Genomic DNA, 72,089 nt, shown 5'->3' on the forward strand with positions numbered 1-72,089 from the left:
AACATACTCTTTTGTGTTGTGAATTTGTACACAGGATGTTAGAGCTGGGTAGAAATAGATGTAAAGCAATAAAGCAATAAAAATCCCTTGTATAGATTAGATAAACTAATGTCTGACTTGCAGTTAAAAAGGCAAAAAATTGAAATATCATTGTTCAACAACAACAACGAAAAAGATAGATATGAAAGTATTCTTCTTCAGAGTATCTCTGAGGATGAAGTCGTTATGTTTGACTTAAAGGCCCAATAAGTCTATTTCTCTCCTATGTTTACAACCATTACTGATGCAAACAAACCTTGTGCAGCATCAGAAAACGTGTCTAATGTTAGTCCATGTGTGGTTTATGTTTTATAAGATGATTATATGTTTTGTATGTTAAAAGAAACATGCTTATTCATTTTCTTGTCAAGAGTTAGATGAGAAAATTGATACAGTCTGGATAGTAAATAGCCACTTAGCTTAGCTTAGAGGGTGAAACATCTTGCTAGGTTTATTGTTTGTCCAGCTATAGAGAGTCTGTGTATGTGTAAGTATGTGCGTGTCAATGTAATTTATTAAGTATGTTAGTCACATTTAACACTCAAACTTAAAGTAAACTTACATAAGCTTATTTCCACACAGTATTCTGGTCACCAGCGTCACCACTTACAGTCCCAAAATAATTTTCAGTGTTATTAGTAGAATAGCTTAGCTAGCTAACTTGATTATGTGTAGCTAACATTAGCAGTTGGTCTTTCCTGTAAATGTTTCTTTAAATTAAAGTCAGTATCTTCACAGCTGAAGGCAGAACTGTCACTGTACTATAATGTTTTTCTTTTCTGATTTAAAAAGTGAAGCAATTTCACAAAAAATCCTGCTAAATAAGTTAAATTTTTATTGATCATAACTCTCTCTTCTCTAACTGCAATGGATTACAGTTACCTTTGTATCCTAATTATGTAATCCCCATTACATGTAATCCCTTACCCCCCAAGCCTGGAAATAAATGTAAGACAGTAAAATACTATACTTGCCCTTGAAATTCAGTTGTATAGAAGAATAAAGATTGTACCACAAAACTGCACAGAGAAGTATAGTAGCTGAGTGAATGTAATTAGTTAGTTTCCACTCTATAAGTCCATAACTGTCACCTATGGTTATCCCTAATAACACCCCTCTCTGTGTAGAGCTGCAGAAAAAGTTGTGTGTATCTCCTCAGTGTCTTATTTCCAAATTCCTTCTGAACTCAAACACAGCCATGTATGTGCCGTCAGTCTTTAGAATGTCAAGCTCATTTTCTTTAAGCTGAATGACTGTGTGTGTGTGTGTGTGTGTGTGTGTGTGTGTGTGTGTGTGTGTGTGTGTGTGTGTGTGTGTGTGTGTGTGTGTCTGTGTGTGTGTGTTAAGTGGGCATAAGGAGACCTTATGTCTGCCACGTCAGAGTCACAAAAGGAATTCTACTATGAGACTCTTAATGAATAGCACTGAGTGAAAGCTTTTGATTATTGAAAATAAACATCTTACCTCAACGCACCAAATGGAGCCAGCCCATAGGTCAGCCCACTTCTCCTCCCATTCTGCAGCTTTATTTCATTTCAACATTGTCACATTTACCCCTCTACATGAGCACAATGAGCATGGTCAACATCTTTAATGAAAATTATAAAGAACCCCTAGAATGACATGTTGGTTCAAGGCTTTTCCCAATTCTTACATTCTCTTCTTGAAATGCTTGTGTATATGCAGTTACCACTTAAGGGCACCCTTGTTAATTAACATCTATAACCTTGGCTGATGTTCCAGAGGATACAGAACAGGGCACAGAACATGTATTTCAGTACAATTCCCAAATCTTTCAATACAACACAAGGTCAGCTAACAGTCTTCATGCCCATCCTGCAGCTGTGAATGTGAACTTGAATGGCTGACCTGTTCCATTTCGAGAATGTGAGATTAATTGACATTAAAAAAAAAAAATAATCGTGAATCTGACACAAAGTTCAATCAAGATTTTTGTTATATTTTTTATGTTGGCTGGAGGTGTTTGTTTGATCCAAACACCTCATCTCACTCTCCCCTTCCAAGTGTGTAGAAGAACCTATGGTTGCCATGAAACTCATGCAAAATGAAAGGCCCTTTTCTAGAGCCAGTGTGTGGTTTGTCCATTCTGGGCTACTGTAGAAACATGGCGGTGCAACAGGGAGGGCTCTTTGGAAATAGATCAGCACCCTCTGTAGATATAAACGGCTCAATCTAAGGCAACAAAAATACAACAATTCTTATTTTCAGGTGGTCGATCAGTTGTTTGGTCCAAAAAATGTCACAAAATATTGATCAGTGTTTCTCAGCCCAAGATGATATCGTCAAGTGTCTTGTTTTGTCCACATCCCAAAGATTTTTTAGTTTACTGTCAGAGAAACCAGAAAATATTCACATTTAAGAAGCTGAAATCAGAGAATTGTGACTTTTTTAAATTAAAAAATGACCCAAAATGATCAATAACAGATTAATCATTGCAGCTTAAAGTGTTTTATGTTTGTTGTTAGGTTTATTAGTTTGTCCAGCTGTTCCTTCCTTTGTTGTGTGCAATTTACTTATTGATTGATTGATTTAAAGACAAAAATTGGTGAAATTACCATCTGCTGAACTATTTGTTTTCACTAGAAGCCATAATAAATTTGCAGCTTTGTGCTCAGTGTGCATGGCAGTGTATTCCTACTAATAATGCCCATTTAACTAAATGTATCTGCTATCTGATTTTTTTGATTGATTTTTTTTTTTATCTGTAATTGTAATGGAATACATGTTATGTAATCCCATTACATGTAATCTTTCCAAGCCTGGCTGCCATGAAAAAAAGTCTATGCCCAATAAAGTCCTCCAGTCTCCTTTAGCAGCATCATTATCACATACTGTAGGTGCTGGTCATCTCCAAATGTGAACTTGAGAGAAAAGTAGAATAAAGGACATTTGGTTTAGAGCAGCCGTTTCATTCCCCCTTCACCTCCGTGTCTTTGCCTCAGATGATCCCCACTGAAACTGAGTCTGGTGTCACCCAGAGCAAACACAGGCAGGGCAACTGTCCCTGTGGCTGCTGGTGTTTTTTACCTTTATTTATCATGGGAGAGGTTTTGCTAAGCATGCATGTTCTTTTCTTGCTCTTGTAACCGCAGACATCGAGTTTTTGGCCTTCGAGCAGCATTAGCGGAACAAATGGGAGCAAAGTGGTTGTTTTTGGAGGCGAAAACATTACTCATTCCTTTTTAGCGCTGAGATTTTCCCAGCTGGTGCGGAGAGTCCAACAGATACAAACCTACTTTAGGCTACTGCTGCTGCCTTGGTGAAAGTTCAGTTTACTCATCCAAAATATACTTTATGTGTTTTAAAAAATGTATTGAATGAGGGCAATAAGATAACACTATTATCGTTCTTATTTATGACATATAAGATCATCATTGCATCTTTATAGTTCTCCAAACAGCATGTGGCCTCTCTCTCCTGCTGATTCCAAACTGTCCAACCAGTCTCTGAATAGCATCATCACCTATTCCTCCTGCCAAAAAAATACACTCCTCCTCTCAGACAAGAGAGTAACAGCACCAAACCATTTCCTGGTGTCACATGTTTCAACTCTGCGAGGCAGAAACAATTCTTTCTTTCATTATAATGAAACATGAGATGCCAGATAATCTCATAAATATGTGTTGTATTTCTTTTTCTGCACTCACGCTGGTCGGTAGAAAGAGGCAGGCCTTTGTTTGGGGCTTCCTGGCTCACAGGAAGTGATTGCAGTGGGACAGTGAGGGACACTCATCTCTTGGAAAGGGGGAATGCTCGAAGACGTATCCCTTTTTGATCAAGGCTTGCTGACGGATCGCCCGGAGAAAGGCAAATGGGGATCATACCGGGGCCTGATGACAAGAGGCCAATTTTGATGTCCCTTTTCTCTCATTGCGGTGCTTCTCTTTCAAGCCAAAATCTGGTTGAGCAGCCTGGGAAAATGGCCTTTTACCCACCTTCCTAGTCGCACAGTTGACAGGACGACTGAGAGCTAAATGGAATTTAGATGAATGTGGAGACTAAATTAACTGCTCGTCTTAATTCTATCAGAAACACTGTAAAAAAAAAAAAAAAAAAAGTTTTCACTTAAAAAGGTTAGTGTCTGAGAAGCCTTAAAATTTTAAGTTGAGTGAATATGAAAAGATATGCTGAGGTTATAACCTTTGGGTGTACTTAAGAAAATATATTCAATAGGCTTAAGGTATTAAGTTCAACTGACAACTATTCAGTCAGACAGACAAACATTCAGAGCAAAGTTTCTTTTACATTTTCTGAGTTTGAAGGGTCAGTTCTTCATTTCACACAAAGAACTTAAAGCTGCAGCTGCAAACGATAAACATAAATCATAATATTAGACTTAGTTACATTACTCTGAAGAAAACATATATGATGAAAACTTGCTATGTGTCTCTTCAGTGAGTTGAGAGGGTTACTTTAAAAATTTGTTTCAATACAATTACCAATTACCTGTTAAATGTAGTCAATATTTTAAATTATAAAAAGAAGGATCTCAGAGATGTTTAAATTCTCAAAGATTTAGAAGTGGGAAGTAACTAAATATAAATACTTAAGTACATTTTTTCAGGTATTTGAGTGTTTATTTTTCTAACAAATTGTTACCTGTACTGACCACATTTTAAGACAAATATCTGTACTTTGTACTCCTTACATTTTCAAAATTCTCTCTGCTACACAAAGTCTATAGAAACACCTATAAACACTTCAACATAGAAATACAATCAAAAACAAAAAGGACAACTGTTGTCATTTTCTGATGTAACTGTATTAAAATCACCACATAAAATTAGATTTAAGTTAACTGTAAGGAGTCTCCAAGTCTGTTAAATAACTGAGATTTCTTTCTGTCTTCAGAGGCAGTATATAGACATGAATTATGTGGTATTTTTCACCCCAATAAAAACAATCCAACATTAAAAGCCGGCCTGGAATTATTTCTCTTTTTCTAATAATATGTTGAGATTTAATTTTGTCTAAATTACTGAATTTGTTTGAATGAAAGACGGAGAGCTTGTTCTTGCTACAGAGTATGTCTGGATGACGTGTTTCCACTTTTACATCCAGTTGAGAGCGGGTACTGTGATTGGTTTCCTTCTGTGAGGAACACAGCGTGTGGCCAGTTGCATTTTAGAAAAGGCAAAACAGCAACAGATGACTTCATAGCCTGCTAAGACTAAAAGCAACGAGTAACGACAACCTTCCTGAAAATGTAGTGGAGTCAAAAGTATAATATTTGTTTTTGAATTGTAGTGAAGTGAAAGTCATAAAGTCATAATACTCAAGTAAAGTACTTTGTTACTGTCCAGCACTGTACATTACATGACAAGACTAAAAACAATGAAACAAGATGAAAACAATGTATAAAGACAAAAAAAATAATGTAAATAACACAAAAGGTATAAATCATGTAACAAGATGAAAAACTACAGAGAGGATGTAAAAGGACCAAAAATGACGTAAAAGACTTAAGACAAAAAAAATGTAACATAAAAACTAAATTAACTTGAACAAATTAAAGTTGTATATTTACATGATTTTTACAGTACCTAAATAGGTTCCTGATTGCTTTAAAGATACTTTTTTCATCTTGTTATGCAGGATAAAACATTCATTAGGAGTCTTTTTGGCTGTGGTCGGTCTTTTGTCTTTATCACTGCGTTTGATTAATGCGTTATTCATTCACAAAAGGACACGGTCTGCCACAATAAGCACAGAGAAAGAGGGAGAATTCAAGTGGACAAAGTGAGACTAAAGCAGTGAAATAAAAGCTGTCTGCGAGCGAAAACAAGGGCACCGCTTCGTTTCATCCCAGATTGTTTAATTGAAAAATGTTGACCCATGTGAGAAACATTATATCTGAGCAACATCAAGCTCCATATTCAGTGTAACTATAACCTCAAAGGCCACATGTTCTCGCAGTGTTTATAATGCATTAGTGGAACAAACTCTACACTGTACTCTCTTTACAAATCCCACCTGGCCATGTATTAGTTGCAGATGTGGCTCTCTAATTCATAATGAACTAATAACGCTTTTGTTAGTGCAAGATTGTTTTCCTTTCCTCCCCCACGCACACATAGATGGAGCTAATCTGTCCTGGAGGTGTGGCAGCGCAGGAGAAGATATTGCACCCTGCATGAAACATAGACTTTGGAATGTGTTGTTGCAAGATAGCACGCTCTGAATTGTCTTAATGTGACTCAGTCGACATGAACTGAATGGATCTGTATCATTAAATAACAGCCTTTTTCTTTGGGGAGTCACCTTTTTGTATCCTCCAAGATTATGATGACTGATTGTGAGGGGAACAAAATCTAAGTCTGAGTCCTCCAACATACTCAAGAGCAGAGGCGGCAAAAGTACACACTTTCTCTACTCAAGTAGAGATACTTGTATTAAAAAAAGACTGGTAAAAGAAGAAGTACTGAGTCAACATCTTTACTCAAGTAAAAGTGGAAAAAAGTACTCTAAAATGTACTCAAAGTATAAAAAGTTGTCTTCTGAAGGACATTTCCAGCGGCTAGTGAACTGAAGTTCACCTTTTCTTCGTGCAGCCTCCCTCTCTTCTTTGTTTCATCTCATCACATCTTTTTCTTTTTACTACATTGTTTTCATTTTGTTATGACTTTTACATAGTTACATAGTTTTTTGTTTCATCTTGTTAGTTTTTCATCTTGGGACAAGGACCGACACATGTCCTTCTGCTGCTCTAGGCAAAAGAGAATTACCCCGTCCCTCCATTGAAACGTACCATACTAGGAACAGCATGCAAACTGCAGTATACCACACATATAAGGCAAAAACCAGCAACAACACACAAACAACACAAATATGACACATATAGGAGTGTGCATGCTAAAGTGCCGAAAGTGTCAACAATAGTCAAGTTTGCATTACGCAATCTGTGGACATTTTATGGATCTATATACAAATAATGCATGTGCATAATAACGCCAGTAACTTGGTTCCAAATTATTTACAGCAGAGTTATGACAGCACATACAGCTCTTTTCCAAATAATCCAATCTCCTGTAAATAATTTTCAATATGCACTTGCAAATATCAGCAACATTGTAAACAAGAGCGAATCTTAACTGTCAGAAGTAAGGATGTTGTTGGCAACTAATTTCCCTGTCGATTAAATGCAAAATGATGCAAAAAGTACTAAGAAAGCACTCAGCAGGTAAAATTTAGCTGAATTTATTAATTTATAATGTTAAACACTGTCCAAAAAATTCTGTGTGTATTAAGAGCCATTTGAAGTTGTTAATTACAGTCTACAATCGGCAAATCGTACTTTAACTGCCACTGAAATGCACACTACTTTGCGCTGTGCAATAAAAGCCGTACACATTAACGTACAAAACATGACAACAAACCACTAAATGCTTCACCTTTTCAGACCAAAGAGGATCACAGTGTCTGCAGGTAAAGGACCCAGAGCTAATGTTAGCTGACAGCCTGACACACAGTGTGGTTAACGTTAGCAATGCTAGCAGCAGCAGCAGCAGCTGCTCCACTTGCAAGATTATGTCCGTGTCTGTGCTGAATGTGGTCACATGTTTCTCCAGTCAAGTGAATATATATCAGTTTATTCTGACACACTCTACGTTCAACATGATTTCCATTTTCTAGATTAAAACGCTGCCAAACTGCGCTGGTTTTATGAGCCGTCAACTACTCCAACTTTGCTGATATGCACATCCAGGGTTGCCTAGGCGATCAGGGAATACGTGCTGGGCGACAGTGTCGCAGCTCTGACTAGTGGCAGGTGGCTGCATAAAATCTTAGTGGCAACAGATAACTGGCATCGTGCATGAATGAAATATTGATGAATAGTTTAAGTGACTAGTATTTCTGGTGCTGACTAGTGAGGATGGGGACGTTCAATCGTATAGTCGACTAATCACACGCATCTCTAGTCTTTTTCAGTATCAGAATCTTTTTTTTCATCTTTTTACATCTTTTCTGTTTTTGTTTTCATCTTGTTTTGTCTCTCCTTCTTGATATGCACTGATGGATCCACTAAGAATTTGTATTTTCTGTGCATTATTGTTCCATCTGTTCATGCTGACATCAGTCTGGATGTTAGGAAAGGGGGCGCGGAATGATGCAAAAGAAAAATAATCAATAATTTCCCTCAATTACATCGAAAATAAAGTAAGGAGCCTGTTCTGAAAATATAAGAAGACTGTGCAGATACTTGGTATGTAGGGAGTAAAACTAAAAAGTTTAATAAATCATAAAAATGAATACTCAGATAAAGTACAGATACCTGAAGAATAAGTACAGTACAGTACAATAACAAAGTATTTGTATTTAGTTACTTCCCACCTCTGAACAGAAGAAACTGCATAAATTCAACACTGAAGTGAAACCATGTGACAGAACTGCAAATGAATGACTCCATATTTTGATGTTTCAGTGATATAAAGGAGAGCTCAAGGACTAAGCATACAAGACAAAGTAGAACAAAAGATGGAGATCTAAGGGCATCAATTAACAGCCTGATCCAGCTTTTATGTCAAACAGACTGGTGTAAAAGAATGTCTCAGAGTCATTTTTCTGCAGCATTGACTCAGAATTATTAAGTGTAAGTAGGTATCACTTATATATTATGCTGAATGTAGTTCATTGTGTTTTAAAAGATGTGCCTAATGAAAGTTATGAATGCGTATAATTGAATAACAACACATTAATTAATGTGTGCTGTTTTTAAAGGACCAGTGTGCATTTTGTGGCATCTAGCTTGTAGTGACCTTGCACATTGCTAACACCTCACCTCACCCTCCCCTTCTAAATGTGCACGAGAACCTACGGTGGCCGCATGGTGGACTCAATGAAAGAGGACCTGTGCCCTCTGTCGACATTAAGGGCTCAACAACAAACTCGACAGCTCTCATTTTCAGGTGATTATACGCTAATTAACAGCTTCTGCTCCATCTATCAAGCTTTGTATTCTCACGCGGCACAATTAAATGTTTAAAAGGACAGCAGTAACAGATATTCAGCTCAAAATTCTTGGTGAAGTTTGAAAAACAATGAGTCCATGATTTCAATGACAGTGACAATGACAATTGTAACCACCATGGGCAGTGGCAAAACCCATGTGACACAGATACAGGAAATTACTGTAATGTGTGCTGTCTCCTTTCTGAACCGTCTCTGGTTAACACTATCTTGGATAATGATTGGGATGTGGTTTCAATTGAGTATAATTTCACACATTCAGGACAGAGCTAATAATCTGACACTGTATTCTGATATAAGAGCACCTACAACAGGCACCCAGGCAAAAGATGACGTAGTTAAAAGATAATGTGGTTAACTGCAATGATATATTCGAAATACCTGAGATATCGCTTGGCTTTGGCAGCCTGTTCCCATTACTAACTCGTCAAATACTGACATTTTGTCTCAGCAACTTGGTCTTAAATTAAGCTCATTTATGTCTAGGAGACACAGGCCGGACAAAGACAAGATCTTAATTTGAATTTTTCCTTTCCTCCGAGTGCACTCTCGTTTATATCTAATAAATGGCTCATTCTAAGGTGACAAAAATACACTGATTCTTATTTTAAGGTAATTATGAGCCATTGAAAAAACATACTGTTGAATATGATCCTCTAGTTCTGCCATATTCTGCCAGTAAATCCTCAGAAATCCTACACACTGGATCTTTAAACATGCAGTTTTACTATTGCTACAGCCCACTACGTGTGCACTGCTTCTGCATGTGGAGAAATCCAGAACTCTAGACTTGCCTTGCCAAGTTGCAGTTGCTACGATATCTAGTGTCAATTTATAGTCAATAGTCAATTTATGTCAATTTCATGTCAGGGTCAACATCAACATGGAAATCCCTCCTACTGTGCATACTGCCAAATTTAAGATCAGCCCATAACTCCTTAAAAAAAATCTGCTTATGATTTTAAAATAGCACAGACTTTGCCAAACACATGATGTATTACGTATTGAGGAGCTTATTTTTTATGATTTATCTCTATGGATTTGGCCAATGGCTTCTACTCAAATCAAGCTCTAAGGAAACATTTGGAAGCAAAAGGGTCTGACCATGGATCATGTTTTAAATTTATATCTGGTGTGTCTACACAGAATGACCTCTCATGTATTAGAGCTCTGTGCTCGACTCAGAAATATACTGATACTTGAAATATTGAAAGTCACATCTACTGTAGAGGTAACACTTAGTGCCAGGTGCTTTAGAAAACCTCTCAGATTTCCATTATTTTGCACTGCAGACTGCCTGCAAGCACACAGTTGTTCGCACAGAATACACGCACTTTGACAAAGAGACCACATTGTACTGAGGAGTGTGTCACCCTGCTTTCAGTTCATCAAAGGTTGGAAAAGCATGTCGATGACGTGCAAAGAACAAAGCCGTAACACGTGCGGTGTGAAGTATTAAATTAAAACGTCTTCCTGTTACTTCCCTCGTAGATTTCACCTCTCCACTTTGATGTCTGACCTGTGAGGAAGAAGTGAACGAAGCTGCACGCTCGATGTTATTGCAGCATGTGTGTGTGTGTGTCTGTGTGTGTGTGTGTGTGTGTGTGTAGAGTCTCATTAGGGAATTTTACCCCAGCGAAAGATTTTGCAATAAAGAAAACAAGGATGATAAAGAAAATGAAAGAAGGAGCGAAAGCAGGAGGAAATCCAGAGGAAAAGAGGACTGGGGATATTGTAATTAGTTGCACCTGTTTCCTTTAACCCAGCTCTAGTTTCCCTCTACAAACGCATGCAGATTACCCATCAAAGCCCCTCGTCGCTGCCTCTGCTCAATGGATCCTTTGTTGCCAGTTGTCAGGGAGGCGGCCCACAAAAGTATGTAACACAAGCAGGCCACATTGCTCTGGAACTTACAGTACATGCAAGCCTCCACCGGCCACAACAAGAATAATAGGGAGTGTTTGTAGACACAGAGTCTGCATCACTCCACGCATGTGAGACACTGGTGGCACTTTTTTGGGGAGGGGATGTGACCACAACAGTTGCATCATCTGTCAGCAGTCTGAAATGGGCCTGCATTAGCTGTTAGTGAAGAGGAACGAGCTGTGCCACACAGGCCTCATATCAACAAAGGAAAGATAAATTTGCTTGTTTGTGAGTTCACTGAGACAAATGTATATATGCAAATGTATATACAGGGGACTGTAATACTGCTCGTTCTAATAACAATAATACACTTAAAGTTAGACGTATTTTTGTTTTATAAGAACATATTACCAGACTCCTCTGATGAAACTGTCTTGTTTTATAAATGATGGTTCTCTTTATGTCCTCCTGGCTCTCACCAGAGAGTAGCAGATTTATAGGATTACATAATTAGGCTGCAAATAAAAAGTAACTGTATTCCATTACAGTTACAAAAAATAGGATGTGATCAGATTACAGTTACATTTAGCAAAAATGTGGATTATTTGCAGGATTACAATTTTTAAATACATTTAAAATAAAAACGATGTACTACCATGTGCAGTGGGCACGCATTACAGTTCATGGGTCTCAGTAAAACCAGCTAATCTGATGGTTGCCAATTCATTATCTCTTGCAAAAATGCTTTCATTATGTAGATTTGCCATTATCTTGTCTCAGTATCTAATTTAAAGATTTACAGGTATGTCCAACCACTAACATCAGCTAAACAGACCGGCCGCTGACTTTAGTTACACAGACCAACTACTAACTTTAGCTACACCACTAACATTAGCTACACAGACTAACCAATAATACTAACTACACAGACAAACTGATAGTTACCCAGACCAAGTGACAACTTTAGCTACACAGATCAACTTTTAATGTTAGCTACACAGACAAACTGCGAACATTAAAGGTTATCCAGAAGTAACGGACAGTAATCAAGTTACATTACTTTAACATTGTTATACTTGGATAGTACTTGGAAAGAAACCCACCCAACCATGACTCTGACAAACTGATAACTGTGTAGTAACTTTTAGTAGACATATTGGAGTGAATATACACATCCTAAGGCATAAGTCTTGTGATGTATATATATTTTCCCTTTCCTTGTTAACATGAAAAGACTCCATGAAAAGAGAAGGATTTGATCATACTAACGTATTGTCTGTGTACCCAAAGACTCCTCTGTGCCAAACAGCTCCACTGTTGTCCATAAACCATTAAAACAGTCACACTCAGCGACACACACCGCTGTTTATCTTGAGTAAATCCCACAGACACCATCCTGCTGTTGTATATATTCTCTAGCCAGAGGTGGGAAGTAACATTTTACTTTTACTTCCTACATTTTAACACAAATATCTGTACTTTATACTCCTTACATTTTGAAAACTAAAATTATTGATTATTTACATTTTGCATCATTGCACACTGCCAACACCAAAAATGAGTTCAACCTAAATGGATTGAATAATAACACATAGAAAAGACATGTAAGGTGTATCCATTTGTGTATATCATCCACAACAGACACAACGACACAAAACAGAGGGGGGAGAATCGACCATGGAGAAAATGTGAGGTTCAGTTAGCTGTTTGCAGGAACAACCAGTAGAAAAGTTCTTTATGGGGTACTTTTTACAGTTTGAGTATATTTCAGAACCTGTACTTTTTCACTTTTACTTGAGTAAAGAAGTTGAATCAGTACTTCTACTTTTACCAGTTGTTTTTACACATCTGTAGTACACAATACAGTATCTGTATTTCTACTTGAGTATAGAATGTGTGGACTTTTGCCACTTTTGTCTCTAGCTTACTGTTGACTAATGTTTGTTAAAAACTGCAGTGTACATTTCTACATTTCTAGAGTTATCTCTTCAGTAGAAAACTATAGACTTGGGGCTGAGTGCCAAAAACAGGGTAGAAAAGTCAAAAAGTTCTGAGTGAAAGTTTCTATTTATTGATGTAATCAGAGAGATGTTAAAACCCGACTAAAAAAAAAACAGCCCTGCCCATACCAGAAAAACAAGTATGTTGGTCTACTTTACAAGCAGCTTATTACAACCCATGTTTTCGGTTATTGTTAAGCAGTGACATCTAGTGGCCGTAGTAATCATAACAAGAGCAAAGAAAGAAGTCAGTTAATGTGTTATAAGGACTAATAAAGTTCAAATTTGATTGGAGTGGACACAGGGCATTCACGTAGGAGACTGGGGATCAAGTCCCATGTCATAAATTTTCAGTGAGATGACGTGACGTGACATAACATGCCTAAACCTAAACAAACTGCTGCCGCTACATCATGTGTTTAATGTCACATGAGTTTCAACACATGACTTGCTATGTGACTTACGTAACAAAATTTAGATAATATAAGTTACGTGGTCCAGTATGCTTGTCACTGGTATCGTTTCTATTCTGTCGTTTCCATATGAGGATGTGTTGAACAATCAGTAGCACATTACAGTAGTTAAAGGACCAGTGTGTAGGATTTGGTCTCATGTAAAGGGGAGCTTGCAGATTACACTTTGTCTCTCTCTCCCCTTCCAAGTGTGTAGGAGAACCTACTGTGGCCATGAAACTGAAAAACGCAAAGGCCCTCTCTAGAGCCGGTGTTTGGTTTGTCTCTTCTGGGCTACTGTAAAAACATGGCACTGTAACATGGTCAACACCACTGATATAGTGGGCTAATTCTAAGGTAACAACAGCACACAATAATTATACACTAATGAAAACATAGTTTTGAATATTATATTCTATTTTTGCAAAATTCTGTCAATAAATCCCTCTAAATCTGAAGCACTAGACTTTTAAAGACCTGCTGATGAATAAAATGATGTTGATAGCTGCTGTAACATCATGAATGCAGCGTATCAAAGATCTCAGTCATACTGTATATTGATCAGTATGAGGCTGATGATCTCCATAATCAATATCATGTATGGATTGTTCATCTCTCAATTTGTAGATTGTCTGGATCCAGCAGCTTTCCAATTTCCTCCATATGGTCGCCACATCATTGAAAACATTTAGACGAGTGACATTTTGGTCAAAGTGTTCCTGATCCCAGATCAGCCAGTGCTCTGCACAGCTGCTGCAGCCGAATAGCGTTCATGTGAAGAAACTGTCCTTGATTAGGTTATTATCAAAATCATTTAGCGTTTCAATAAGAGAAGTACGGGGAGGAGTGACAGCGATGTGGTGGTTCAGTGGTATTCTCTGTCATTGAATTGGACGCTGATAGGTTCACATGCTCACCTCATGGAACGTATCTGACAATGAACGTGGCGGTGGAGGCAGGGGGTAAAGGGGGAGAGAACATTCTGCATTCAAGCGCTAATTAGAAAAATTAGATCTATGAAAGGCAGCAAGTGATCTAGGCCTTCAACCTACGTCTGTGTACCGCTGTAGCAGCACAAAGAGGAGGCAACAATAAGCACTGAGGAGGAGGGTGGGTGGAGGGGGGTGGGGGGATAAATAATTTAATCCATTATCTACTCTGCAAAGCTCATCAGCACTGCTACACAATGGCCACGATTGAATTGCTGATTGCATTTCTCTCCTACCCTCCAGGAGAAAATGCCCATGCACCACTATGTGCTCTCAGCCTGCCAGCACGACCAAGAGCGGGAGAAAGACGGAGGGAGAGGGAGAGACAGAGTAGTGTAGAGTGTCTTCCACCAAGGTCAAACTACAATACAGCAATCTAATTAAGAGTATCAGAGAGTTTCCTGTACAGGGTCAACCTCCCCGTTGTGCTCACAGGCTCATGTTGTCCATTATGTATTACATCATGTACTGCTGCATGTAAATGATGGATGTGATGCCTTGATCTTCCTGTCCATGTTCTTTTTAATTGATAAGAATGTCTCTGTAAAAAGAGTCGTGGCACTATTGTCTGTCTGCGGTAGTTTAACCAGCCGTCTGTATGGATGTATTAATGCTCAGGTATTATTGTGATTTGTGGTTGTTGTTTGAGACGGCAATGTCGGTCTGTTTGTTCTTCAGTCCTGGCCTGGGAACCAGACGAATCTATGAACTCATGTTTTATTTGCTCTGGCAGATGCATCTGGCCAACAGACAGTAGAAGAAGTGGGCGGAGTCTTGAGGTCTGAAAAGTGAAGCCAATGCAGGAGTGTCTTGCATTCTTTATAATGGCCAGCAGGGGGCAAATCTGTAAATCTAATCCCATTTTGAGTAAAAAAAAGACGATTAAAAAAAGGGTATGCTTTATAGAGTGCGTTGTGACTGACAAGTCCCTTTACTAATAAAGTTATTGCAGGAATGTAGTTGCAACATAACTTTTGCAACGTGAAGTTGTAGCAACCTATCTACCTACTATTGTTGGTATGTTGTTTCAAAGTATCCACCACTTTTTCTTTTTGGAGATCTTGTGACGTTTTAGCAACATTATAGCAATGTGAATACAGAGGATGTTGAACAGATGTTGCAAAAATATCTGTCAGGTTGTAACATTTCAACAACCTAGCAGCAACATAATGTTGTAACTGTAATGTTGCAGTATCGCAACATTAATGTTACAAATTTACGTCACAATCGCGTATTGCACTGGCATACTGTGTTTATGGGGCAGTGCAACACACAGGGCTCATGAAACTCAGATCAAACAGTCGGGCAAGACAGTATTGATGTTGTCTATTTGTTGCATAATAACATAATTTAGCATACTGTTAAGCTGTAATAGAAGCTGGCTGCCACTCCATTACCAGTTTCCAATGTTGCCTCCAAAATCTCAGATCAAACTATAAAACTTGGCAGTCAAATATGGATTAAGATTCTGTTAATACACTGCCACTTCACCATTTAAATGTTTTCAGAAACATACCTAATATAATACTAATACAAGAAAGATTACAACCAAGCAGACTTCCTGCTGAACATACGAGCCAAACCAAGAATCGCCCATGTTGCAGTACGTCACCCACCAGCTCAACGCTCTCATCTTTATTGCGCCTGCTCTGGTTGCAAAAATCCAAGATGGCGACCCCCATAATGCCAAATTCAAGGCTATACAGAGGAGCATGACCTTATTGGACTCTGAGGCATTTTCATAAACAAATAAGATGGCTACCGCTGATGTGAAACATTCTGTTGAATTCACTACCATGTCAGTACTAAATGAAATAGACTGTAAATTTTCTCTAAAAGAACAAACAACTGTATGTGAAGCTGCTGATAATAAAAAAAAAAGATGTATGTGCTGTAATCTTACATCACACATTTTGTTGCCCTGATTGGTTGTTGGTTGTAGGTCTATCCAATTACACTGTGAGATATTTAGGTCTGCACCAATTGATAACAAATTTCAGCAACGATTCGATGAATTGCTGTGACATTTTGTAGAGACATTCATGATACTCAGCGGGTGCATTGTAATAACTTTTGTGACGCTCTGACTTTTTCTCTAGCGCCACCAAGAGGTTAACATCTTGGGGTTTTGGTGAAATGGTTCCATAAGTGTTGAATGGATTACTAAGAACATTTGTACAGACATTCAAAGTCCCCAGAGGATGAATCCTAGTGACTTTTCACCGAGTGCCACCAGCTCACAGTTGTTCCTTATCTCATAAAATATCTCAACATCTACTGGATGGATTGGTATAAAATTTTATAGACATTTATAGTTAGAGGAAGAATACCCTGTATGTCAAGCAACCCCCCAACTTTTCCTTTATCACTAGAATTAGCTCACATTTGTGATTTGAGTTAAATGTCTCAACAACTATTGGCTGCAGTGAGATATGGTAGAGATGTTCATGTTCCCCTTAACATGAAATGTTATCACCTGGCTTTGAACCTAGCATAAAATTCTATGCAAACTCAGATGGTGCGCATGGTAAACACCTGCTAAATGTCAGTATGTTAGCATATAAAAGTTAGCATTTAGCTCAAAGCACAAATATTCCTAGCCCCATCTTATATATTAGTCACCAGGTATTTATCTTTTAGAGAAATTAAAGGATCACTGTGTTGGATTTAGTAGCATCTAGTGGTGAACTTGCAAACACTTTGCCTTTACAAATCTCGCAACAAATGTGAAAGGCCCTATCAAGAACCAGTGTTTGGTTTGTCTGTTCTGGGCTACTGTAGAAACGTGGTGCATCACAGTTGACTCTGTGGAAGAGGACATGCGTCTTCTGTAGATGTAAATGGCTCATTCTAGTTCATGAAAACACAATTCTTACTTTCAGGTGATTATACACTAATGAAAACATACTTATGAACATTAAATTCCATTTCTGCCGTATTCTGCCAATAGATCCCCCTAAGTTTTGCACACTGGGACTTTTAACCCTTAGCTCAGTCTCTTGAATCTAACACAAACACATGAGAGGCAAATCTGGGCCTCACATAGCTGCCATCATAGCTGTGAACTCTTAGTCTTGTTTAACTATCCTTCTGACATCGTCAAATGTCAATGTGTTACAGGCTAGAAGGCAAGAGAGCATTAATGGATGAATCTGGCAATGCGTTATGATGGTGATGGCTTCCATCGTTTTCTCTCCCCATCAACTACAATCCATCATCTGCACCAGGCTCCAGGAAAATAGGAATATCAGGAACGCTTAAAGTTTTCTTGGCCCAGTGCCTTTGACATGCTGGCTTAATTTTACCTTCCATTTCAGCATGGCGCATTTACATAAAACACAGGGAAAAGTAGTACACATAATGGTACCCTTTGGCTAAGCGCTTTAAGGTCCTGTCTTCAGTCCCAGTGAGGGGCAGTCAAGCTGCCTCTGCTCTGCTCTGTTTGTTTTATGGAGCAGTAGTGAAACCACTTTGAGGTCAGCTAGCTGCAAAAACTGTGCTGGGTCTCCTATGGTCCGCTGAAAAAGGGTCCAAAACCAATCCAGAGGGCCATTTCTAGTAGTCCAGCCAACTTTCATTGACAAAAAGAGGTCATTACTCTGCACAGCTTCAGCAATAAGAGGATCAAATGCTCTAGATGGGTTGTAATGGAGACATTTTACTTATGTTAGGGCTGCTGGCCCCACTGATCAATTCCTCCTGCAAAGGTGCTTCTGCAGGAAGAGGCACATCATTAAAAAAGCCCAAAATATCCCCTCTCACAACATGCAGCAATATGGGTACTCCATTTGCACACCATGAATTAATTTGAGTGCTGTCATTATGCAAGTACAGCACAAATTGTCCAAGACCAAGTGAAACTATTTATAGCTATCACAAGGCCTGAGAGCCAAGTGTGCCTAATGGTGTAATTTGTATTGTTAATGGTAATGCACTATTAGTTTGTTCCATTTGGCTTTGCACAGGTGCATTAATGGGGGCTTGGTGGACCGTTTCAGTCAGCTCCCATGCTGCTCGGAGGAGGCTTTCAGAAGGACCACGGCTCCCTCTAGTGGCTGAGAGCGGAATGACGAGGCAGGAGCTGCTGCCAAAACTGTGCACTACAAACGCAGGCTGGAGTCAAGGTTAGGAGGGAGGTGGGTTATTTAGCTGAAACAAAAGATGAACCTTTTGTTGAGCAGATAAAATCAAGCAGAGAGACCTGCACACACACAAAAAAAACTGCACAAAAGCTTAAAAAAAAAAAGAAAAAAAAAAAAGCCACCAACAAACAGTTCCCACAACAACAAAGCAGGATAGACTTTTGAAATATTGTGTTCCTAATTAACCTTCAAGCTCATCAGCCACGATCAATATAGAGTGTAGCCTTTTTTTCTAATTGAGATGAAGTAATTATCAGACTGTATTCATCTCGTTAATGAAACAATGTTCCAATATGCCTGCAGCTAAACTGTTAATTGAGTTCTATTTTCTGAGACGGGCGGCCTCTCCTTGTGTCCATGGCCACAAAGCGTCAAATATGGGTTGAGGCCTTTGTGCTCATCTCTGTGTAGACACAAGAACAGGCTGTGGACTGGTGGAGCGTGCTAGTGCTTCTTCTCCCTGCAGACACTCTCCCTCCCTCCTGTCTATTCTCCCATCAGAGAGGAGGCAAGAGTTGGTAATACCGCTGACTTCAGCAGATCATCCCGTCCCAGTCTGTTATTTCACGGTTTCAGTGGTTAAGTACTCCCTGTTGAGTAAGATATAGCGAGGCAATTATTCTGTAATTATGGAGCCAAAAGACGAGAAATGGAGTCAAGAGTGACTGGGCTCATGTAAATCACCGTGAGAGGCTGAAAGAGGGTGAAAAAACAAGCCTGATTGTCCACATATGGGAGCGCTCATTGCCCCCATGTACTGTATGAAATAAAATCTCTAACCCTGACAAAAGCAAATTTACAAACGAGTGAAAAAGACTATAACTATTCAGCCTCAACTGAAACATCCCTAACTCAAAAAATACAGTATAATATAAACAGTACATATACAAGACCTAATATAAATATTAGATTAATCATGTGTTGATTGACAGAAAATTAACTTGCAGCTATTTTGATCATCCACCAAACGACAGGACAAGTGTGCAGGATTTAGTGGCCTCTAGCAGTGAGGTTGCATATCGCAAACTAGTGAATATCCCTTTATAGATCAGAGCAACCCATCCAGGTACTTTGCTCCTGTGTCATGCTTACGCAACTGAGGTCTTTGCCGGTTGTAAACACATGAAATAAGAAAACTGTACCACCATTAAACTATTAAGAGGGAAAAATCCTCTGGTTAGTCAGGTGAACATTCATGTTGTCTTTGCCAATCAACAATTAGCGCAGCGAGTGGTCAGAGGTGGTATATCCTGACACGTACCTTACTGAAGCTCTAGGTGATGTATTTCTGACATCTGTTACTTTTGCTACTTTTATTTTGCTCTTTTGGTAGTCTTTGGTGCTATTTTACATTTCCATTAACATGCATATGAATGACACCAGTCTACTCGATTTGGCTGTGGGCCTTTAGCAACATCTGTGTACAACCAAAATGCAGCATGGTCAAAGGAAGTGACGTATGGCTGCTCTGATCCATGGTCGAATAAATTGTTAATTGGTGAGAAGAAAAAACAAAACACCTTCAATACCATTTGAGAGCTGCACCTTGACATTAGGCCTGAGAATTTGTTGCAACGTGGACATTTTCTCTCGTAACACTGCACCCACAGTGCACTCCTGCTAACTGTGCTGTACCTGCCATAAGCTAGTTAGCAGTCCTGTCAGACCGTAATATAGCCTCTGAGACCGACGGAGGCCAGTTTGATGACCGGGAATATAGTACAAAGGTGATTGATGACATTTTTGCCATATTCCTCCAGTAGATGCCCGTAAATCTTGTACACTGAACCTTTAAGGGAGAAGTCTGTAATATATTTACTGAAATAAATCATAAAATGACCATGATATGTCATCAGAGATTAAGGAAGTACATTAAGTTGAAATAATTGCTTCTTGGACATCAACGCTACAGCCTTTGTTCCCCTTTGGAATGTCTATTCTGTGTCAGAAGTACTGTTTCTGTTTGCCTCTTTCACATTAATCAGTTAAATTTAATGCTGAATGTTCGCAAAAGGAGTCTGAGTCTGTTTGAGTGGTAAGAAATCATTAATAATCTTTTAGAAGGTGTAGATGTTTATAACAGTTCAATTGAGCAAAATCTTAATGGAGTCTGGCAGGCAGGGAGACAGGCTAAGCCAAACTCCAGTGTGTATTTCCAGAGCAGTGGGCTTTTGTTTTGAGGATAACAGGCTTAACTTTACATTGCCAGACAAGTGACATTTATAAACAGCTGATCAACTTCGTCACACATGCGCTACAACTGATACATATTGCTCCTTTAACATCCATGTGTCAGCAAACACTCCTCGGTTCCAGCTTCTCAAATGTGAGGATTTTTTGCTTTTCTTTTTATATCATTGGAAACTGAATATCTGTGGGTTTAGACTGTTTGTCAGACAAAACAAATATTCATGGGGTGCATCTATAGCTCATTTGGTAGAGCGTGCGCCCCATGTACTGAGGCTATCAGTCCTCTGCAGCGGCCGCTGGTTTGACTCATGTTTGCAGCCCACTTGCTGCGTGTCATCTGCTCTCTCTCTCTCTCTCTCTTTCCTGTCATACATTCAGCTGTCACTATCAGGCTTTAGGAAACAGTGGCAGACATTTTTCATTATTTTCATACATAATGAGCGATCCACTGATTAATCAAGAAATGATGCACTTGAGTTACATTATGGAAAATGTAGGATCCCAGGGTGTGAGTTTGAAACTTGCCTAATTTTAAAGGGATATTTCAGATTTTTTGAAATGAGGTTGTTTGAGGTACTTCATCCATCCATACTTGGTGTATTACATCCAGAAAGATGGCAGTGAGCATGGACCAGGTAAAATTACTGTTTTTGCCAAAAGAGTCTAGTTGCTTCAGAGAGAGGAATATTTGGCACTTTGTCATTTTAGTGGTTAGAGTATGTTTTTTACTGCTGATCCTAAGCACAGCAGTACATTGCTTAGCTTCCCACACCGGTTCTCCTGCTGCTTCACCAATCCTTGGGACATGCAGACCACCATCTACTGTAGGTAAAACACTGACTATGGCTATGTACCTCATATGTCCCCGCTTCAAATAATCTGAACTATCCCTTTAAGTATGCATGCCCTGACTATACTGAAATATCTATCAGTGAACTATAATTACTTTGGTGATCCTTTAACTATTCATCTAGTGCTATCATCAGGTCAAAATTTGAATGCTTTTAATAATTTAGTTTATGAACCGTCTGCTCAACTGATGGTGCTAAATTAAGATGGTTAACAATGAAACATTATCTCTGCTCAGCATCACTGTGAGCGTGTCACTGCAGCACAGTGACATGAGCATTAAGCTCAAAGCACCACTGTGCTTACAAACTCACAAAGCTGCTCGCATGGGATCAAACATATAGTATTACAACTACAATCAATTGTCCAAATCAATAAAAATATAGTGGGTTATTTATGAACATGTAGGCCTGCTGAACAGAAAAGGGACATCAGATTATTTTGAAAGGTTTCTGTATGATTTAAGTTTGAGGGAGGAACGTGAACATATGTCTCAAAATCATTGATGAAAGAAAATATGGTATGATGTTTAATATTAATGTCACATTCTTGTCATTAACATCAAGAGATTTTCTATATTAAAAGTGACAGTTCATGCCAAAATCAAAAATTATTATTTTTAGTATTTTTTTCTTTTTCAAATATAGTTCTGTTTATCCATCTAGATCATTTTGGTGTGAGTTGCCAAGTTTGGTTTATATTAACAGTAGAGATGTCTGCCTTCTCTTGAATATGGTGAAACTTAAGAAAGAATGAGAATGCTAAAAAGTGCTACTTTTTCTACCATAGACAGAAAGTAGTTCCTTAATAAAACTACTGACAAAAACGTCCATGGATTATCTTGAGCAACTGGATCATGTCTTTTTTGGAGAGAGACACTGCTGTTGAGTTTTTTTAAATTTTCCTTTTGGGCTGTTTGAGCACCACAAGTCAAGTGTCATCTAGTTCTATTATGGTGGAGAGAAAGCAGACATCAGATACCAAAGACAGACACCAAAATTATCTAGATGGATGACAAGTAAGAAGAAAAGTATATATTTTTGATTTTGGGGTGAACATGAGCCAGCTTCTATTATAACTGCATAGTGTTTGGTCCTGAATAATAATATTCATGCTGAACAATCATATCACAAATGCTGAATTTCCAGGCAAGGAAGATCTAACAAACAATTATATCAAATGCACTATGGAAAATGTAGGAACAAGAGATTTTGGACCTTGATTGTCTTTATATATAGTCTAGCACTCCCTAGTATGTTGGATCCATACTAATGGCTCTGCTGCTGCAGTTTTGGCCAAGTCTCAGTCAATATGTAGGCCTCTGCAGGTCCCTAAACCTTGTGGAAGTGCAAATCAGATTAGCTGGAATATCCCTTTAAAAAACAGTTATTCAAAAATTCAACAGTAGTGTTATTAAAACTGCCTCACAGACAAGACATCAATGTTTCCTGCTGCTTCCTGTTTATCAGTGTCATCATGAGTAACATGAGTGACACAAACAAACACAATGGACACAATTTAAAGGGACAGTTCACCCAAAAATGAAAATTTAGTCATTATATACTCATCCTCATGCTGATAGAAAGTCAGGTTTAGTATTTTTTTGTCCACAAAACACTGCTGGAGTTTCACAGGAAAACAGTGTTGCAGAATGGTTAAAAAAAATAGAAACATAAAATTCCACCATTGTGCTCATTTGGCATAATGCAAGTCTCCTAAAGCCCCAACATCACATTCACTTACGTGCACACACCATCACACAACACACAGCCAGTTCACATGGAATACATGTGCACGAGAATGTGGCTCCAAACTAAGGATTTAGACGGTGTAAATGATGTCTTTCAAGTCAACCTTGCATGTTAGGGCTTTAGGAGACTTGGATTACACCAGATGAGCAGTATAGAGGCATTTAAATCTTTTTTTTTTTTTCGTTATGTTTGGTCACCATTCATTTAAATTCTCTGGGAGATCCTGCTACGCTATTTTCCTGTGAATAAAACTAAACCAGACCTTCAATTGGCATGAGAGTGACTGGATAGTGACTGAATTTTCCTGTTTGGTTGGACTAATCCTTTAAGATCTCTTAGCATAGCATACAGTGAGAATAAAATGAGCCATAACATTTGCAGTCATGTCTTTATGATTTGGTTGTTAATCGGGTAAGTGTCAAACAGAAGAAACAAGAATTGTAGTTCATAAAAATACACAAAAAAGAGCAAACATGATTGTGGGACCACTGGAAAATGAACAAATGAATGAAAAAGAAATGTCTTAAACATTGTAATAAAGGCACTGTCAGTTCAACCTCTGGCCCCGTCTCTTTCTGCTGAAAACAACCAAGTCAAAACTCTGGTAAACCCTGTACTCATAACATCTGATTCATGCATTTCTCCTGCTCCGACTGTGGTCCTTCCACAGGCTAAATCAGCAGCTATCAGTTATATCAAAGATGCACAGCATGATGTCCGTGATAAAATACTGATACAATGTGTTAAACGTCTTAAAAAATTGAGAACATCTCAGCAGGATAAAAAATTACTAGTCACGCACCAATGCAACGATCCAATGTATTTTCTCTTGCTACCGTTTGGTCCAAAAAACATGTTCACTGCATGTTAATACAGCCCGGATCTTTTTGTTTTCTAACAGTTTAACGATCTGTAACTTGTAAACAAGAATTTGTGCACCTAAAATGTGTGTGTGCGCAAAAACAAATAATGCAACATGGAGCTGGAATGCTTTCTGAGATCCTTTTCAAATCAGTCTGGGGACAGAAAAACACATTTAAATGTGTTTAAAAGTTGTTGAACAGGTTGAAGCTTTTATCTTTACAGTCAACCTAAAATCCAAACCCAGAATTTGTAAATCAAAGGCTGCTCTGCATTTGGGTTTTTTCAGATCAATATCACATTCAGTGAGTATTTCGGCCTGCTCTGGGTGTGAATTCTTTCTCACAGTTCAGAGTGATGGTTTATCCATGTTAAGTTTTCTCAACAGCTGCACCAGCAGTTAAAAAAAAAAATTGACACATTCTTTGTAGAAATTCCACAGTACCAGCTGAGAGGGATTTTCTGTACTGCAACAAGGTCAAAATTTGAGTCCCAGGAAAAGCTTCAACAGCATCACTTGATGAACTTGTGTCTTTTCCTCCCAGTGTAAATGACTTCTAGCAGAGTCCCCGTACAGTCCGCGTCACTCTTTTAGTTCACTTTGGGGTAGATCTTCTCATAGAAGAAGCTCTGAGCCAGGACGTAAAGTTCTCCGTCCTTTTCCCTGACGGCGTGGGCACGCACAAACTGAAACTGTTCGAGTGCAAACTCATAAAACTCATTTTCAATTTTCCAGATGTCAGACTGCTGCAGCTTGGCTATCGTCTCTTTGGTGGGGGGCTTCTTTTCGGTGGTCTTTCGCAGATGGGACTTCTTTCCTGGAGGAACAGAGGGAGGTTTAATACGGCTGTCGGTCAAGACAACAAAGGGTTACTACAGAGTAAGAAAACTCAGCAGGCGTGAGGAGCAACGGATTACATGTAACAGGATTACATAATCAGAACACAAGAAAAGGTAACTGTAACATAAATAACAATGTACTACCATAGAGAGTGCATCACAGCTGCCAATTCATTAGCATGGCCTCTAGTGAAAAAATGCTTCACTGGCTGGAAATTTTGATGTTTTTTGTCTTTAAATCAATCAATCAATCAATCAATCAATCAATCAATACAACAAAGGAAGGAACAGCCTGACAAACTAATAAAGCAAACGATGAACATAAAACAGAGCTGCAATTAATCTGCATCTATTTTGATAATCGATTATTCATTTTGAGTCATTTTTTAACAAAAAAAAAAGTCAAAATTCTCTGATTTCAGCTTCTTAGATGTGAATATTTTCTGTTTGTTTGTTTTTTTACTCCTCTCTTACAGTAAACTGAATATCTGTGGGTAGTGGACAACAAGAACAAGACATTTGAGGAGATCATTTGAGGACGTCATCTTGGACTTTGGGTAACACAGATAAACATTTTTCACCATTTTGTGACATTCTATGGGCTGAACATCCAATTCATCAATAGAGAAAATGATGGACAGATTAATCAATTATGAAAATAATCGTTACAGAACAGACCTGATAGGTCCAAACATTCAACTGACAAGATTGTGACAGGATTAATTAATTGATTAATCTTTTTTCTTTTTGTAGAAAAATATCAAAATTCTTAAATGAGAATATTTTTCTGGTGTCTTTGCTCCTCTCTGACAGTAAACTGAATATTTTTGAGTTGTGGACAAAACAAGACATGAGACATGACATGAGTCGTCATCTTGGACTTAGATCAACATTTTCCCACCATTTTCTGGACTAAATAACTAATCGATTAATTGAGAGAATAATCATTAGTTGCAGCCCACAAACACTATATACGGCTAAACAATTTCACCATATTTTATACTAAGGTAATCCATAAGTAATCAAGTTACATTAATACTGTGATACTTGGATTACATTACAGACTTACATTTTTAAAGTAACCCTCCCAACCCTGAAGCTCAGTAACATAAATGCTGATTTGACTCTTGACAGAGTTCACTGACCAACACTAAGCCGTCGACTCTGACCTGACGTGTTGTGTTGTACCTGTTCTGTAGAGCTCTGTGGCTCCTTTGAAGAAGCGTGGCAGTGCTGCCTCCAGGATCATGATGAAGTCCTCCAGCTCCTCAGTCACTCCAACGAGTAGGTACTCATTCACCAGGTTGTACTTTGCTTTTTCCAGGGCCCATCTGCTGCCCGCATTCCTGCACACAAAGCAACACGTAAAATACCATCGATAAATCTGAGTTCAATCAGCTGGAGTTTCTGCTCTACTGTTGACTCTGTGCAGGAAAAATTCAATGATTTGCTTCTGATGTTGAATCATCCATGATAAGTTTCACTGTGTGCTGTAGGGATGACCTGTTTGAAGAAAAGTATCAGTGTTACAACTGCAAGATCAGACATGTGATAAACAAAATAAACATTCTCGTATTTTGAATTTTCTTCCAGGGACGACCACAATTTACAAGTGGTCCGGATCTGTCGTAGAAGTGACGTGCAGTCAGTCTCGTGTTTTCTAAACCGACGTCTTTCACTAATGACTGCATACTTCATTTGAAAACAGTTTGAAAAAGAAATTATGCTTCATAATCACATTACCTTTTTAATACAATGGGCTGAAGGATTATGAAAAAATATCTAATTGTGATGCAATTGTGTTATGACTTGAGATATTACAGCTAATTAGGATTTTTACAGCATTATTCATATTTTGATTGAAAAACATGTTTAAGTGTCTATGGTGTGATCTATTTTTGCAGGAATCTGTACCAAATGATGATGTTTTTAAGTCTGTAGGACAGGACATCTCTGCCTTATGGCACTGAAAATTGCAGAAAATTATGTTGTGATTTCTGTTTCAATAAATTCAGCTCTATTAACATATAATATAATTACGCACATAAATTCAAAAGTGTTTCTTCTTCTTCTAAATGATATCATTTGTCATCTGCTTTAAATTTTACTTGCCGGTTTGTTCAGACACTGTTAAATTTAAAGTTATAACAAACCTGTGGCTCATGTGATCTGAAAATTACAAACAATTGGTTGCAAACATTTTGTGTGACTGTTGTGTTTTAATGAGGCAGGTGGAATCCACTCACCAGCACTCTGAATGGTGGCCGCAGAAGAAGGGGATCTGCAGCCAGAGTTTCTCGGGGGCGCAGTCGGACCCCCCTGATGACACACACTCATCGAAGGTCTAGAAAACAACAGTCACACTGTCTATCATATGTTCATGTGCAGAGAAACAATAGATCCAGAAACACAAGATTTATTTGAAGAAGAAGACTGATGAGCTCTAAATAAAGACCTTTTTGTCCCCTTGTTTCCGCCGTCGAAGTCCTGGTCTGTAGTCGTCTCCAAAGCGTAAAAAGTAGTAGTATGACACCAGGCGCTCGATGGGGTCACGCACCACATTTATGTACATCGGCTTACCCTTCGCTGAATATCTAAACAAAAATAAAGATGTTTACATACCTTTAAAGATTTTATTTGCATTGAACAGACAGTTCAAATCCATCAGACCCTTAGCTGACATATTTCTGCTCCTAATCAATAGTGTTTCATACAGTAAAGAATCAGCTTTTCCATCAGTGAGCGGGTGGCAGCATCAGGGAGGAGTGATACTGAGAGTCTCTCTCACTGAGGAACACTTACACCATTAGGATAATTACCTGTGATCAGTGAGATGATAGTGTCAAGGGAGATAAGGACCACAATGCAATTAATCAACACTAAAGCACACGTTAGCAATCAATACATGACCTCCCTTTATCTGCTCTGCTAACTGTTTGTAACTAATCTGGATATTAATGGTATTACAGGAAATGAAGGGCTTTACTTTGAGAAGTCCAGATAAGCTACATGGCCGTGGTAGAAGCCGGGCTTCATCTCTCTCCATGAGGTGACATTCCTGACAAAGCGCACCTGTAGCCAAAGATAATGGAAACTAATTATGGAGCAGCAGGGAAACTCAAAGTAAATGGAAAAACACAGCAACAACAAAACACACTGGGACAGAGAGGTTAAAATGGCTGCCATCGCTTTACACTGATACATCTGTAACTCTGCTCAAAGGACATTCAATCTTCACGTTTAAAGTGAGTCTCTGCAGTCGACTTTCTAAGATAGTTTAAGTGAGACTTCATTGTTTGGAAATCACAGTGGATCTGTCAGCTGATGAACGCCTCACAGACAGTGCAACTGAACGAAGTGGGAGTTTAGTTTCATTGTGTTAACTCAAACTTTGAACCAAACATCTGCTGCAACTGGCTGTTGACACTTTAAGACAGATTATGTTGTATTTGCATCTTTACAACAAAGACCAGAATACTTTACTGCTGTTAGAGCTTATATTAGCAATACTTCATAAAAATACAGATTATGATCTTTTAAACTCATAACCACTTTAACCATCTATTGTCCAACAAACAGTCTGAAATCCAAAGTCTCCTTATTTACCACTATAAATGACAAAAAAAAGCAGCAGTTTCTGATATTTAGAAAGCTGGAACCAGCAAATGTTTGACATTTTTGCTTGAAAAATTACTAAATCAATTAATAGATAGGGGAAATATCCCTGTTAAACACACTTGCATGTTCTGAGTCAAATTTTAAAAAAACTACATCAGCATTTTTTGCTGTGACATTTCTTCAGATGAAGCCGTTTATTAAGTAATAATTTGCAGATGATGAGTTATCAAAGCAAATGTGTGACATGTGCCCCTGATTCCAGAAAAAGTTGCAAAAAAAACTTTTAGAACATTGTTTGCATATTTCAACTCATATTTCTATTAAGTGTTCATTTGATGTCAAAATTTAAGAGATTAGAGTTTACAAGAAGACATGTTAAAATATTACTTTAATTAGAAATAAATTCTCTTTTAAATCAAAACATGAGTTTTAGCCTGCCATCAAACAGACCTGAAGCTGCATCAATCTGGTAGCTGCATAGTGCGGTTTGTTGTAATGATAAGCATGTATATTTATATTTATTTTTTAATTAACATTTGGACCTGGTGGGCTTGAAGGGAACACAAACAAAAAGATCACACTGTCTGGGCTGGATGTAAATAAGTACAGCTGATTAATTATCTGCATGATCAATTAATACTTTTCATGTTATGTTAGTGCAACATGCACAGATTTTCATATAACTGCTTTTTCATTTTTATCTGCATAGAATAGAATATTCTTTTTAAGATTTTGTTTGTAAGATCACTTGTTTTGTAGCTTTATCTGATGAGTGAGAGCTGAGGAAATGATAGGAAAGATGGTAGAGAAAGACATGATGACATACAGCAAATGGACCGCAGGCGGGAGTCGAACCAGCGGAGAGGAGGGCAAAAACAGTCTACCATGGAAATTTACACCCCTGGTCAACAGTATAAAACCAAATCCACACTACTTCAATTTAGACAATGTTTTAATGCTGTAATTCTTACATCAAACGAGGATTGACATGTTTCAACAGCTGTGACTAGAAGAAAATGTCACCAGTAAACATCAAACAGAACTCCTGCTGCTCTCCTCGTGGTGAACAGCCTTCATACAGACCAGAACACCACCTCCATTTATGACTGTTATCTTTGACACACACTCTGCGGTCTGAGAAAGTAAAAAATACAGACTGACCAGTTTTGGCTAAGCTAAATGCTATTACTGGATGTAAATCTGAATGTTCCTGGTGTAAAATGAGTCCAGTCGACTGATTCTTCCTCTTCATCTCTGTTTTATCCCGAGCAGTGGAAACACTGTTTGATGTGGGGGGGGGCAGCCTGTTGTGAGATGGCAGACAGGATATTACCTTGCCACTAGCAGCCAAAAATAACTTGAACATAGCTTTAAGGCATTTACACTATGTGTCCTAAGATGCACTGGCAGCAGTATAAATGCAGCCAATGTAACAGGATGTAATATGTGCTGATGCCACGCAGATTTTCCAGAGCTTTTAAAACATGCACACAGTTGAATACACAAAATACTGATTAACCCCAGCTCAAACAATATTCTCCTGTTATGATTCCCTAAACTTTTACCACCAAGTGTGTGGTTTGTTGAAACTGAAATACACACTCAGTCAGCTTTGAGTCTCTAACCAAAACATCATCATTTTTTATTATGCTAATTGTGAAAACAAGCATGCTGAGGAGATGGAAAGATGCTAAGTTACTGCTCATTAACTTTTGTTTCCATCTGCAGTGCAGTCACACTGAGGTTGTTCTGATCCATATTGGATGAGCAGTGTAGGACTTGTGGTTATTTTTCTAGATACTCCATCAATTTTGTGACAGTGGAACAGAACGATGGGCCTCATGCTTGAATTGTTTGTACACGTCTTATGCTGCATTACAGAAAACGTAGGAGGTCGGAATTTAAAATACAACAGAATGTCACTCAAAGTCGTGATTCCTACTAGTGAAAATCCATTTACCCTGACTTATAATACATACTACCATACAGTACAAACCTGTTCCGCATGTAAACTGATGTCAGAATATGTCAGGGCTGCAACTAATGATTATTTTCATAGTCGATTTATCTGTAGATTATTTTCTCGATTACATGATTAATAGTTGTTTGCCTATAAAATGTCAGAAGTTAGAGAAAAATGCTGATCAGTGTTTCCCAAAGCCCAAAATGATGTCCTCAAACGTCTTGTCCAGAAAATGGTGGGAAAATGCTGATCGAAGGCCAAGATGACGTCCTCAAATCTGTTCTGTCCACAACTCAAAAATATTCAGTTTACTGTCGGAAACCAGAAAATATTCACATTTAGCAAGCTGAAGTCAGAGAACTATTATAAATTATCAAAATAGTAGGTGATTAATTTAGTAATAAAAGAAAAAACATTGAGATATTGTCTCAAACACAGCAATAGTTCCTGGTGTCAGCAGATCGCCCTCCGCAGGACTGACATAGTGTCTGCAGACAAGTCTGCACAGTCACAACAAATTGGGGGTGAGCTGATGTCCACACAGAGCCTACATAGTCACCCTCTGATGATCTGTCTGTACTCTACAACTGAAAACTTGACCTTCAGTAAATGAAAACCTTCTGTCTGGGAAACATCTTGTACACCAAAACCTCTTAAAACACCTAAAAATATTATCTGTGTCTTTGCTGACCTTGTAGCCTTTAAGAAATTGTAGCATTTGCTAGGAAGTAGGAAAAGTGCAGCACAATTTATCTTCCATCCCTTTACTCTGCATATTCTTCTGCATAACTCACTGACAGATCCGAAGGAAAAACAGACGCTATCCAGAAATAGAATTTACAGTCCGAAGCTTAAAAAAGCACAACTGATGAAGTTCAACATTGAACAGATGTGAGTTGAGGCTGTTAACAGAGCAGGGCTCAAAGTAAAATTCTGATTATTAAAGCCACACTCATGTGAAAATGTTTCATGGTACAACCAGTACAACTCTGTCCACAGCAGAGGACTATTTTTAATTCCAGATTTTTTTGGTTGTGATGATCAAAGTGCCCACAAGCCTGTCATAAGCTGAGCATCTGTTATGCCAACAAAGGACACTTCTATATTTGTTTCTTTGTTGTATTAAGTACAGTATTGTTAGCTGTTAGACAGAAACATGACTCAACCTCACATGAGGACATTGCTGTCATAGCACTTTCATTGGCTGCTATAAAAAACTTCAATATTTGCTGTTAAATTAGTTAAATGTTGTAAAAAAAAATTCTGACCTCATAGGACTTTGACATTCTTATGATAAAGCTGTGATGGTCAGTCGATTAACTGACCAAAAGAAAATTAGGTGCCAGCTATTTTGATAACCCATTAATCCTTTCGGACATTTTTCAAGCAAAAATGTCAAACATTTACTGGTTCCAGCTTCTTAAATGCGAGGATCTGCTGCTTTTCTTTGTCAACTATGACAGTAAGTGAAGAGTCTTTGGGTTTTGGACTTTGGTTGGTCTTTGAAAAAAAATGTTTTCCCTTTAATACCTATCTGACATGATTATTTGGATATTGATATACTGATGTCCCTTTTTTGGAGATTGATATATTTTGCAGATATGTGTTGGTCTATGTATATATGTAGATATTTTTCATGTGTGGGGTGTTACTAAAGAAAAATGTTTACTGAGATTTGATGAGTTTATTGAGATTTGATGAGCTTCCGGCCCTAATGCTGCACTGATGACACCTGAATTTGTTTCAGGTGTTGACCAATCTCAGCAGTCCACTGACTGGATGTTTTTTGTAAATGGAGGCATTCGCTGTCTTTAAATGCATGTAGAAATGTTTGTATGCCGCCAGTATACCTGATGAAGGTCGTTTGGACCGAAACGTCGGATATTCAATAAATCACTAGAAAGCGAGACAGTGTGCGGGAGTCTGCTATCTTATTTCAAATTGAATTTTTCCTCCGACGCACCTGTCAGACATTTCAGGTGTGCAGAGACCTTCTCAACATTGTTTGGACTTTGGTTGGACAAAAGAAGCAATTTGAAGATGTCACCTTTGGGCTCTGGGAAATTGTTATGAGCTTTTTTCACAATATTTTGACTAATCGACTAATCAGGAAAATAATCAGCCAATTAAATTATCATAAAAATACTTGTTAGTTGCAGTCCTAGACTATGATTTTCATTTTCATTCTCACCACAGCATATAAAGAGAGTAATGGTGGATGGTCTCACCTGATCTTGTAGAGACAGGACAGGATTGTTTTTGGTCGTGTTGATGTGCAGGACATGGAAGCGGTTCTTCCCACACAGGTCATAGGCGATATTAGTGAAGGATGTGCTGGCCGTCTTGGGCACTCTGTTGTAGATGATGACCATGTCGTCTTTGTCCGGCAGTGGTGACACTTCCCGCCCAGCGTCCTCACTGTGACGCTGCTCTACTTCAGCCACCTCGTGTCTGGCGATGGTGCGTTCTGCACGGGCAGAAAACATGAGACTTACCATTAATAAATAAACATGAATTCCTTAATGAATGCCAAACTGAATCAATATAATCTTCGGTTTATATTATGATGAACTGGCTGGCTCTGGATTTTAATGAGCCAAAGTTAGTAGATGCTTGTTATTCTCTTCTGGCAGCACACACAGCAGGTGGGAGGCCACCAACACAACAACAGAGACAAAGACAAAGTTACATCAGTTGTATAAATGAACAAGTCATTTAAAATGTGAGGCCAGCGAGGCAGGTTAGCATTCCTTAATTAGGGAAAACAACATAGACCTTCACAACACAATAACATTGAAACAACTAATTAAGCTTTTGATGATAATATTGACAGGAGGCATAATTAAAAGTGTTTTCTCCCACTTCTTTTCTCCTCTGCAATGTTAATTAAAACCAATTACGGGAAAGGCCTTGTGAGCATGTCGTGGACTGGCTGTGTGTCGCTCAATGGAACGCAGGCATCCTGCTGGCGAGGCAGCCGTCAGCGTCTGACGCCATGAGGAGCGACAAGTCTGCAGGATTGAAGGCAGACGGATCATCTCTTGACCCCAAGTAATTCCTTTCTTATTAAAGACATACAGCAGCCTGTACACAGTAGCAGGTGGTTAGTTAGTGCTTAGCATTTTAGGATTTAACACAGTGTGCATGACGTAATCTCCTTTTTTTTTAGCAGTCTACATCAAATCTGTGTGAGATTATTGTACCTCTTTTTTCTTGTTGTTTTTTTTTCTATCCAGTAGGTGTCTATACTTAATAACAACTGCTACTGTACAGTTTGCCAACTTTAGCCGATTTTTTTAATTACAGTGGACACAGGATTTGTAAAACTTTTTAAGAATAAAATTCAAGCACTTTCAGGGTACCCAAACCAGAAATTTCCAGACTCTCAAAGCACACCTAAACTGTTACTATAAATCAGGGCTGCACGATTAATCACAATATTATCAAATTCAATATCTAATTTCCAAATGCACTCATTTTGTCTCTGACATGAGTGCTTTGTGTGCTCGATGAAGTTCTGCTGCAAGATCAACATGAATTTGTGTAATAATGTAATTACATTTGTTCATTGCCTGGTTGATTGTAAATTAAATGCTTAAAAAATTAGACATACAGTCTGTTGAGAGCTTTTGTAGTTTTGAAAAACAAAATTATTCATTTTTAAAATATCGCAGAGTGATAATGATGATAATTTGTCTTTTCTGAGAACTGCTATCTCAAGAATATTGACAGAGAACAATTTCTCAAATAATCTGTAAGCATGTAAGACTAAACATATATTTGCTCAAACTTATTTCTTTGTTTTACTTATTTCAAACCTCCCTCAACAGAATTATTTCACTTCAGGAAAATATTTCATGTGAATATCCAGTCAGTGTTGATGGTAAATGTAGTCCAGAGATATATTGACTGATAAAGTTAAGTTGTCCTTCCTGCCCCCTAACAGTGATGTGGCTGGTGTTAAGGAAGAACTACAGGCTGTTTCAGCTTTGATTTACAGTCTCCACCTCCTGGTAGACAGGGAGTGTTCTACATGAGTATTATTGTGGTCTAACACTATGTTTCAGCCAACAAAGTAATAGCTACAGGGTAGGGTGGTGACACACAGGAACATCAGAGGCTTGCATGTAATACATCCTGGCCCATGTAGGCACTGATGGTACAGCTCTGCAAGAAGGGGAAGTCAGTGTTTTTGGTCAGTATAGCACACACTAAAGGTAATTTAAAGGCATTATATAGGAAATAGTCAGGCGGTTGTTACTGCTTAGTATTTTGTGATTAAACACAAAAAAGCACAATACAGTACTGTACATAATGTAATCTCCTTTCACTTATATCAAACTTGTATTTGTTTTGAAGCATACCAATCGCCCACCCAGTGATGCATTCACTGACACACCTCATTTTACTCAACATTCAGCTTTAGTGAAGTGCAATATGGCAAGTGTTAAATGTTACACTTTTTTCTTTTTTCTATTTTTGGGTGCTTTCATTTCTTTACAAAACTGATCCATCTTCCATGTGGGATATGTTGCAATGGCTGCGACAGCTGATAAGGCTGTATAAGGAAGATAAACAAAGTTATTCATATTTAAAATCAGAACAAAAAATCAGCATCAGCCAACTGCTGGTAAAATATGCAAGTGGCTGGTAAATTTCCTGAGAAGCTGAAAAAATGTGAATATTCACTAACTATTTGGCCAGTGAACAAAAAGTTATTTTTGCACCCTGATATATATTTAAACAGCTGTTAGTAAAAAATAGCTGCATAGAAATATTTTATAAAAAATGGGGAGAAAAAAACAAAAAAAAAATCTATAGGTGTGAAAAGGTCAGTAAACATTTGTTTGCTCAAACTTAATTCTGGTAACTTTATAGAAATCCCTCATTATTAACTGTGTGTGAAAAGTGTTTAAGCAATTCCCAAACTTTCCAACACTCCAGATTTTCCCTGGAGACTCTCTTTTGTCCGGGCATCACAATTCTCCTGAATTTCACCTGACTGAGAAATTTTCACACCATTTTTTCCTTTTCATTATCACAACCCATTTCTGGCACTGTACAGTATAAACACTTTGCTGTTTCCACCCAGACAACAATACAGCTGCACCAAACCAGACTGTCTAGAAGAAGAATTCCTGTTTCTTCAGGAAAGTTTTGAATAAACACACGTATGCATTTTGTAAAATTTGTCATTTAGGGGTATGGGATTAGTATGGGATGGAATTAGGTATGGAAGAGATTTTCACAAGTTCATGCCCCCTGTATTTTTTCCTGAGAATTAAAAATTGTGAGTATTTCACATAAAAATGCTGTTGCAGTGTATTTATTATTTCATTATTTTCATTATTTTGAAAGCCTCCCTATTTTTATGATATTTGTATGACCAAGTGCAATATCCAAATCGCAGAACCAGAACCAATTAGCGATATTTTGAAAAAGGAAAAAATGTATGAGAAAACAGCATTGTAATGAGGTACTGTAGTGCTGCATATATGACCTGGCCTAAAAATCTTGTTCTCCAGACAAAAGACAACATGTTTGTTTAGCAACGACCTCAATAAATATCACATCATCACAAAACTGAACACTTACACTAATCATATTGCATATTACAATTGCAATTTCAGGCAAAAAAATCACAATATGACCTTTTTCTATTTTTTTTTACCAAGTCATGCAGCCTTGATTAAAAGTACATGTAATTTCACTCTTTTGCCACACACATTACAACTACAATATTCATTATTTTAAAAACTCAATAATGCAATAATCTATTTTTACAAAGGTAATATAAACACTGACTCAGTTTTAATTTCACTTCATCTCTTGCTGTGCAATGTCAGTATCTCACTCTGATGTACTATGATTACAACTGTGCAATATCAATATTGTCCTATTTGCAATGGTGTAAATTTGGTCAGTCTGCTTTAGGGATGATAACAACTAATTGATGGCTGATTAATCGGTCATTAAGAATTTGATCAATCAAGTAAAATTTATTCAACCTGCTATCAAATAAAGATCTAAAATATAAAAGATTATCTTTATGATATGTATTCAAGTATGTGTTTAATATGGAGTTGGAAATCAGGCTTTGATTGAAGGGGAAAACACACTTGATATTGCTTGATATAAGTAACATTTTTTTCATGTTTTTTAACCGATTAATTGATCGTTAATAATTAAGGAAAGTGCTTATAATTTACAACCCTAGTCTATATTGTATACATTGTTCCTATGTTTTTCCACCTCCTCTCCTTAACACTGTTCCTATTCTTTAATATCTCCTTTGAATATATTTTTTATATATCCTCCTATTTCTTGGTTATTGTTTTCTTATTGATGCGAGTCTATTTTGCTGTCTACTTGCTGCTGTAACTCTAAAAATTTCCCCGTTGTAGAACAAATAAAGGACTATCTTATCTCGTAAACACCTTTGTTTTGGTCTTACCGAGTCTGGCTCTGGACTCCTCCAGTTTCTGGATCTGGTTCTCAATGAAGAGCATCGACACTCCAAATGCCAGAACAGCCAAAAGCTGGAACTTGGGCGGCATCATGGTCCTTAAAAGCCCCATCAAACAACCAGATGAATCATACCGCGGATACGACTCGACAGTGGGTCTCCTCACATCCACTGCACTGTTAATAACAGCTAATCCAGCAGCAGAGCAGCTTCTAACGTCAGTTTATCCTGCTGACCAACTAATCTCAGCTGATTCACTTTGAGCAAAACACGTTAGCTGATTAGCGCCATTAAGCTAACAGTTAATTTATACCCGACAGCTTAACAGCCGTCCAACAGAGCTAACTGAACGGTAGCCAAACAAACTAGCTTCTCTGCTAACTATCATTATAAAGCCACGTAAAGCTCATGCTAACGTCACATTTAGACACCAACACGGTAACGTTAGTCTCTCCGCATTGTCCATTCAGGCTTCTTTTAACTCTGACACCATACAGAGTTCATGAAGCTCTGTCCATTTAATACAAACAAATCTTCAAACACGACTGCAACCTACAGAGTTATTCACAGCACTATATACAAGCTTGTTACAGCAAGTAGGTAACATCACTGGAATGCAGCAGCTTCTTCTTCTTCTTCTTCTTCTGCGTCTTCTTCTTCTTCTCTGATTTCAATCGCAAACCAACGTATATAGGTGAATAACGCCACCTACTGCACCGGAGTACGTAACTTCATTGCTTTATACACTTCAGGTTAAATTCTAATTTTAAAGTAAAGGAGAAACAGAAACAAAATAAATACGTTTTTTTTTTAAAGAAGAAAAAACAACGTTTATCAGACATACACTTTGCCATTATACATAGTTGATTTTAATCCAGTGTGCCTGAACAATCTAGAAATAGTCACTTTCTCTCTCTTACACTTCCCTTTGAAAATCATATCATTAACTGATTTTGTATTCTTTTTCTTCGTCTCTTTCTTTGCACATTTTGGTGGAATGCATTGCCAGCTTTTAGTTATATACTGCCACCTACTGTACCAGAGTATGTAGACAAGGATTTAACTTACAGTCTGTACCAGGTTATTACAGTTAAAACTAAAGTAAAAATGAGGACTATAGTTATATGATATATAATAGTTAACTGAAATAAAAATAACTACTAGACTTTCAAATGAGGTTGCTGTCTTCATTGTGGAAAAATAAGGGACATCTTGCTAGTGGACACATGCCTGGGAACACAAATCAAGTCAGGGTTCTGGGAGTCCTCTCCCATGAGATTTCGATAGTAAGGAACTTACATGCATTCTGATGAATTTCTGCACACCAATTTGTATTTTTATGCATCAAAATGTGCATCATCCCTCTGCTACTCAGAACACGAAGAGTCAGCTAGAAGAGGTCACTCAGTAGAGTGCAGTCTCTGCCAGCCAAAAGATAGTGAAGCACCTACTGTAATGCCACCAGCGTAGATTTACAAAATTCTGCTAACATTAACATGACTTCAACATATGTTGTCCCTAGCTGAAACAAGATTTCAGACATGAGTGGTTGCTGATCAGCTGTCAGTGGTTGTGTTAAACTCAAAAAGTGTTTATTCCCACTGACATGAAAACATAGAATGACTGCCATGCAGTTGTATGTCTCCACCAACCAGTCAAATTGTAGCTTACATACATCGGGACTTCCTCTTAAGCTTTATCTATATTCAGCAAGTATTAAAAAGCTACTTAAGCAGACAAAGAATCCCTTTCTTAAAAACACCATCTCGGTGTGGTACTCTGCACACCAACATGTTGGTGATACACCTGCATTGTCACAGTTTTCCCCTATATGGGGCAACAGTTGCTTTATACCTGGAAGAGCAGATGGTGGATTTAAGATGTGGTTCGATAAAGGTGTTGAAAAAATTTCAGATTTGTATGTAAAAGGCAATCTGCTGTCATATATCCAGTTATGTGAGAAATACAAACTTCCAAAAAAACATTTTTTTAAATACTTACAGCTGAAACACTTTATCTTATCCATACACACACAATTGTTAACCGTACCTCCATTGTCTAAAATTGAAGAATTAACTTTATCCCACATGAATGGCAGAGGTCAATTTTCCTTGCTCTATGAGTTATTGTTAAGATATTCAAAAGATTCATCCCTCCAAAAGTTAGAGGCATGGAAAATTGATATAAAGGAGGACATTCATGAAGCAGACTGGGAAATGGCCTGTTTTAAAGCCCAGACACAGTCTGTTAACACAAAATTCAAGTTATTACAATACAAATGGTTAATGCGGACCTATTTTACACCTAGCAGGTTAAATAGGTTGTTCCCTAATATCCCAGATATCTGTGTGAAGTGCAGAGAGGAAAAAGGTACATTAATTCATTGTTTATGGGAGTGTACAAAGCTACAGCAATTTTGGAAGAGTGTGATTGAATGTATAAGCCACATAATTGGAAAGGCCGTTCCTTTACATCCCAAACTTTGTATACTGGGAATACATCCTGAGGACTTTGTTGTAACCTTTCAGAAATCCCTGCTTATTGACTTTGGACTTTTACAAGCTAGAAGGATAATTGCACTTTTATGGAAGAATGTGGATATACCTTCCGTTGGAATGTGGACAAAAGAACTGACAGCCTGTCTAGCCTTGGAGAGACTGACTTATATTTTGAAAAAGAAGGACAAGGATTTTATTCGTTTGTGGAGTCCTTACGTGGACTTCTTGGAAAGTCATGACTTTGGTTGATTTGAAGCTTTTTGCAAATTATAAACTGCTGTGATTATGATTTTATGTTATTTTCCTTATTTATTTATTTATTTATTTAATTTTTTTTTTTTTTTTTTTTTTTTTTTTTACCTTATTTATATTGATTTGATTTGATCTATATATTTATTTTCTTGCCAGGGTTGGGGATATTATACTTATTTTCTTTGTTGAAATGTCATTGTTCAGATTTAATGCTTGAAAACTTAATAAAAAAACAATTAAAAAAAAAAAAAAAAAAAAAAAAAAATTGTAGCTTACATCTATGGCTGTTCAGACTCATGTAATGTATTTAATGAAGAATTCCAAATTTAATATGCAAGTTACCATTTCTGACCTGTCAGTTTGATGGAAATTAATAAAAGGTGTTAAATGTACTCTTGGCAAAATGGAAGTTCTCATTATACATGTGTGATTCCAGTGAATAATTTCCAGTGAAACACATGCTGTCTTCTCTTAGAGACTATTTGCACAGAGGAGGACAGAGGACTGATAGAGAGCTGAATGTTATGATGTCACAATAAAACTGACCTTTGACCTTTTAAATATAAAATTTCATCACCTCATTATGTTATCTCATTTAGTATTTGTGTGTAATTTTCTAATAATTAGTGTATGAAATCTTGTGTTATAGCCAAAAATTGTGTTTAGTGAGGTCTCTGTGAACTTGACCTTCGACCTCTGACCTCAAAATTTTGATCAGTTCACCTTTGAGTCCAAGTGAACACTTGTGATAGGTTTGAAGAAATTCCCTCAAAGCGTTCTTGTAATATCAAATCATCAGCATATAGTCATGAATGTGCACAAAAAAAATTAGGCTGATCGGTCCAGTACTATTCAAGATCAGCTCTGGACACACTGTAGGCCATTGGTTGATTATAACATAATGCACCATATTATCACATTTTCATCATAAAAATTCATCATTACAACAATATATCAGAATTTATTTTAAATGTGAGTACATGTATTACATATTGAGTTCAAGCTGTTTATTACAAAATGCAGCAGGTTATTAAAAATGCAAGAGTTATTACATAATGACATTAAAATTTATTACAATTTGACAAGTTATAACAAAATGTGGTGTTGTCACACTGACAATTTTTGCCTCTATTGTAAGATTATGTTTTTTCTGTAATTATGTAATGTGTTATATGTCAGAAGATTTTCTTCCTCCCCTCCCAGGATTTATATGTATTTATATTTTAAAATACACCTCCGTCTTACAGTTTGATTTTCTCTGTATTGTTATTTTATTTACAGAGAATCTACGTTGTTTCACCTCATGATCTCCTCCTCCTCCTGACGAAAAAGACAACGTGCCCCAACAGAACACTGTGAGTAACATTCTTCCTTTGAAATACATGGAGGTTCAAAAGCTTTTCACCAGAGTAACACATCCCATTCAGCAGCTCACAGTCAAGTTTATTCACTCAGTTATTTCACTTTGGCAGAAAAATCTGAGCAGTGAACGTGAGTGGGAAGTACTTGATCCTGTGCTGGTGGTGTTACTTTGAGCAAAGTGTTTCACCCTCATCCAGTGGAGCTGCTGTTCCTGAAGAGCCTGTGACTGTTCACATTAGCAGCAGAATGAAACCTTTACTTCAGTGTGTTCAGTTTTGTTCCTTAGTTTGGTCTGTGATTCTCAGAGAAATCCTCTGTCTACCAGATCACCAGTAAGAGTAAAGAGTCCCGGTATGAGAAACACACAGGCGTCATGGCTTCAGCAGTTAATGTTAGTTTCATCATGACATTACTTATGTGACTTCTGGCTGTGTAGTCTGTCAAATTTCACCTCTTCACAGTCTGATACTTCAGCAGTTTTACAACAAAGTGCGACTGTCTTGACGTGTGAATTCATGTTTTAAATTGACAAACAACATTGTGTAATTTGTGGCACGATTCCATTCAAAAAATAATTTGTCTCCCGCCAGAGATTACAGTTCATATTTTTTCTGAAGTGAAGTCCCATGATGGGAGGGATGAGAAATAGACACTCCATGTACTTCTGCACATTTACACGTTTCCTGTAAAAACAGACAGCATATCATATGCTGTATATATACTGTCTACAACTAATTCTTAATTATTTAAATTCGACAAATATTATGTATTCAAGTTATGAATGAATGAATAAAATATAAACAATAACCCTAACCCTATACAACAAACTCAATAAACAAATACTCAGGAGTAGGAAGAAGTACATACCTGTTTATTCCTACCCCTTTTTCAACCATTCATCATAACTCGTAACTCAGAAATTTATAAACATACATTTCCATACATAGCCAAATGCAATCTATAAATATAAACAATTATCACAATTGAATAGCTTATATAACCCAGACAGGTTCAGGCTGGGACTTTTGTCAAACATATCAAGTTTCAGGCAGATTGGACTGGTTAAAGGGCGTGGCCTAGCCATTTTGCCACGCCCACTGTTGTTAACCATAGTACATGAAAATTTTCACCACAACAAATTTGGTGACTTTTTAAATATGATAAAGCCCCAGGAAAGGCAATTCATTTGGTGGGGAAAAAGAGTATTAATAATAATAATAATAATAATAATAATAATACCTTCAGTTTCAATGGGGTTCTCACACCGATGTTGGTGTTCGGGCCCTAATAAACAACTATCCCAATTTGATATACAACCAACCTACAATATAACAACAATACAACTTTCTTTGTGTAAAAACTCTGTGTCTGTTTGTCCCAGTGTGTTGACTAGCTGTGTAGTCAGTGGTACTGTTGGGCCACTGCTTAAAAACAACAATGTATATGGTCTTTGCATATAAAGTGGGGAAGTGAGATCTGATCACAAGTGGTCACTGAAGACACGTGTTGAGACCCACCGTGATGCCAGGTGTGAACTGGTAACAGACTCATCACTGATCATGCAGCAGATCTGTACAGATCTGTATTACTTCATTCAATTCTTGAATGGAATTTGACACGAGATCATGTTGTCTGGCAGAAATCAGACACGTTCTCCTAAAAACTTGAGCCAAGACTGACTGCACAGACCAATTCTCTTGTTTGTTTTTTTTAATTATGATAACATTATACTTGCTTCTCCTGTGCTCTTTAATGAGTACATTGTTAGTGAAGAGATTAATGTGGTTAAGCTTGATGCAGCGTGTCCGAGCCTCCACCCACAGCTGTCCAGCTCCACTGTTTCTCTGCTTACCTCCAGGGTCTGTTCTGCCCGGCCTGACACACAGCTGCTGTCTGAGCTCCACACAGTTTCTGTTTCAGAACTCTGTCACCTGTGACACCACAACTTCAGCTGCTAGGACCTGACACTTTGTTATTGGACATACTGTAAGAACTGAGCAAGGCAAAGTTAATTTATTAAATGACAACAATCTTCACATCTTCAGGCAAAACACTACAGACAAAATGTTTTTAATGCACAGATCACTTTTGAGATTTTGTTCCATTTTCCTTCCATATGTTTTCTTTCAGACTAGTGGAGGGAAAACATTCAAAATGCACATTTAAATGTATATTTTGTGACACTTTGTCTATTTTTAGTTTCTGTGGTTTCTAGTTTTATTCCTGTGTGTTTTACAGGAGGTTTGTTTTATTCCAAAAAACATGGCACCTTGGCTATTTTTATGGCTGTTGAAAGTATTTTTGGATAATAAAAGAGATATTCAGAATTGCATCTGTAAGAAACTGACTCGAATGTCAACAAAATAAAACATACGTTTTGAGCCTGAATTTTTCCAATTTTCAGATTTCTCTTCCGGGTGATTATGCGATTACATACTGCATTATTTGCATATTTAAACAAAATTTCTGAAAACTTGTGACAATAAATTATTCTAGTAAAATGGGTAATCAAAGGGTGAATTTTCATGGTGATGTCTATTATGTAATATTTTTACACTATTCACCATAGTCACCTAGTATCTCATAGCACACATTCTGTACTCAAGTAGAACTACAGATACTTATGTAAAAAAAAAGACTCTGGTAAAAGTAGAAGTATTGATTCAACTTCTTTACTTAAGTGAAAAGTGAAAAAGTACAGGCTCTGAAATGAACTCAAAGTACAAAAGTACAAAGTCACCCTCTAAAGGACTTTTGTACTGTCTGTTTCTGTGCAAAGCTGACTGAACCTCAACTTTTCTTCACGGTCGAGTCTCCTTCTCTGTCTGTTTTGTCTCATGTCCCTACATCATCTTTTACATCCTTTTGTACGGTTTTGAAAATGTTAGGAGTTAAAGTACAGATATTTGTATAAAGTAAAAGTAAAAAGTTGTCAGAAAAACAAATACTCAAGTACAGATGCCTGAAAAATCTACTTAAGTACAGTGACAAAGTATCTGTTCTTAGTTACTTCCCACCTCTGCTACAGTGCACCACTGGAAGCATTGTTACATAACTGACATACTGTAACTACTAAACAAATCAGACCTTGTGATGCTACTTACTTGTATGACTCATGTGACGGCCTCAGGATCTTGGTCCTTCTGTGGTACTTTGTGTGTGTTCTTGTGTCTTGCAGGTCCTTTGCAGGGTGGAGCTGAGTCACCATCAAGTAACTGTGTAACTATAATAATAATAATTTTAAAAAAGTAACTGGGAAAACATGGTCATTGTACCCAGACTACTTCACCCTGTCTGCCCACACATCAGCTGTCATGTTTACATGCACAATAATTTTCCACAAGTATCCAGAATACGGCAAATTGCATCTGGGATGTTTTGAGTTAAGTACAGGAAAAGTCATAGTTAATTTGTACACACATTGTTTTGTCATAATCTCATATCTAATAATATCTAAATATTTAAGGCTAATATGATATAAGTCTGTGACCGTCAGGCTTTCAAGTTCGGGCAAGTAAAAGTCAACCAAAAAAGCAACCTTGATATATTTTATTGGAGTATGAAAATAGTTTTGATGTTGCACTCATATGTCAAGGACTTGGTGAAAAGATGAGAGAGATGTCTCCTTACAGAGGCTCTGTTTAACCCGCTCCACTGAGCCATGTCCTTCACTAACAGAGCAGTGATGCATTTCTCAGCCAGTAGGTGGTGCCAGAGCTCCAAGGATGAAGATATACTGCACTAACCAGCTCTATCTCAACAAAACCCTTACCAATGATTTTTTCATCAGAGTAAAGTGGAGCTGAAAGTCAGCTACAAACTCAAGTTTACAGAATCTTTCAGCAGCAGTCCAAATGTTTGGCTTTGGTAATGTGGCTGGAAAATGTAATTATAAAAAGTAATAGAAATAAAAAATGAGGCTATTATTATTTCATTTCTGTGAAATCAGTTAAAACAGTCAAAAGGGAATTGACTATATGTACAACTGTACACACTCCTTGAGCTAAAGAAACAAACCCTCTGTGACGCCCTGACCAAAAAACTACTTAAAATCACAGTTTTCTTAGTAAAGTAATACCTGAAGAACAGTGTGGCATAAGAGACACAAAAACATAATAGACATTTACTTGATATCAGGTTTTGGTTTAAACATTACAACACATTTATTGATGAGGAGATATAACCAGCCAGATCAGGGTCAGATCTTACACAAGCACAAGGATTGTTATTTGCATGGGAGTGACAGCATGGGGGCTGTCAAATTATTATTTGATCATTTTTTGAAAGCTTTTTTTCCAAAACCTTCAAGAAGAAGTCTACAATTAATATATTTACTGTAATAAATCATAAAATTACCATAATATGTTGAAATTTCTATTCCAGGCCATAATGTGTGTTATTGTTTTCTCATTTCATGTTTTTTTAGAGTTAAAATTAATGCCGAATGTTGGCCAAATAAGTATGTGTCTGTTTATGAGTCATAAGAAATCATTAATAATCATATAGATGGCATAGACGTTTATAATTGATAAAATGAGCACTATGTCACTGGAGTCTGGCAGGCAGCCACTAAACTCCACCTCCAGAGTGTGTATTTTTATAGCAATGCAATAGTAATTTTCAGAATAACAGGCTTAGCTTTACATCCACAGACAACTGAAAGTTTGAAACAGCTGATCAACTCAGAGTGGAGGACTCATCATCATTTGTTATTGTCAAATTACAACGATGCACTTGCTTGTGTTCCTGCGGCGTTCCTGCAGCCTGCCTGAGTTTCCTTGAGTCTGGGGAGCAGAGGGCAGTGGGAAACAACTCACTTCAACCATAGACTGTATAAAGTACACATTAATATGAATCCAACATACAATAATTTCACTCAGTATTGACAAAAGGCTACCCATTAATCCTTGTGCAATCACACGAGCTAGCTAAATCACTGTGTGGCACATAGCCATAAAGGCTAAATAGTTAGCTACATGTTTTTGACATGTTTTGGCCAATTAGCTGTATAATTATCCCAAGTGTACAAATCGATTCTTTTGTAGCTTCACAAGCAGGAGACTTGAAAAAAATGGCTGAAGTCCAGAGGTTGAGGCTAATGCAGCTAACACTAGCCATGCTACAACAGCTGCTGACTGAGCAGCTACAGGTAAGGCCAAAAGAGAGATGTCTTGATATCCATGAAAAACCCTGAAGACCCCTGCAGTGGACAACTGATGTCCTCACCTGAGCTCTTTCATTACGTTCACTGCAGGTCAAGCCACGCCTCCTCTAACATGGACGAGACTCTGACAAAGACCAAGCAGAAAAGAAGCTTAAAAAGGTTTGTCACATTGTCTTAATGTAGGGCCATTACTCTGCTACCATTTAATTAAACAATTAATGACTCACTTTTAGTGTGATTAAATGTTACCACCTACTTATTACTTCCATTAATTGTATCATCAAGAAATGTGATTTCATGCAAATTATCTAAACCATTTTCTGCCTGCTCCCTGGGAAATAAAGACAGATCCCAGAGGAGCTGTGTCCACATACATCTAGAGCACAGCGCCTGACCAATGAACAAGGCTTACATCAAAGATGCAGTGTCTATCTGAGGGGAGCCGTTTACTTTATTCAATTATCCTGAAACAATGTGACAATTATTTTATTTATCATATGGTGCTGGAGGGCTGCAGATAACAGGTAACTACCATGGATTAACTGATGACCACTGCATTTTCTATTGATAACACTAATAGGATAAACAACAACACAACAATCAATATGGTTATTTATTTCACGTGTTCTGATCCTCTCTTTCATGACAGGATATGCTCAAATTTAATTAATTTCTGGCTTTTTCTGATGTGATTTAATTTTTCCCAACAGTCTTCATGTGTGAAAGTTTTCCACTTACTTAAATGAGCAGTGTTAAATCATTTCTGATAAAACTTTAAAATTACATTATGAGAGTTGGATTATCTTTTTAGAGGTGAAATTACAAAATATAAATTAGGGATAACAATAAATTGAGAAGACACTGAATATCGCAATTCGAGATTAAACAAAATAGTCAGTATACTGATGCTGTACCAGACTATGACAATATCTACCCTGACATTACATGCTTGATTTTTTAATTTTATCATTTATATTTTATTTTATAAAAGGACTGTAACTGACCACAGCTCTGTTTTTTTTTTTTTTGTAATCGTACATATATAATTCAAACCTTCATTGCAAATGGTAATATAAGACCTAGTTTGATGTTGTCGGGAAGTAGAGTGGGATCATGGCAGTTATCCTCATTGCCGCTCTTCCTGGACGAGGTTATGTATTTACATTTTATTCATGTTACATTTAGTCATGCTTGCAACTTTCTTCCCAGAAGTTAAAGCAACTAGTGGCTTGTGGGAAACGCACCATTACCATTATGGATTTCTCTCAGTGTGATCATTGCTGGAAACTTTTGGGATAATGGAAGCACACAACTTAACAAAATACACTCACTGGCCACTTTATCACACCTTGCTAGCACGGGGTTGGACCCCCTTCTTGGTGGCATAGATTCAACAAGGTGCTGGAAACATTCCTCAGAGATTTTGGTCCATATTAACATGATAGCATCACACAGCTGCTGCAGATTTGTTGGCTGCACATCCATGATGCAAATCTTCTGCTCCACCACATCCCAAAGATCTGAACATCAGCAGGTCGTCTTGACCATGGCTACATGCCTAAATGGATTGAGTTGCTGCCATGTGATTGGCTGATTAGATGTTTGCGTTAACGAGCCAGTGAGTGTAGATAACACATGTCAAGTGTTTGTGGACATATTAATACTGAAATGTTACATATTATATCTTTAAGTTAGATTAGTTAGCTAGTTAACATTAGCTAAAGTTAGCTAACAGGCTAAGACCACAGAGAGCAATCAATCAGTCAATCAAAGCTCATACAGTGACTGTACTGTCACTTGTAAGTTATAATTTTGTAAACAACAAGACAGTTAAAGGAGAAAATAAAAAATCTTCTTGTTCTTAACATGGCAACAACTGTATCTCCTTTACAATGTACAGCCAATCATACGGTATTACACAGAATCTGTGCACTTTGTGAAGTACAACAAATGATAATGTGTATGTCATCTGTCAGCACAGAACCCCGAGCAGATCTGGTACAATGGAACTGAAAAAAATTAAAGTTTTAAGGGAACAAAAGATATCACCTGACTAATGAGTAGGTACGACTTTGTTGTTATATACGTATATACATTTATATACACATTATACATGGTGAAATTCATGGAGATACAGGCATCTACCAAGCAATATCAATAACAATATTGGCATGTTTTGTAATTCGAGTTACACCAGCTATTATTTTTCAAAAATGCAATTCCACAAAAGTTTACTATATTGAAGAACATGTTGGAGTATCAGGTCAGATATGTGAGGCATACAGCAGGTTACCTCATATATTACAGGGTTCCTCCACCTTTTCTGAAGTCAAATTCAAGCACTTTTCAAGCATTGTCAAGCTTTTCCAGCACCTTACAGCTGTGGTAAATGACACATATACATATACATGCTCAAAATGTTTAAATCAGATGTTATTGTTCTATAAACAACCACAGTTATGTTTTATTTACAGAATTCTACACTCTGGATGACAAATTAAAAATGTAACACCTGTCTGTAAGTAGACTTGGCATTCTAGTAGAGCTGCAATAATAGTGGCAGTTATTAATTAATAATCAGATTAATCACTCAACTTATTTTGATGATTGATTAAACATGTTAGGAATTGTTTAAGAAAAATCTTATGATTAATGGTTTTGAGTCATTTTTTTAAGGAAAAAAAAAAGATTTCAATTATTGTGTAGTAAAGTAATGTGATTATAAGAACTTTCTCCAAAATCCACTTTTCAAACCTTGAAAACACTACATTAAAATTCAAGCATTTTCAAGCATTTCCAGCAAAGTCCAAACACATTTCTGTCAAGAAATAATCATGTAAACACAGATATTACCAATGATACTAATTAATGTTCAACTCTATTCAGGTCAGACTCGGGCTGCTGCTGTCTTGCATGTGGACTCACTGGAAAGGCTCTTCTACACTAAATGGAATGGAACCTTCATTGGTAGTAATTAGTAAACACCCGTGTTTACCTTCCTACTTCATGTCATTATCTTTATTTTGATGATGAATCCTGAACTAGACAAAATAGGAATCACACTTTTTTTTATTTGACACAAAAAGAAAAAAATAACAAAACAAATCACAAACCACCTCTTCATAACTAGATTATATGATGCCATTGAAACATTTCAAACAGACCATAAATGATTCTGTCAGATTAAAGCACAGAGAAATACAAAAATAAGCACTCTTCCCATGAATGCAGGCAAAAAACAAGTGGAAAAAAACTCATGGATCATCACAGAACTAAAGAATATACAGTAAAAAAAAGAGGTATCAGTGAATGTGATTCTACACGTAGTCAAATCTCTGAGCGGACTGCCTTCCCTCCACACTGTGGGCTTTGTAGGAGTCGTTGTACGCTGGACGGGGTCTGATGTCAGATTTGTAGATAGTGGGCACAGAGGCAGCTTTGTAGGCCACCCCATCATACCTGTAGGATATTAGAAATTTAAAAAACAAATTACCTCTGGGATATTAAAATAGTTAAAACAATGTAACTGAAAAGACATTACAAAGAATACAGGGACACGTGTGGTCATAAGGACTTTTGTGTATCGTTTTACAAGCAGCCTCGTGAGCATTTGCAACTCTGCATTATATATGCGGAGAAAAAAACACACTGGAGGAGTTGCATTTACATTTTGCTGAGTATGAGTCCTTAAATTTGAAAGGAGAGTTTTACTGCCCCGGCCAGGCAAAATAAATCCAGGGGTGCTTTATATTGTTGTTCAGCTCTGTCAGAAGCCAAGATTTCTGTTTTTAGGTTCTTTCATTTAACAGCAGTGAACATACAAACTGCACTTGTATTTTGCATGTATGCATATTTGCTCTATTTAGCAGCTTACTCATCTTTGTCACGTTAATTTAAAGGAGGAGTGAAGGTCTGGCAAAGTTTTCTCTTTTTTAAAGAAAGAATGATGAAATAGTGTGTTAATAACAAAACAGTGACATAGGAAACCAGTTAAACAGACATAACAGACATAATAAACATACAGACAGAATAAACATGACATAATAACATAAAGCAGTTATGATAATGTATGTGTTTATATGATAAGAGCAGGGAGTAGAAATTCTGATTGGTCACTTGCAGTATTCTAAGGTCAGTTATTTCTTTATAGCAGACCATCGCTATGTATGACAGCTCCAATAATAGACTCTGGAGGAGCAATAAAGTCATTTTTAAATCAACAAAATCCTTTTTAAAATCAGTATTGCATCAATTTATTGATACAATACTGGTTAATGTACATTATGTACAGTCAGGGTTTATTTCACAGTAATGACCTGCTCACTGTACATTATCCCTAATTTTAGGTAGGGTGTGTGCAATTATTTTCATTACTGATGAATCTGTTGATTATTCCTTGATTAATCAGTTATTAATTGATTACTAGTTTGGTCCATTTCAGAAATTTTTCAAGCAAAGCTGGTTCCAGCTTTTTAAATGTACGGATTTGCTGCTTTTCTGTGTCATTTACGATCGTAAATAAAGAGTTTGAGGGCTTTGGACTGTTTGTGGGACAAAAGAATCTGAAGACATCACTTAGGACTCTGTGAAATTGATACCAGCATTTTTCACATTTTTTAAAATAATATTTGTTACTTGCAGAACTATTCCTGCCTTCCCCAGCGGTTCTGTTAAAGGTCAGAAGAGGTCAAAAATTAGTTGCTTCCTTCACTGATGAAACGTACCGTTGGTGTTTGTCTGCAGTCATTCCACGGCAGGCCAGACACATCATGATGCCTCCAATGACCAAGATAGCTGCACCGATCCAGCCCACGAAAAGAGCGGGGCCAAAAGTGTACCTGAAAGAAGACAGTGATTACAGGAAAACATAACAAAGTGCTGCAGCAGATAAAACATTATCTTAATTTGACTTTACCTTGGAGTCAGGGCTCCTGTGAGTCCACCAACACCTCCTCCGTACATACCGAACCCACCATCAGCATACGTTGTGAAACGAAAACTTTGCACAATCAAGTTAGCAAAGGCAGAAACTCCAGCAATGCCACAGACACCTAAAGATGAAGAACAAACAATGGAATTAGTACAAAATGGTTTCGCTGCAATAAGAGAACTAGATATTGCAAACAAACAGGGCTGTGTTTAGCTTTTTGGGGGCCCTATGCAAAATCTGTGGCCCATGGGCTTGCATTGCATTGAGTGCACTTTGAATGGAAAGGAAGCTAGATGCATGAAAAACATCCTTTCCCTCTCTATGTCAAATCACAAATCTCAAATTGACCCCAACAATTTAACCCTAGAAAATCAGGATTAATGAGAATCACTGGTGCTCCCCTACATAAATAAAATTGTGAAAACTTACTGCAGATTTACAGAATCTGCATTATAACATCTGCCAAAATGAGACAGATGCTAAATGTTATGATCAAATTTTTAATAAATAACACTAAACTAATTATATGAAAAAAGGAACACTTCAATTTCCAAGTCCATAATTCATGGTAAATAAGTAATAAGTAATAAATACTTGAAATTACCCCCAAATTTCATGGTTAAGTATGTGATAATTAGCAAGTGCTATTTCATATAGTTGGTGGTAATTACAAATAAATTTCTCCAAATTTACCTGCAAATTATCCCCAAATGTCATGGTAAATATGTGATAATTAGCAAATACTACTACTACTACTACTACTTTGATGGAAATGACACGTGTATTATCACATAATTAACCATTTAATTTGTGGGTAATTTCTCAGAAATTTCACATATATTACTTGGTAATTACCACTTATTTACCATGAAATTATGGGACCTGGAAATTGAAGCGTTATCAAAAATATCCAGTTTCTCTCAAAGTGTGCTGATGTGAGTGAAATGACATATGAATAAATAAAGCTTTCCCACTGATTTCTTGACAGTGACAGTCTTCCTTTGCAGTAGGGGATAACAGTGGTGATGCTGAATGTTGGATCTGCTACTGAACACAGGTCATCACTACATTACACTGTTTTGGGGCCCTGTGTTTGCTTTGGGGGCCCGTTGCATAGAGCAAGAAACGGCCCTGTAAAAAAACATTATCACACCTGCAAGAACAAACAAGATCCCGGCTGTCAGAGTCATCGTGGCTTTGATGTTGTCCTCCATGTTCCCCATTTTCAAGCACTTCAGCGCGAATATGGCGATCAGGCAGCCGATGGCTCCGAAAACAATCCCGACAATCATCAAGGCTCGGACGGCTTGGAGCAGAGCTGGAAGTCAAAGTCACCATTTAGAACATTTCTCATAACAGTATTTGTTCATAAAATTTACTTAAGTACTGCAAAATTTCAAGGTGCCTGTACTTTTCATGAGTATGTTTTTTATTCTACTTCATACTTCAGCTCTGATATATTTCAGAGGAAAGTATTTTTACTCCACTACATTTATTTGACTGTTTTAGTTACTTTGCAAGTTAAGTTTTTCACATGAAACATGATCAACAGATACGTTTTGACACATTTTAATACATGAATCCACCCAACAGGATATAAAATAGGTAAAATTAGCTCTATCTTGATGAACTGCACCACAAAATGCTGCTTACACATTGTTGTAGTGGTTTCTAAACTGGTGGATGGGCTGCAGGGTGAGCATGGATGACAAATATAGAGTGGAAAAACCTAAATGAATATGATTTATGTAGGGAAATAAACAAACAAGAGTTTGCTGATGTTATCATGCTTTATTTCACTAAAATTTAGCTAGTATCCTTTTTTTCATCAGTTGCTTCCCCAATTGTTGTTAATGATTAATAATAAATGTGGGGTGGATGGGTGTGAACTTTTTCCAGCTTCTGCAGGGCAATAATGCATCAATGATTATAACCCTTTATATAAAATATAAAATAATATAACATCATACTTTCATACTTGAATTCAGGACTTCAATTTGGAGTATTTTACTCATCTCTCAGTCATATTACCACTTGTATTAAAGCAATAGTTCACCCAAAAATGAAAATTCAGTCTTTATCTGCTCACTTTCATGCTGAATTAGGGTCGGTTCTTAGTTTTTGAGTCCACAAAACACTGCTGGAGTTTCACAGGAAAACAGCGTTGCACAATCACCCAAACAATTTAAGTATTCAAGCGAAAAAAAACAACCGGAAAAAATAAAAACATAAAATGTCTCCATGCTGCTTGTTTCCCTAACATGCCGTTCATCTGTGCACACACTCTGTCGCACCACACACACCCAATTCAGACGGTGTGCACATGAACGTGGCTCAAGACCTAAGTAGCTACAGTGAAGATTTGGGCTAAAACATGGTGTAAATAATGTCTTTCGAGTCAACTTGTAATGTTAGGGCTTTTGGAGACTTGAATTACACTAACATGAACAGTATGGAGGCATTTTTTGGTGGGGGAGATTCTGTTGTTGTTTATGTTTGAAAACTGGTCTCCATTCACTTAAATTGTTCGGGAGATTCTGCAACGCTGTTTTCTTGTGAAACTCCAGCAGTTTTGTGGACTGAAAAATTAAACCTGACCTTCAGTCAGCATGAACGTGAACACATAATGACTGAATTTAAAATTTGGGGTGAACTATCCCTTTAAGAAAAAAAAGTCTGAGTACTTCTTCTTTTAAAATCTACCAGATCACACCTGATTAAGGTTCAGGTTCAGGGACACCAGTGAAACCACAAAGTAAAAGTTCAGTAGCTCCCATTAATTTAGGCTCCTACAGATCTAAAATTTGACACAGACATACAGTGGCTTATATGATGTAAAAGTCATGTGGTGATTTTCATAGTTGTAACACTGAGCATGACCTTGTTAATGCCACTCAGACATCAATTACTAGAAAATCATTTTTCTTCCTTCATATTTGAGCTGATGTAGTGTAATAGTGTCATTTGTGTTTTATTGCATAATTGAGCACATTTTCACAAACAAGAGTGTGTTTGCCTTTCAGATGAGACTTCATGCATATATTTCAGCCTCAGAGTCTTTTTTTCTGTTAAAAGAAGCTTAAAGAGTTCGACACTTATGCCATTCGTTTCCATTTAACACTAGAACAGCCAAAGCAGTCATTTTGACCATTTTCAAATTTACAACATTTTTAAAAAATACAATGCTGCTGGTACCTGACTTTTCTTTAAAGTGTTTGTATGTTTATTATTATTTTTAAATAAATAAATAAATTACACATTGGCAAAAAAAAAAAATGTGATCACTTTTACCTATTTCAGTCATAAGCGGTCATATTGACCACACAGAAATTGCAGCTAAATTATTACTCTCTGTACAGTTGGAGACGTCTTGGTTGCTCAGCAACTATCATCGTCTCTGTCAATAAAACTTCACAAGTTGTCTCCATTTCCAATTTCCTGACATTAAAATACAAATGATTAATTAATTAGATTCAATTACAAAATTAAAATGGGGGAGACCAGGGACGGTTGTAACACTTTTTGTAACAAATTTTGAAAACGAGCAGCTCTTACTGATTACAAACAGCAATGCTTCCATCTTAGTTTGGTTTTGTTTTTGTACTTGTTTCCAGACTTTTCCCATAGGCTATGATTATTTTTTGTGGTGGTTCTATGTCAAAATTTGTTATTATTAATGTTAAAATAACATGTTTATAATCTTATAAAATACATTAAACCGTTTCTCACTCTGAGTAATTCTAGATGAATCTAAAATTTGTATCAGATCACTGATGTTAATTATCCTGCAGAAAAATACTGCTGTGAATATATGTATATTACGAAATACAACATATACATTCTCATGTTATTTAGTTTTTTTTTAAAAGGTATACTAACAGAATAAATCCATTAATCTTTTAGTCTGGTATTTATTATGAGAGATAATAGTATTTGAAAGTCTTGGCTTATGGCTATTCTAGTAGTTATGGAATTCTGTTAAAGTAAGAAAGTTAGAAAAATAAAAATGCAGCTGTTTTATTCCAGCAGCAGCAGCAGTATCAAAATTAATAAAATAAGGCAGTGTGTAATAAAACATATTGACCTAAATGCCATCTTTCAATGGCCTGAGATATTGTACCTGTACTATTCTAGACTTAAGCCTTTAAGACCTTATATACAATATGCTCTACACTACATTCAGCTGTTAAGCACAGAGTGTGGAAATGTACTTTACATTGTGTGACACTCTGCTAAAGCTTGTGCTTGCTCAGCTAAGCTTTGGATGTCTCATCAAATTTCCATTTGATTCCGGAGAGACACCATCTTTTCTGCAGTCGACTGCATTTTTATGCAGGGAGGGGGGAAATGGAGAAAATCTGCCCTAAAACCTCCCAAATATTCTAAAGTGCCTTCCAAGGTCCTTTGGAAAATGTTCTCCTTAATCCTGGGGAAATATTCGATAAACGTCTCTTTCTCTCTAAGTGTAATTCTCTTACCTGGCAGTCCCAGGATGGTAAAATAAGGCCTGCACTGTGATGTGCCGTACGCCGTCCCTACACACGAGTTCCACAAGCCAGCATAGGTGTAAACATTTGTCACGACTGTAAAAGATCGGTCCTGTAAGCTCCACATGTCCATTGCTGTTGCCGCTGATATCAAGAATTGGCCCAACGCGGACAACATGAATCCTATTAACTGAATCATTGAGGCAGCCATTTTAGATGTCCCGCTCAAACGAAGTTCACCAACCAATGTCACGGAGTCGTGAAATGGCAGCGTGTGAGCTCCTGCTTATCATTATGTATGCCTCAACAAGGAACAGCTCTTATCAGATGTTTACCTAAAATTTTCATGAGTCTTTGTGCCAGTTTCGGGAAACAGTGGCGATGAGAACTTCCAGCGCTGAGTGACAAAGGGTGTGGTTTGACCTTTCATCATTACGTTCCAATCATCAAGGAAACAAGAACTGAAATGTTTTTAATCAATGACTCTTTCATGACGAACAATATTACGGTTAAACCAAATACATAACTGGACAATTGAACATGAAATGCTGTCTGCTTAACATTCTTTCAATTTTTACAATATTGTTGCGTTTGGTGATTTCAACCAGCAAATATTTCAGTTTTTTAATTTTTTAATTTTTGGGGAGGGTATTTCAGGTTGTTCATGGATTGTTAATCATGATAAACTTAGAGCTACAATAAGGAATTTTCACAATGTGATGATTAGGGTTGCAAATTGTAAGCACTGTCAATAATCCATCACTAGTAACATTAACAATCAACTCATAGATTGTCATTAAAAAAAACTTAACATAATGGCCACCCCTGAAATCTGATTGGCCATGCCAAGTGCCACTCATTATCCATTGAGAGGTGGGACCTTAGTTTGAAACAACTGTTTCATAAGTAATTTAAATTTGCATCGTTTTCTTTTGTATGTGGCCCACTTTGAATTATTTTTACAAGGTTATTTTACCAAAATAAATCATAAAAATAACAGAATGCTTATAGAGAATCAAGTACAGAAGCTTTCTATAATATTTTCATGGTGCCACTCTGTTGTGTTGTGATACTTCAGACTATTTACCTTAAAATAAACATTTTAAACACAGGACCACTTGGGCCACCCCAGTCAAAAACATCTAGAAACGTCTCTGTGACTGTTTAATCAATTTATTGTTATCATCCCTAGTGTTGACTATAGCGCCCCCCGTGGAAAAAAGCAATAGTGTTTCCACAGTAATAACCACAAAATAAAATGTCAAAAATAAAACTGACAAAATAAAAATCTCATCCTGCTTCCTTCATTGAAACTTTGGCCGGGAAAACATACGCATATCTAACTATATAGAAATAGCCAGTCTTCTCAGGAATGGTCTTGTTTGCTTATGTAGGTCATACAGAGCCAACAGTATTAACCTGACACTGTTTCATAGCCAGTTAAAATGTCTTTGTAGTAGCTTTAAACATGAACAATAGCAACTATTTGATTGTTTATCATGATAAACATTTTTTCATGGCATCATAATAAAGTAATGTAAATATAAAGGTAGAAATACCTGGCAGTCCCAGAATGGTGAAATACGGTCGGCACTCTGTGAAGCCGGAGCTCTGCCGGACACATGACCTCCACAGGCCCGAGTACGAGTACACGGCTGTCACGGGGTTGTCGAAGAGGTCCTCCGTCGCCCACTGGTCCATCCCGGTCGCTGCGATTATTCCCGCCACCCCCAACAAACTCAACAGAAAGCCCACCACCTGACAGAGCGTAGCTGCCATCGTGTTGTCTTTTCTCAAACGCCCTGGATTCGAAAAGTTAACGGCCTCTCCTCAGCACTGCGGCTGTGTGTTTGAATATGATATCAGCAGGTGTGAAGTTAAGAAGGACTCCACCAGTGACCCTGCTTGTTTGCACACAGTCTAGTTAATGCACAGAAGAAGCTGGGTGGAGCATATTAGTATAAATATGGTTAATGTTTCTTACTAACTCTGACCAATGAAGGGTGAACATGATGTGGCTCTCTCACTAATAACACTGAGTCACTTTGTTGTTTTTTCAATGCAAGGGTTTTGTCCGAAATGTCAAATTCAGCCTGATCATCAAATGAATCTGGAGTTTTAATGACTGCTACTACAACTGTTGGCAGATTTATACATAAATGTCCAAAGTTACTACTTTAAACTCAAAGTGGTTTTGAATTGAAGCCATCAGATTAAAGGCCCAGAAATCAGCTGTTAATCAGCTATTCACTATGATCAATGGGATTCTACAGCTGTACATGAACACACAGTTTTCTTACAGAGTTACAACAGTTTTTGTTACTTCACATTCAAGATTTGTATATTTGATTAATTGTCTTGTATTAGATGCCATTTACTTCTGTTCTCCCATCAGGTTGTAGCAACATTTGAGCCAAAACTGCTAACAAAGGTATAATATGTAACATTTCTGCATTAAAATTGCTTAAAATGCCAGGCATATGTTTTATACTTTGTTAAATTGTGTACCTGAATTATTTATCCTAAATGTTTCCCAAATCCTGAATTTAGTCTTGCATTTCCTGCTAGCCATTGCATCACAGAGTGAGGAAGGAAGTCAGTGACTGCGAATAAACCTTTAATACATCGCCTCGTCCATGAACAAGATTTCTGAGTCATGTCATGCTACTTTGCGAGATAATCAAACTTCGTCTTTTGTTATTGTTTTAAGGTGACAGAGATCCCCAGCAGCAGAACTTGTATATTGTACATTTAACAGGTATCTGCATATAAATGCTTTATCTGTAGCTGATGGACAAGATTTTGGTCTTGGAAGTGTTCTGGTTTCCTTTTGCAGTTTGTCTGTAGTCTGACCAATCATGTTTACGCAGGTTTTAGCTGCAGGCGGGTAAACAGTTCAAGTGGAAAGCAAAAAAAATGCAACGCACTGGCCAAAATTCAATCTCATAACCCATTGGATAATGTCTAATGACAATTTAGCTTTGTGTTACCTTTTTAAAAAGTGTATCTGCATTCATACTTGTGAAACAATCTGGTCGAAGACATTGTGTCTAAGGTTCAACTCCATTTTTTCACCTCAAGCTGCTAATCAGACTGTAAACACTTGCCAAAACAGAGGAAGCCCTGTAATACTGGTTCTTGCCCCAAGGGTCTAAACTGTCACCAGATGATAGCTGATGGGTTCCAAGATTGACTGTAAATCAAATTTGAGCAAACTACAACCCACACAATCCTAACAAAGTCCATTTACTAGTCAGTGAACTTATTTTTAAGAGTTAACTTCTTAAAGCATTTGGGAAATGTATTAACTTGCTTTCTGGCAGAAAGTTTCCATCCTGTCTGTCTATAAGGCTGCACCCAGCTGCCTGTTATCTTAGCATAAAGACTGGAAACAAAGTAACAAAATCCTCCTGTCAGCACCTATAAATAAATAAACATATTGTATCTGTGTGTAGAAAGGAGAGTTTTACAGCAGCTTGTGTGCCCAACTATTTCTTGTCTGGGACCAGTAATATCCTGGAATCCAGCTGTTTTCCAGCCTGAGCAAGCTCCACGCCTTTTTGCTCTGTGCTGCAACAGCACTTGAGAAAATTCGGTATCTAGGACAACTTCATTTCTTTTCCTGTAAAAGCAACACATAGAGTCATGTTAACGTTTGCAAAACACCCACCTAACCAGCTAGCTAATGTTAGCAAAATGCTACCTAACTAGATAACTAATGTTAACAAAATACAAGCTAACTAGCTAGCTAATAACAGGACCCCCAGCAATGTCTTTTAAGCATCTTCAAATTTTTCTTCTCAACAAAGATGAGCATGGCTTATAGTGACGTAGTACAGGAAACAGGAAAGGAGGATGTTGTGGGACTTAGGAAAGGTCAGTTGTTGGAAAAGTGCCGTTTTTCAGTTTTTGTGTGTGTATATTCAACATATGAGATATAATGCATGTGTTACTTTTGTACAAAACAAGGCTAGCTGCTTCCTCATTTCTAGTCTTTGTGCTAAGCTAAAATAAGCTAAGTTAACTAACTGCTGATTATAGCCTTAAATTTACTGTACAAACATGAAAGTGGTATCAGTCTATTTATCTAACTCTCCACCAGAAACTGAATAATCATATTTCCCTAAATGTTGGACTATACCGTTAAAAAATAATATCAAACTGTATTTATTTCTTAACTCTATCTTTGATTGTTGCTTATTTAATCATGAATATTTAATGTTTTAGGGGAATAGAATTTTCTGTTCTTGCCTTCCTGAATATCTAAATAACTTTAGCTGCCATTCAGGTGTCTTTATCTCCTGACATTAGACATATAGTCTTATCTTTTAATGTTTGAAAAAACCACGTACATCAGTCATACTGTATCCTGTTTACAGCATCTTGGTTGAGTCATACCCTAATGATGGGAACCCTGAATGTGATGGGATAGGCTGCGATGTGGCAATACCAGCCAGGATACTCAGACACATAAATATTTTCTTCTGTTTTAAAGATTAAAATAGACATAACACTGTTTTGACCCACAATAAAAGATGTATCAAAAGACTCTAAAATAAGGCATTAACCACAAAAATGTAGTCTTCTATCAGCTCAGTCGGTTAGTTTGAGCCATTAATATCTTTGTGGTCAGTATCTAAATGTGCCAGTCACAAAGTTTATTTAAAATACTTTTTGTAACTTTGTTATTTTAGGGTTAATATTAACTCAACACTGGCCTGTTTCATTTTTGAAGGATAACATTTACAGGCTGTATTAAGCGATACTAGATGACACTGTTGTTGGGGTGGGTGCTCTGTATCGTTGCAGCAGCAGCAGCCAGTCAGGCAAAAGTAAATACTGATATGATTGTAGTGAGCTGAAACCCATTTGCCTGTGGCTGATACGTTGACGAGAACATGTGAGACACCGGGACGGAAATGAAACTGGGTTGGGGCTTTATTCAGTGAAACACACAGCCTGTGCTGCTAACTATTTACATATGTAATAAACACGCAAAATTTTGCCTTTGCTAAAGTCAAGAGCCAGTGTCGGGTGTCTCATGATGGGTTTGGATATTTTGATTTAGTGGTTTTGCTTTTTGAACATGAAAAAAGATATTTTGACTGTTGGTCATGATAAACCTATTTTTTCCAGGTCAAATACTAAGCCAGCATCTGACTCATTGTATCCAAATTAGGGATGATAACATATAATAAATTATCAATTAATCAGCCACAAAGAATTTTAAGTAAAACAATCGAACTGCTATCAAGATCTACTATATAAAATAGTACTTTCATGAGCATGCTCCACATGTTATCTGATATTAAAGTATATGTGCTTAATATGTAGGTCTTTATATGTTTCATAGGTTAACGCAAATTTTCTATGTTTTTTGATGACAATTTTTACAATAATTTACAATTTACAACCCTCTAAAATATACAAATATGCCCTCTTTCCATAAATTGAAATATGTGGATTCATGTGTGTATTCATGGCATGTCATCACTTCTTTGTCACTAAAGCATTTGTGTTTCATTCAAAATACTGCATCCATCATATCAAAGAAATATCTTCTCTTGTAGAGTCAAAGTGGTCCCAATCTGGAGGTAAAATACGCTCTAGATTTGACATCTTACAATGCAGTGTTCGGAAAGTATCCATCATTAATGGGTCATAGTTTGAAATATCTGGGCAAAACCATCTCCATGTTCTGAGGGATTTTGCACAACACAAATTACTCACTTAAAAAAAAAAAAAATAAATAAATAAAAATTAAAAATTTAACCAAACCAAGACTAATTTCTATTTATTTTACAAAATGTTGCTGCAATTGGTGGCAGTGAATGAGGTTAAATTAATATGTTTGAAAGCAGTCTGGGCCTCTCAGTCCACTGTTTGCACAGTAAATCACTGATGAAAGTATTGTGAAAGTAGTTCAAATGACCCACCCAGTGACTACTCTACTACACTGTTCTCTCTCCCTCCCGCTCCAACGGGTGACCTGATTTGATCACTGTCTATAGAAATAACATTAGCATGCTGCACGCTGCGCTAATGATTTTTGCTGTCTACTGTGCAAAGCCATTTGTCTCCCAGCAGGCTGAACCTTAAGCAAACAACTTTTCAAGCATCTGCAGGAGCCACTGTTTACTTATCACGAGCTGCTCTTACAAATGTACATGAAATGAGAAGCTACTTCACACACATCTTTGCCTAGTGAGATGTGTTCATTGTAAAGATGTTTGCTTTATATAAAAAAATCTTTATTAAGTGCTGCAAAAAGCTGTAAATCAATTCTGCGTGGTGTTTTACCCCCTAACACATAGCAGCCTCACAGTGAGAGTCAAGATCAACTCTGCACAAACCCACAGAACTTTATTTTTAGACATCCAAAAGTTTTCAAAATACATGTCAGAAATGTCAGGCTGAAGTTTGGGGAAGTGTAGAAAAATGTATAAAATGATGAGCAAGACATCTTTGACATCTTTGGTGGAATGGTGAGCCATAAAAAACACAACGTTTCAATATCTCACTGTACACATTACACACAGTCAGGCTCCTGGAGTAACAGATTACATGTAACAGGATTACATTTTCTCAATACAAAAAAAGTAACTGTACAGATATAAAAAACATATTCAGATTACAGACATATTAAGTAAAAATGGGGATTATTAGTAGTGTTGCAATTTTAAAATAAAGAATGATACACTACCCTGCACAGTGCACACACAGCTACAAATTCATTATCATGACCTCTAGTGAAAAAATGCTTCACTGGGTGGAAATTTCACCATTTTATGTCTTTAAATCAGCCAATCATTCAATCAATTGCACACAACAAAGGAAGGAACAGCTGGATAAACTAATTAACCTATGAACAAACAAAAAATACTTGGAACTGCAATGATTAATCTATTGTTAATTAACTATGAAATTAATATGCATCTATTTTGACAATCACTGCATTAGTTTGAGTCATTCTGTAAGAAAAAATGTTCAAATTCTCTGATTTCAGCTTCTTTAATATGAACATTTTCTGGTTTCTTTACTCCTCTCTGATGGTAAAGTGAATATTTTTAAGTTGTGGACAAAACAAGACATTTGAAGACATCATCTTGGGCTTTAATCAACATATTTCATAGTCCAAACAACTAATCGATCAATTGAGAAAATAATCAACCGATTAATAGATAATGAAAATAATCGTTAGTTGCGGCACTAAAAACACTATGTCAGGCTAAACAATTTTACCACATTTTATATTGAGGTAATCAAGTGACGTTACTTTAATATTGTGATACTTGGATTAGATCACTGACTACATTTTTAACAAGTAACTCACACAACCCTGCACACAGTGTAAACATCAGACAGTTGCCTACAGCTCCAATGAACAGTTGGAACAAGCTGATACTGATAATGATACAAACAGACATCATGGAAGAAGATGATTTTAACAACCTTAACCCTACATTAATTGATTTTCTTGGCCACCTGATTGCAGTGCAAACAAGCTGTACCATCAGACTGTGGCGTAAGGTACATAGCTACGCCATACCTATATGCAAGAATTTTAGCTTATAACATTAAAAAATTAATTAAAATTATCAACATAATTTGACGTTATGTAGTAGTAGTCTATGTATTGTGTTGCAGAGATGACAACTCCAGTTAGCATGATAACCAGCTAGCCCTATCGTTTTGTCTAATAATAATAATAATAATGATAATAATAATAATACCTTAGCTGTAGCGTCCAGTCTGCCCTTGGTCCAACATTAGAAAATGAAGAAGTAGCGCTTCGCTGAGAGCAAGAAACCACATTTGGTAGCAAAGAAAGAAGTGATAGAAATAAAGAAAAAAACAAGAGCTAAAATTGGCATTGCTTTCTGCTTTTCCAGCTCTGGGTGAGTAAAGAGATGAAGTTTTATGCTAAACTCACAGTATTTCTGCTAGACTGGTAAGTAAACTGCTGTTAATGCTAATGTTGGGTATTTAATGATAGTTGAAAAAGCTTAACCCAACATGCCAGATGGTTTGTTACACAGAACCATCTTCTTTAGAAGGTGTTTGGAAAAAGGCAAGCACTTTCAAAAAAAAAGACCTAACAGGTGATTGGAAGACCTATTTGTCTATCACATGTCTTGCTGAAGCCAGTTGGTAGAGAGCAGAAACATCTTTTCCGTTGAGACAAGCCTTCAGTGTTGTCCTTCCCTCTTCTTTCAGTGACTAAATACACCACAGTATCTACATTAACCTCTTCAGGTCATTTCCATGGCCACTTCTCGCTGTCATCACATCTAAAACCCCTCAAGGCATGTAGTCCTTCCTGGGACGCTGACTGGCTGCACCACTTTCAGTGCAGACACAAACAGATAACTTGAAGCCTGGCAAGATGGATTCTTGCACTTGCAAATCCAGCTGCCTCGCAAAGTATTATAAAGGTTGATGACTGCACAAAAGTATCAGAAGTGTTAACATGTTTCCTAAGTTGGCTCCTGAGAGAAGACAGACCTCGTACGATAGAGACGGACACTTTAACTGTGTGGTGAGATGCTGCCTTTAATTTGTTTGGAGTATGAATTTGACAGTTCTTACACATAGCTCCTTTAAAGCAGCTGACCAGCTTTAAAAATAATTCAGCAAAAACAAAAGGGTAAAATATTATATTTAGGGGTTAAAGCGTGATAGTGGTTCCTTCCTGATTCAGTCCCACATATTGTCATGTAGCCGGCATCTAGCCTAGCATAATCTGCTGTCATTTTCTCTGAGTTTGTGAAAAAAAAAAAAAAAAAAAAAAAAAGTTTGGACCTTGAAAGAAAATCTCCACACCAACTTCTATTTTGAACTGCAGTCAAGAGCTCCATTACCAGTCAGGCTACAATAAGAAAACACTAGAAAGAGATGTGCTGAAATGATGAAAGGCTGTCTCGGAAAATGGTAGAAAAATGGCCCATTTACTTTCTTCCACCTTTTGGGTGTCTAAATGGATTTTTATTCAGTAATCAGTGCACTGCTGGCTGGTGGACACTAGAGGGCAGAGTGAGTGCAGAGAACGCGGGCGGCCGTCTGTCGCAGCAGGGAGCAAACTTGCTGGGAGTGTGATAAGGAGGCCTTTCACGTAACAAGGCCTGGAGTGAATGTGCTGTTTCTCTGGGGGCATCAGGAGCTTCTACAAAATATGAGCAGGTCAGGAGGAGGACAGTCAGGCTTTCAGCGTGTATTTCTTTCTGTGCATAAGGGTGCATATGACAGAAATGAATATGAATTAAAACTGTTATGGTATTTGGTTGAAGAAAATGCAAGCTAGAAGGCAGAGCGAGTGATCTAAATGAGTTCCCACTTTCACCCACTTCAAACCTGCAAACAATGAGTGCTACCTGGGAAGCCAGGGACACACACACACACACACACACACACAAATCTGTTACATTTGAAGAATGAGAGAAAACTTCAAAAATCCCTGAGCAATTAACCAATCACAGTCCAGCAGGACAGTGTGACAGAGTGCACACATCATTGGTCGACAGGCTTGCATCCGTTATGCTTTCAGTGGGGCGAGATCTAAATTAGAGAGCCAATTAACTCTGCTAATAGCCCTCTCCTATTTAATCTGGAAGACAATGGGGATTGAAGAAGAAGCTTTTACAATATCCTCTTTCTGCCACGATTCTGAGGGTCTGCGTTTGCCTCCTTGTTTTCACTTCAATTAGTCCAGCGCTTTCTATGATTAAGTACCTATAATTATTTTTCAATTAAGGCTTTGATCTGGTGTGTACTGTATACAGCTCCTTAGCGTGCATGGAAGAATGAGGATGAAACAGTAAATTTGTTCCCTTCTGTGTTGTGTTGATGAGGGTGCAAGTGAGATTAAGCTGGAGGAGCTGCTGGGAGAGCTGCTGCAGCCACAGAACTTGATCAAACATTGATGAGATTTTTTTTTTTTTTTTTTTGCTCTCAACTTTTTTCATCAAGTTTTTTTTCCCAACCCAACAATAACAGAGCTAGTCATGTTCAATGCATCAGTGAAGCTGATGAGAGAATGAACTTGCCGTATGATCGCGTTTTCATAATTCTTCTGTTGTTTTATGCACCGCTTAGATGATCTGTCAGTGTGCTCACTCACATTTTACCCAAGAAACTGCCACAATTTGCCAGCATGAGGAGCATTTAAAAATCAATGTGAGAGGACAAGCCCTGTGACCAGCTGGTGACCTGATCAGGATGTACGCTGCCTCTTGACCAAAGTGACTCCAGCACCCGGTGACCTTCCAGAGAATAAGCAGATTTAGTTAGTTAGTTAGTTAGATAATCAATTATTAATCGACTATTAAATTGATCCTCAACTACTTGATTGGTTGTTTTGAGTCATATTTACATTTAAAAATGTCCTTATTCTCCCAGCTTCTGAAATGTGGATACTTTCTGACTTCTTTTGACCTCTGCAACAGTAAACTGAATATCTTTGGGTTGTGGACAAAACAAGACATTTGAGGACGTCATCTTGGGCTTTGGGAAACAGTGATCAACATCTCTCACCATTTTCTGACATTCTGTGGACAAATAACTTGATTGATTGATTAATTGACTGACACTTTTATTGACAGAACAAGTCTGAAATCTGTCTTGCATCATAGCAACTCCATTTTCATCATCATAGATAACAAACATTAGAACAAGAAACAAAACACATACATTTAACATGACATTACAATCACAAAAAATAAGACAAGAGACCAACAATATATTACATTTAACATACAGTTGATATGAGATTCACCTTCATATTTAAATTTTAAAATTAACTGGTGCACAAAAGAGTTTATTTTATTAAATCATGGTTTTCTGTATCTCCAGCTGGACGGTAACAATCTATATTCACTCCTCAGGACACGGCTGAGACTCAAAGACATTTCTTTCAGACATTTAAACACTGAACACAATGCAAACAGAGCGCACTGAGATGCAGTGTGCAGCCAAGCAGTGCACCAGCATTTCATCCATATCTACGTTATATTTCTAAATGCTGTATTTATAAATGTATTAATTAAACGATTAATCAAGAAAATAATCTACAGATTAATCGATTAAGAAAATAATCATTGCTTGCAGCTCTAGTTAGTTATTTTTATTTCTGTGCTGATTATTAACACAGTTAAGTAAAACACAGCAAAGTAAATATAAATACAATAAATGACCACATTATAAAGTATTACTATATTATCTCAAAAATATACATGCACTGTGAGCACTGCCACAAATCTACAGTTTATCCTGATAAAGAGCTTTTTTCTCATATCCCAGGCTCATCTACATGTTTCATGCGGAAACAACCAACTCAGTCTTTAAGTATCATCCATATTTACTAAATCAGTATATGTTTTTATATTATCAAATAACTTATTGTGCATTTTCTATTGAAAGGGACAGAAAACAAAGGGAAATTCATTTTCTCTGTCACTCAAACAGCACATTCAATAAATCATCTCTTCTTCTTTCCAACTGACATTTCGTCCATTTTCAACCATAAGTAGTAAAATACCAGATCTTTATACTTATCATATTTGCTTTTTAGATAAATTATATGCATCCATACATCAGACTAAATGAATGGATGAAATGAGCAATTCGTAGCTGTGTCCAAATTCCATTCTGTACATCAACCCTTAGCAAGTTTTATGTAGGTGGTGCATTCACACCACAAGAATTACAAAATTAAGTTTACTCAAAAGTCTGTTCATAATGAAATTTTTTGTGTACTGTTGTTGAATTTTACTTTCTCTTTGGAAAGTTTAAATGGGAGTGGTTTATTTAAGTCAAAGGTTCATTGACTTGACGTTTGATACTTTATTTAGACTTAAGAAGAATATATATATTTTTATGTTGTAGTTATAAATGTATTAATTACCATTTCCACAGATAGCTTTTAATTTTATGATTACTTGTAGTTTTGTGATATTTATTTCTGTCGTGTGTGTAGCATGTAGCAAGCTGCTGTAAAGCTGCAGGGATAAATAAAGTTGTGTTGAATCAAACTGAGCTGAAACATCCGTGTGTGTATTACATGTGTGTTAGTCTGATAAAATCCCCAAACCCAGACTATCCCTTTCAGTCACGTGACATGCAAAACTTATATCCTTATATCCATATAATACTTCAGCATGCAGCTTAATGCACATGTAGTTTGCTCATATTTGTATTTGAACTTCTCACAGTGCAGCTCTGGGTGGTGCACAGAGGCAGAAAGGTAAAGATCAGTCAGTAAAACAAACAAAACAAGCAAAAGTGCTTGATCCTCTCATGCACAACCAGGTACTTAATGACACTTACAGGCTATTATAATTCCTCTGTTTACCCAGCTACCTGCCCGGGAAGGTAGATCAAAAGCACGGTGACGTGCAGGGTAAAATGACAGTCTGGGTTAATTATCTGTAAAGCTGCAAGGATTAGAGGATTTCACAATAAAATGCTACCCAGAGGGTGGTGAGGAGGTGAAACATGCTTTCTAAAGGAGAGGTCTAGGATCTAATACTAACAATGACTCATCACAAAGAAGAAGTTCAATCTTAAATCTGAATCAGTGGTTTTCATGAGTTATGGTGGCCCCAGTACACGCTATCATGATGAGCCCTCATGCACACTAGTTACTGGTAGTAATGAAACATGCACACTTTTTGCTATCACTACTGCATTGATGCTGATGTCATACTGATGTCACTGCTAGAAGCAGCTTGTCAGTCAGGAGAAATTTTGTGCCTAAACTATTTAACATTTATGAACAGTGATGTTCCCTTTTTTCTCAAACTGTGGTATGAGTACCAATGGTGGTACACAAGCTCTTTTCTGTGGTATGTGGAGAAATGTCAGAAATATTTATTTTTAAGAATATAAATTAATTTAAAAACATATCATACTATCAAAATACTACAAAATTTTGAATGAAAATAAATAAACTATATCACTTATTTACACTTGAACATCACCAGTATTCTTGTTTTGTCTCAATCATTTACATAGTGTGCACATACTGTATGTCATCCATGATTAGCAGTGGTTATGAGCTAAACTGTGATGCAAGATAGTAAGTGGAGGTAAAATGAAGAGACTGAAAATGTGTGCTTCAAAAAAGAAAGGAAAACTGCAGATCAGGAGGACAATAATTCTATTTGAAAATGAATGGATGCCACTGAGTCGAGCACAATTGCTAGTGGCTCCTTAAGAAGCGCAAGTGGAATGTTCACAGAACCTGCCGGCACCAAACACTGGTACTTGGAGAGCATATTTTCTGAGGTGGTACGTGGTGTAAAAAAGTTTGAGACACACTGATCTAGTCGAATGATCAAATAGACTTGATAATGGATAACCTCAAAATACATGCAACAAAAATATGAATGAAACACCTTTGTTTTTGCCTTTGTCTTTCATGAACTGAAGTAAAAAATCAAGAGCACCAAACTCATTATGACATTTTATTCCATTCTACATATTTTAAGAAGTAGGTCTTCATTTTCTTTTGACATGTAGTTATAATATTGCAAAGGTACCAGTGAAACTATCCAAATTGTATCATAAGCTCTAATGGCATGGAAACTGTGTTATTCACACAACTTTTCTCCACACAAGTCTGTCATATGGAACAATGAATGCATGACTTAAAGGAATAAGTCACTTTTCTTATAAAACTGGGTTAACAGAAATATCATCTTGCTATGTGATTCTAATGGTCAACTATTTACCCATGAAGCTTTTCTTCAAGAGAAAGGTTTCCATCTCAAATCCCAAGAATTTAGCTTTGTAATCAAATCCACTCCCAATGGTATATTAGAATGAATGAAAAGCAGTAAGAATCAACATGAGGTTCTCAGATCAGTTTCTATAGTCATTAAGTTAAATTCCTTAATTCAACCCCATGCTTTAAGTTGTTAAAAGTTAAGTTTAACACTATTTTATGTCTCTTGAATTTATCTAACAAGAAAGGCATGTCAGTTTTTTTTGTTAGTATTGTTTTTATATTATTTATGTCTGTTTGTTTACTTATCCTTTCCTTTCCTTGTCTATTCATTTATGATATTACTTCCAGATGGAATTATTATTTCCCTCCTTTACTGTCATTTGAACTACTATGTTTTAAATAAAAAAAATAAAATAAAATCATTTTAGGGCTTTGTAGGCACAACAATTGCATTTCAAATCAATATTAGATTAGAAAATTAAACATTTGCCTGATTGAATGTGACTTCCAGTATAAACTACACCTACTTCTGCTCTTATATCTGAATACAGATACAGAAAACTATAATTTTGTTGGCTGAACAGACACAGACAAATAATGGCGTCCCTGTGCACGTCTAACATGATTAACTGTCTCAAATGCAGGAAAGTTTACTTGAAAATGGTCTTCATCAATAAGAAAAACAATCAAGTAAAAGTAATATAGATTCATACCCGTCCCGCCTGCAAATCCTATTAAAAGTTTTCAACAAAAAAGTACATTCCTTACATTTGTGACCTTATATTTAGGCCTGCTCCCTGTATTTGAAACTTGGCCTCTCCCAGCAAGTGGAGGGTGAGAAACAGAAATCCATTGAGAGGCCAGTAATTAACTCCTTTACTGTAATTAAAACACTGGAGTCTCTTAAGGGTGTCAGCCTCCTAATGAGTTGTGACATTTTAGAGGCTCCACGTACCCAAAACTGTACTGTCACCGTGCGCTACCTATACACAGACGTTCTGCCGCACAGCGCACAGGAAGAAGTGTTCACAGCTGGGCTCAGGGAGAAGAAGTAGAAAAAAAATAAATAAAAGGAGAGGGGAAGAAAGAGGAAGATGGGATGCTTTCATTGCCCGAGAAGGGTAGAGAGAGGGGGAAATAATGAAATATCAGGGCTTTGTGAAAAATAGAAAAATAAAAATGGGAGGTGCAGGTAGCGGTGTGGTTGGGAGGAGGAGGAGGAGGAGGGGGTTAGGAATTGTGTCTGAAACATTTTGTATGACCTCCTCCCTCGCCCATCCATCAGGCAGGCTGGCTCATTATTCTAACTAGCCAGTTCTTTTCTTCTGTTGCGGGACGCCATCAGCTGCAATCTGCATGCCAATTATCGGCCAGACCCCCTGATACCCCTGCATGGAAAATGATCTGTCAAGAAAAAAAAAAAAAAAGAAACGAAAAAGCGAGAAGGCTTGTGCACTGTAGCCCCAATCTCTTCACCCACCCCCCACCCCACCCCCACCTTTTTTTTTTTTACACTCTATTCCTCTCTCCCCGCTTTCCTGTACAGCAGTGACAGGGCTTCCTAGAAAATTAATCTATGGAAAGAGAAGAAAAAAATTATAAATGTAGCTATTCTCCCACTCCGGCCGCTCAGTTCTCTGGGCTCCGGAGGGCAGGGGAAGTGGAGTTTGTGATAATTGCCAGGGAGAGGGGGGCGATAACAAAGGGACACTCTTCCCCTGAATGTTACACTAAGGGCATGAGGAGCGGTCATGAAGCAACCATCATGCTTTTTACGCTCCCAGGTATGCTCCCTTTTTTCCCTTTCATTCCCATCTATTTCATCATCAAATTACAGATGAGATGAGCTGCCATTTCTCATCGCTCTCTTGATCTCTTAACTGTGCCGGATAGTCAGGACCAGGAATAAAGAAATCCGATGTCACTGGGCCATCTGGTAATCACTGTAACCACATGAACTGTGCCCGACGAGCATAAACAAAGTCTGAACACAATTCACCGTTCATTGAGTCCCGCCCCTCGAAGTTACCGTTGCTATGCCTGTCAAGCTTTCATACACGCACTTTACAATGATAAAAGTTTATCACTCAGAAAATTCTTAGACAGAGACAGGCAAAAGCAGCTTCTCATTTGGAGCCTGCAAATGTTGGCTGAAATTAACACTATAATATATAACATGCCTGTGTTAAATGTCTAAAAACAGTAGACCTGTGTTTTGCAGATTTGTGTATTTACATGATCCTAAATGTTTCCACTAGGGCTGCAACTAATAATTATTTTCATTGTCAATTAATCGGTCAATTATTTTCTCAATTAATCCTGTCACAGTCTTGTTAGTTGAGAAAAAAGTATTAAGCACTTCACTACAGGCATGATGTCATTCTTGAAGTTTGAGGCTAGAGCTGCAAGTCTCAGGTGAAAAGTTAGCACCCTCACCAGCTGATGATCCATGGAAATAAGGCAGCATCGCTCTTGAATTGCAGTGTCCAGCTACTGTAGTCAGTTCTATAACGCTGGGTACAGACTACACAATATCAACACAATAAATATAGGGCAGCAGGAAAGAAGTAGACATTGGGTGCAACAATTATAGGTGGGAGAATTCTTTAAAGTATTGTGATTCTTTTTTTCATGTTTCCCCAATCGATTTTTGGATTCA

The 72,089-nt window shown here is 37.3% G+C and overlaps 2 protein-coding genes across 3 annotated transcripts; both read right to left on the minus strand.

Annotated features, from left to right (window-relative positions):
• Positions 1 to 23,640: 23,640 nt before the first annotated feature.
• On the minus strand, positions 23,641 to 37,645 carry hs2st1b (heparan sulfate 2-O-sulfotransferase 1b). Its single transcript, XM_084722516.1, has 7 exons — positions 37,003 to 37,645; positions 32,777 to 33,015; positions 27,954 to 28,039; positions 27,423 to 27,561; positions 27,214 to 27,311; positions 26,156 to 26,313; positions 23,641 to 24,945 (listed from the first exon to the last, which is right to left on the minus strand). The coding sequence occupies exons 1-7, from the start codon at positions 37,124 to 37,126 to the stop codon at positions 24,719 to 24,721; spliced, it is 1,071 nt and encodes a 356-aa protein (XP_084578642.1). The 5' UTR covers positions 37,127 to 37,645; the 3' UTR covers positions 23,641 to 24,718.
• Positions 37,646 to 49,341: 11,696 nt separating this feature from the next.
• LOC146323526 (claudin-18-like) lies at positions 49,342 to 57,615 on the minus strand. Of its 2 annotated transcripts, none has more exons than XM_084722126.1 (5): positions 57,267 to 57,615; positions 52,374 to 52,538; positions 51,206 to 51,341; positions 51,015 to 51,128; positions 49,342 to 49,749 (listed from the first exon to the last, which is right to left on the minus strand). In XM_084722126.1, exons 1-5 carry the CDS (start codon positions 57,484 to 57,486, stop codon positions 49,608 to 49,610), a joined length of 777 nt encoding a protein of 258 aa, XP_084578252.1. In that variant the 5' UTR covers positions 57,487 to 57,615; the 3' UTR covers positions 49,342 to 49,607. The 2 variants fall into 2 exon arrangements, with proteins under 2 accessions (XP_084578252.1, XP_084578253.1); XM_084722127.1 differs by lacking the exon at positions 57,267 to 57,615 and adding an exon at positions 55,699 to 55,956.
• Between the last annotated feature and the right edge of the window lie 14,474 nt (positions 57,616 to 72,089).

Source organism: Lutjanus erythropterus, chromosome 7 (genome assembly GCF_056507025.1).
Source record: "Lutjanus erythropterus isolate fLutEry1 chromosome 7, fLutEry1.hap2, whole genome shotgun sequence".
NCBI lineage: Eukaryota > Metazoa > Chordata > Actinopteri > Lutjaniformes > Lutjanidae > Lutjanus > Lutjanus erythropterus.

Coding starts and splice junctions, on each gene's coding strand:
- hs2st1b (XM_084722516.1), bottom strand. CDS start 37,126: ATGGGGCTTTTAAGGACCATGATGCCGCCCAAGTTCCAGCTTTTGGCT. Junction 33,016..37,002: donor GGAGTCCAGAGCCAGACTCG/GTAAGACCAAAA, acceptor CTGCCCGTGCAG/AACGCACCATCGCCAGACAC. Junction 26,314..27,213: donor GGCCACCATTCAGAGTGCTG/GTGAGTGGATTC, acceptor CTTTGTGTGCAG/GAATGCGGGCAGCAGATGGG.
- LOC146323526 (XM_084722126.1), bottom strand. CDS start 57,486: ATGGCAGCTACGCTCTGTCAGGTGGTGGGCTTTCTGTTGAGTTTGTTG. Junction 52,539..57,266: donor CACCATTCTGGGACTGCCAG/GTATTTCTACCT, acceptor TTTGACTTCCAG/CTCTGCTCCAAGCCGTCCGA. Junction 51,129..51,205: donor ACAGGAGCCCTGACTCCAAG/GTAAAGTCAAAT, acceptor GTCTTCTTTCAG/GTACACTTTTGGCCCCGCTC.